Here is a 72,089-nt window from a genome sequence, read left to right as displayed (position 1 = left end):
GACTCCACAACTAGAAACTCCACAACTAGAAACTCCACAACTACGAACCTCACAACTAGAAACTCCACAACTAGAAACTCCACAACTAGAAACCCCAAAACTAGACTCTGCACAACTAGAGACTTCGCATTTAGAAACTCCTCAGATATAAACTACACAACTAGAAACTCCACGACTAGAGATTTCATAAGTAGAAACTCCACAGCTAGAATTTCTACAACTAAAATCCCCATCACTAGAAACTCCACTATAGACACTCCACAACTACAAATTCCACAACTAGAGACTCCACAACTAGGAACTCCACAAATTGAGACTCCACAACTAGGAACTCCACAAATTGAGACTCCAAAACTACAAAATCCACAAGTACAGACTCCATAACTACTGACTCCACAACTAGAAACTCCATCACTAGAAACTCAAGAAGCAGAAACTCCGCAACAAGATACTCCGCAACTAGAAACTCCACAACTAGAGACTCCACAACTAGACACTCCACAACTACGAACCTCACAACTAGAAACTCCACAACTAGAAACTCTGCAACTAGAAACTCCACAACTTGAAACTCCCTAACTCGAGACTTCGAAACTAGAAACTCGGCAACTCGAAACTCAACAACTAGAAACTGAACAACTAGAAACTCCACAACTAGAAACTCCACAACTTGAAACACCACAACTAGGCACTCCACAACTACAAATTCCACAACTAGAAACTCCACATTTAGAAACTCCGCAACTAGAAACTCCACAACTAGACATTCCATAACTAGAAACTCCTCAACTAGAAACTCCACAACTACAGACTCCACAACTACAGACTCCACAACTAGAAACTCCACAACAAGAAACTTCACAGCTAGAGACTCCACAACTATAAACTCCACAACTAGAAACTCCACAACTATAAACTCCACAAATAAAGACTGCACAACTAGCGACTTCCCATTTAGAAACTCCTCAGATAGAAACTACACAACTAGAAACTCCGCGACTAGAAACTCCACAAGTAGAAACTCCACACTTATAAATTCCACATTTTGAAAGCCACAACTGGAAACTCCACAGCTAGAAAGTCCGCAAATAGAAACTCCGCGACTAAAAACTCCGCAACTAGAAACTCCACAGCTAGAAAATTCACAACTAGAAACTCCACAACTAGAAACTTCACAACTACAAACTCCGCAACTAAAAAACTCCGCAACTAGAAACTCCACACCTAGACACTTTGCAACTAGGATTTCTCTAACTTCAAAATCCACAACTAGAAAACTCCACAACTAGAAACTCCACAACTAGACACTCTGAAACTAGATACTCCACAACTACAGACTCCACAACTAGAAACTCCACAACTAGAAACTCCACAACCAGAAACTCCGCAACTAAAAACTCCGCAACTAGAAACTCCACAGCTAGAAAATCCACAACTAGAAACTCCACAAGTACAGACTCCGGAACTAGAAAGCTCCGCAACTATAAACTGCACAACTAGACAATTTGCAACTAGGAACTCTACAACTTCAAAATCCACAACTAAAAACTCCACAACTTGAAGCTCCACAACTAGATACTCCACAATTACAAACTCCACAACTAGAAACTCTACAACTAGAAACTCCACAACTTGAAACTCCGCAACTAGGAACTTCGCCACTAGAATCTTCACAACTAGAAAACTCCACAACTAGAAACTCTGCAACTATGAACTCCGCAACTAGAAACTCCGCAGATAGAAACTCCACAACTAGAAACTCCACAACAAGATACTCCACAACAACAAGCTCCACAACTAGAAACTCTACAACTAGAAACTCCACAACTTGAAACTCCGCAATTAGAAACTCCGCAACTACAAACTCCACAGCTAGAAACTCCCCTACTTGAAACACCACAACTAGGTACTCCACAACTACAAAATCCACAAATAGAAACTCCACAACTAGAAACTCCGCAACTAGAAACTCCACAGCTAGAAACTCCACTACTTGAAACACCACAACTAGATACTCCACAACTACAAAATCCACAAATATAAACTCCACAACTAGAAACTCTGCAACTAGAAACTCCACAACAAGAAACTCCACAACTAGAAACTCCATGACTTGAAACACCACAAAGAAACTCCACAACTACAAATTTCACAACTAGAAACTCCACAACTAGAAACTCCGCAACTAGAGCCTCCGCAACTAGAACCTCCACAGCTAGAAACTCCACAACTAGAGACTTCGTAACTAGAAACCCTGCAACTAGAAACCCAACAACTAGAAACTCCACAACTAGAAACTCCACAATTAGAAACTCCACAACTAGATGCTCCGCAACTAGAAACTCCGCCACTAGAAAGTTGACAACTAGAGACTTCGCAACTAGAAACTCCACAACTAGAGACTCCACAACTAGAAACTCCACAACTACGAACCTCACAACTAGAAACTCCACAACTAGAAACTCCACAACTAGAAACCCCAAAACTAGACTCTGCACAACTAGAGACTTCGCATTTAGAAACTCCTCAGATATAAACTACACAACTAGAAACTCCACGACTAGAGATTTCATAAGTAGAAACTCCACAGCTAGAATTTCTACAACAAAAATCCCCATCACTAGAAACTCCACTATAGACACTCCACAACTACAAATTCCACAACTAGAGACTCCACAACTAGGAACTCCACAAATTGAGACTCCACAACTAGGAACTCCACAAATTGAGACTCCAAAACTACAAAATCCACAAGTACAGACTCCACAACTACAGACTCCACAACTAGAAACTCCATCACTAGAAACTCAAGAAGCAGAAACTCCGCAACAAGATACTCCGCAACTAGAAACTCCACAACTAGAGACTCCACAACTAGACACTCCACAACTAGAAACTCCACAACTACGAACCTCACAACTAGAAACTCCACAACTAGAAACTCTTCAACTAGAAACTCCACAACTTGAAACTCCCTAACTCGAGACTTCGCAACTAGAAACTCGGGAACTAGAAACTCCACAACTAGAAACTCCACAACTTGAAACACCACAACTAGACACTCCACAACTACAAATTCCACAACTAGAAATTCCAAATTTAGAAACTCCGCAAATAGAAACTCCACAACTAGAGATTCCATAACTAGGAACTCCTCAACTAGAAACTCCACAACTACAGACTCCACAACTACAGACTCCACAACTAGAAACTCCACAACAAGAAACTTCACAGCTTGAGACTCCACAACTATAAACTCTACAACTAGAAACTCTACAACTAGAAACTCCACAACTTGAAACTCTGCAACTAGAAACTCCACAACTTGAAACTCCCTAACTCGAGACTTCGAAACTAGAAACTCGGGAACTCGAAACTCAACAACTAGAAACTGAACAACTAGAAACTCCACAACTAGAAACTCCACAACTTGAAACACCACAACTAGGCACTCCACAACTACAAATTCCACAACTAGAAACTCCACATTTAGAAACTCCGCAACTAGAAACTCCACAACTAGAGATTCCATAACTAGAAACTCCTCAACTAGAAACTCCACAACTACAGACTCCACAACTACAGACTCCACAACTAGAAACTCCACAACAAGAAACTTCACAACTAGAGACTCCACAACTATAAACTCCACAACTAGAAACTCCACAACTATAAACTCCACAAATAAAGACTGCACAACTAGCGACTTCCCATTTAGAAACTCCTCAGATAGAAACTACACAACTAGAAACTCCGCGACTAGAAACTCCACAAGTAGAAACTCCACACTTATAAATTCCACATTTTTAAAGCCACAACTGGAAACTCCACAGCTAGAAAGTCCGCAAATAGAAACTCCGCGACTAAAAACTCCGCAACTAGAAACTCCACAGCTAGAAAATTCACAACTAGAAACTCCACAACTAGAAACTTGACAACTACAAACTCCGCAACTAGAAAACTCCGCAACTAGAAACTCCACACCTAGACACTTTGCAACTACGATTTCTACAACTTCCAAATCCACAACTAGAAAACTCCACAACTAGAAACTCCACAACTAGACACTCTGAAACTAGATACTCCACAACTACAGACTCCACAACTAGAAACTCCACAACTAGAAACTCCACAACCAGAAACTCCGCAACTAAAAACTCCGCAACTAGAAACTCCACAGCTAGAAAATCCACAACTAGAAACTCCACAACTAGAAACTCCACAAGTACAGACTCCGCAACTAGAAAGCTCCGCAACTATAAACTGCACAACTAGACAATCTGCAACTAGGAACTCTACAACTTCAAAATCCACAACTAAAAACTCCACAACTTGAAACTCCACAACTAGATACTCCACAATTACGAACTCCACAATTAGAAACTCCACAACTAGAAACTCCACAACTTGAAACTCCGCAACTAGGAACTCCGCCACTAGAATCTTCACAACTAGAAAACTCCACAACTAGAAACTCTGCAACTATAAACTCCGCAACTAGAAACTCCGCAGATAGAAACTCCACAACTAGAAACTCCACAACAAGATACTCCACAACAACAAGCTCCACAACTAGAAACTCTACAACTAGAAACTCCACAACTTGAAACTCCGCAACTAGAAACTCCGCAACTACAAACTCCACAGCTAGAAACTCCCCTACTTGAAACACCACAACTAGGTACTCCACAACTACAAAATCCACAAATAGAAACTCCACAACTAGAAACTCCGCAACTAGAAACTGCACAACAAGAAACTCCACAACTAGAAACTCCATAACTTGAAACACCACAAAGAAACTCCACGACTACAAATTTCACAACTAGAAACTCCACAACTAGAGCCTCCGCAACTAGAACCTCCACAGCTAGAAACTCCACAACTAGAGACTTCGTAACTAGAAACTCGGCAACTAGAAAGCCAACAACTAGAAACTCCACAACTAGAAACTCCACAATTAGAAACTCCACAACTAGATGCTCCGCAACTAGAAACTCCGCAACTAGAAAGTTCACAACTAGAGACTTCGCAGCTAGAAACTCCACAACTAGAGACTCCACAACTAGAAACTCCACAACTAGAAACTCCACAACTACGAACCTCACAACTCGAAACTCCACAACTAGAAACTCCACGACTAGAGATTTCATAAGTAGAAACTCCACAGCTAGAATTTCTACAAATAAAATCCCCATCACTAGAAACTCCACTATAGACACTCCACAACTACAAATTCCACAACTAGAGACTCCACAACTAGGAACTCCACAAATTGAGACTCCACAACTAGGAACTCCACAAATTGAGACTCCAAAACTACAAACTCCACAAGTACAGACTCCACAACTACAGACTCCACAACTAGAAACTCCATCACTAGAAACTTCAGAAGCAGAAACTCCGCAACAAGATACTCCGAAACTAGAAACTCCACAACTAGAGACTCCACAACTAGACACTCCACAACTAGAAACTCCACAACTACGAACCTCACAACTAGAAACTCCACAACTAGAAACTCTGCAACTAGAAACTCCACAACTTGAAACTCCCTAACTCGAGACTTCGCAACTAGAAACTCGGGAACTCGAAACTCAACAACGAGAAACTGAACAACTAGAAACTCCACAACTAGAAACTCCACAACTTGAAACACCACAACTAGACACTCCACAACTACAAATTCCACAACTAGAAACTCCACATTTAGAAACTCCGCAAATAGAAACTCAAAAACTAGAGATTCCATAACTAGGAACTCCTCAACTAGAAACTCCACAACTACAGACTCCACAACTACAGACTCCACAACTAGAAACTCCACAACAAGAAACTTCACAGCTAGAGACTCCACAACTATAAACTCCACAACTAGAAACTCCACAACTATAAACTCCACAAATAAAGACTTCACAACTGGCGACTTCGCATTTAGAAACTACTCAGATAGAAACTACACAACTAGAAACTCCGCGACTAGAAACCCAACAACTAGAAACTCCACAAGTAGAAACTCCACAACTATAAATTCCACAACTTGAAAGCCACAACTGGAAACTCCACAGCTAGAAAGTCCGCAAATAGAAACTCTGCGACTAAAAACTCCGCAACTAGAACTCCAGTGCTAGAAAATTCACAACTAGAAACTCCACAACTAGAAACTTCACAACTACAGACTCCGCAACTAGAAAACTCCGCAACTAGAAACTCCACACCTAGACACTCTGCAACTAGGAACTCTACAACTTCAAAATCCACAACTAGAAAACTCCGCAACTAGAAACTCCACAACTAGACACTCTGAAACTAGGAACTCTACAACTTCAAAATCCACAACTAGAAACTCCAAAACTTGAAGCTCCACAACTAGATACTCCACAACTACAGACTCCACAACTAGAAACTCCAAAACTAGAAACTCCACAACCAGAAACTCCGCAACTAAAAACTCCGCAACTAGAAACTCCACAGCTAGAAAATCCACAACTAGAAACTCCACAAGTACAGACTCCGCCACTAGAAAGCTCCGCAACTATAAACTGCACAACTAGACATTCTGCAACTAGGAACTCTACAACTTCAAAATCCACAACTAAAAACTCCACAACTTGAAACTCCACAACTAGATACTCCACAATTACAAACTCCACAACTAGAAACTAAACAACTAGAAACTCCACAACTTGAAACTCCGCAACTAGGAACTCCGCCACTAGAATCTTCACAATTAGAAAACTCCACAACTAGAAACTCTGCAACTAGAAACTCCGCAACTAGAAACTCCGCAGATAGAAACTCCACAAATAGAAACTCCACAACTAGAAACTCTGCAACTAGAAACTCCGCAACTAGAAACTCCGCAGATAGAAACTCCACAACTAGAAACTCCACAACAAGATACTCCACAACAACAAGCTCCACAACTAGAAACTCTACAACTAGAAACTCCACAACTTGAAACTCCGCAACTAGAAACTCCGCAACTACAAACTCCACAGCTAGAAACTCCCCTACTTGAAACACCACAACTAGGTACTCCACAACTACAAAATCCACAAATAGAAACTCCACAACTAGAAACTCCGCAACTAGAAACTCCACAACTAGAAACTCCACAACTAGAAACTCCACAGCTAGAAACTCCACTACTTGAAACACAACAACTAGATACTCCACAACTAGAGACTTCGTAACTAGAAACTCGGCAACTAGAAACCCAACAACTAGAAACTCCACAACTAGAAACTCCACAATTAGAAACTCCACAACTAGATGCTCCGCAACTAGAAACTCCGCAACTAGAAAGTTCACAACTAGAGACTTCGCAACTAGAAACTCCACAACTAGAGACTCCACAACTAGAAACTCCACAACTACGAACCTCACAACTAGAAACTCCACAACTAGAAACTCCACAACTAGAAACCCCAAAACTAGACTCTGCACAACTAGAGACTTCGCATTTAGAAACTCCTCAGATATAAACTACACAACTAGAAACTCCACGACTAGAGATTTCATAAGTAGAAACTCCACAGCTAGAATTTCTACAACTAAAATCCCCATCACTAGAAACTCCACTATAGACACTCCACAACTACAAATTCCACAACTAGAGACTCCACAACTAGGAACTCCACAAATTGAGACTCCAAAACTAGGAACTCCACAAATTGAGACTCCAAAACTCCAAACTCCACAAGTACAGACTCCACAACTACAGTCTCCACAACTAGAAACTCCATCACTAGAAACTCTAGAAGCAGAAACTCCGCAACAAGATACTCCGCAACTAGAAACTCCACAACTAGAGACTCCACAACTAGACACTCCACAACTAGAAACTCCACAACTACGAACCTCACAACTAGAAACTCCACAACTAGAAACTCTGCAACTAGAAACTCCACAACTTGAAACTCCCTAACTCGAGACTTCGAAACTAGAAACTCGGGAACTCGAAACTCAACAACTAGAAACTGAACAACTAGAAACTCCACAACTAGAAACTCCACAGCTTGAAACACCACAACTAGGCACTCCACAACTACAAATTCCACAACTAGTAACTCCACATTTAGAAACTCCGCAACTAGAAACTCCACAACTAGAGATTCCATAACTAGAAACTCCTCAACTAGAAACTCCACAACTACAGACTCCACAACTACAGACTCCACAACTAGAAACTCCACAACAAGAAACTTCACAACTAGAGACTCCACAACTATAAACTCCACAACTAGAAACTCCAAAACTATAAACTCCACAAATAAAGACTGCACAACTAGCGACTTCCCATTTAGAAACTCCTCAGATAGAAACTACACAACTAGAAACTCCGCGACTAGAAACTCCACAAGTAGAAACTCCACACTTATAAATTCCACATTTTGAAAGCCACAACTGGAAACTCCACAGCTAAAATGTCCGCAAATAGAAACTCCGCGACTAAAAACTCCGCAACTAGAAACTCCACAGCTAGAAAATTCACAACTAGAAACTCCACAACTAGAAACTTCACAACTACAAACTCCGCAACTAGAAAACTCCGCAACTAGAAACTCCACACCTAGACACTTTGCAACTAGGATTTCTACAATTTCAAAATCCACAACTAGAAAACTCCACAACTAGAAACTCCACAACTAGACACTCTGAAACTAGATACTCCACAACTACAGACTCCACAACTAGAAACTCCACAACCAGAAACTTCACAACTAGAGACTCCACAACTATAAACTCCACAACTAGAAGCTCCACAACTATAAACTCCCCAAATAAAGACTGCACAACTAGAGACTTCCCATTTAGAAACTCCTCAGATAGAAACTACACAACTAGAAACTCCGCGACTAGAAACCCGACAACTAGAAACTCCACAAGCAGAAACTCCACAACTATAAATTCCACAACTTGAAAGCCACAACTGGAAACTCCACAGCTAGAAAGTCCGCAAATAGAAACTCCGCGACTAAAAACTCCACAACTAGAAACTCCAGTGCTAGAAAATTCACAACTAGAAACTCCACAACTAGAAACTTCACAACTACAGACTCCGCAACTAGAGAACTCCGCAACTAGAAACTCCACACCTAGACACTCTGCAACTAGGAACTCTACAACTTCCAAATCCACAACTAGAAAACTCCGCAACTAGAAACTCCACAACTAGACATTCTGAAACTAGGAACTCTACAACTTCAAAATCCACAACTAGAAACTCCACAACTTGAAGCTCCACAACTAGATACTCCACAACTACAGACTCCACAACTAGAAACTCCACAACTAGAAACTCCACAACCAGAAACTCCGCAACTAAGAACTCCGCAACTAGAAACTTCACAGCTAGAAAATCCACAACTAGAAACTCCACAAGTACAGACTCCGCAACTAGAAAGCTCCGCAACTATAAACTGCACAACTAGACAATCTGCAACTAGGAACTCTACAACTTCAAAATCCACAACTAAAAACTCCACAACTTGAAACTCCACAACTAGATACTCCACAATTACAAACTCCACAACTAGAAACTCCACAACTAGAAACTCCACAACTTGAAACTCCGCCACTAGGAACTCCGCCACTAGAATCTTCACAACTAGAAAACTCCACAACTAGAAACTCTGCAACTAGAAACTCCGCAACTAGAAACGCCGCAGATAGAAACTCCACAACTAGAAACTCCACAACAAGATACTCCACAACAACAAGATCCACAACTAGAAACTCTACAACTAGAAACTCCACAACTTGAAACTCCGCAACTAGAAACTCCGCAACTAGAAACTCCACAGCTAGAAACTCCACTACTTGAAACACCACAACTAGATACTCCACAACTACATAATCCACAAATAGAAACTCCACAACGAGAAACTCCGCAACTAGAAACTCCACAACTAGAAACTCCACAACTAGAAACTCCATAACTTGAAACACCACAAAGAAAGTCCACCACTACAAGTTTCACAACTAGAAACTCCACAACTAGAAACTCCGCCACTAGACACTCTGAAACTAGGAACTCTACAACTTCAAAATCCACAACTAGAAACTCCACAACTTGAAGCTCCACAACTAGATACTCCACAACTACAGACTCCACAACTAGAAACTCCACAACTAGAAACTCCACAATCAGAAACTCCGCAACTAAAAACTCCGCAACTAGAAACTCCACAGCTAGAAAATCCACAACTAGAAACTCTGCAACTAGAAACTCCGCAACTAGAAACTCCGCAGATAGAAACTCCACAACTAGAAACTCCACAACAAGATACTCCACAACAACAAGCTCCACAACTAGAAACTCTACAACTAGAAACTCCACAACTTGAAACTCCGAAACTAGAAACTCCGCAACTAGAAACTCCACAGCTAGAAACTCCACTACTTGAAACACCACAACTAGATACTCCACAACTACAAAATCCACAAATAGAAACTCCACAACTAGAAACTCCGCAACTAGAAACTCCACAACTAGAAACTCCACAACTTCAAAATCCACAACTAGAAGCTTCACAACTTGAAGCTCCATAACTAGATACTCTGAAACTAGGAACTCTACAACTTCAAAATCCACAACTAGAAACTCCACAACTTGAAGCTCCACAACCAGATACTCCACAACTACAGACTCCACAACTAGAAACTCCACAACTAGAAACTCCACAACCAGAAACTCCGCAACAAAGAACTCCGCAACTAGAAACTTCACAGCTAGAAAATCCACAACTAGAAACTCCACAAGTACAGACTCCGCAACTAGAAAGCTCCGTAACTATAAACTGCACAACTAGACAATCTGCAACTAGGAACTCTACAACTTCAAAATCCACAACTAAAAACTCCACAACTTGAAACTCCACAACTAGATACTCCACAACTAGAAACTCCACAACTTGAAACTCCGCAACTAGGAACTCCGCCACTAGAATCTTCACAACTAGAAAACTCCACAACTAGAAACTCTGCAACTAGAAACTCCGCAACTAGAAACTCCGCAGATAGAAACTCCACAACTAGAAACTCCACAACAAGATACTCCACAACAACAAGCTCCACAACTAGAAACTCTACAACTAGAAACTCCACAACTTGAAACTCCGCAACTAGAAACTCCGCAACTAGAAACTCCACAGCTAGAAACTCCACTACTTGAAACACCACAACTAGATACTCCACAACTACATAATCCACAAATAGAAACTCCCCAACTAGAAACTCCGCAACTAGAAACTCCACAACTAGAAACTCCACAACTAGGAACTCCACAAATCGAGACTCCACAACTAGGAACTCCACAAATTGATACTCCAAAACAACAAACTCCACAAGTACAGACTCCACAACTACAGACTCCACAACTAGAAACTCCATCACTAGAAACTCCAGAAGCAGGAACTCCGCAACAAGATACTCCGCAACTAGAAACTCCACAACTAGAGACTCCACTATTAGAAACTCCACAACTAGAAACTCCACAACTACGAACCTCACACCTAGAAACTCCACAACTAGAAACTCTGCAACTAGAAACTCCACAACTTGAAACTCCCTAACTCGAGACTTCGAAACTAGAAACTCGGGAACTCGAAACTCAACAACTAGAAACTGAACAACTAGAAACTCCACAACTAGAAACTCCACAACTTGAAACACCACAACTAGGCACTCCACAACTACAAATTCCACAACTAGAAACTCCACATTTAGAAACTCCGCAACTAGAAACTCCACAACTAGAGGTTCCATAACTAGAAACTCCTCAACTAGATACTCCACAACTACAGACTCCACAACTAGAAACTCCACAACTAGAAACTCCACAACCAGAAACTTCACAACTAGAGACTCCACAACTATAAACTCCACAACTAGAAACTCCACAACTATAAACTCCCCAAATAAAGACTGCACAACTAGCGACTTCCCATTTAGAAACTCCTCAGATAGAAACTACACAACTAGAAACTCCGCGACTAGAAACCCGACAACTAGAAACTCCACAAGTTGAAACTCCACAACTATAAATTCCACAACTTGAAAGCCACAACTGGAAACTCCACAGCTAGAAAGTCCGCAAATAGAAACTCCGCGACTAAAAACTCCACAACTAGAAACTCCAGTGCTAGAGAATTCACAACTAGAAACTCCACAACTAGAAACTTCACAACTACAGACTCCGCAACTAGAAAACTCCGCAACTAGAAACTCCACACCTAGACACTCTGCAACTAGGAACTCTACAACTTCCAAATCCACAACTAGAAAACTCCGCAACTAGAAACTCCACAACTAGGCACTCTGAAACTAGGAACTCTACAACTTCAAAATCCACAACTAGATACTCCACAACTACAGACTCCACAACTAGAAACTCCACAACTAGAAACTCCGCAACTAAGAACTCCGCAACTAGAAACTTCACAGCTAGAAAATCCACAACTAGAAACTCCACAAGTACAGACTGCGCAACTAGAAAGCTCCGCAACTATAAACTGCACAACTAGACAATCTGCAACTAGGAACTCTACAACTTCAAAATCCACAACTAAAAACTCCACAACTTGAAACTCCACAACTAGATACTCCACAATTACAAACTCCACAACTAGAAACTCCACAACTAGAAACTCCACAACTTGAAACTCCGCAACTAGGAACTCCGCCACTAGAATCTTCACAACTAGAAAACTCCACAACTAGAAACTCTGCAACTAGAAACTCCGCAACTAGAAACTCCGCAGATAGAAACTCCACAACTAGAAACTCCACAACAAGATACTCCACAACAACAAGCTCCACAACTAGAAACTCTAAAACTAGAAACTTCACAACTTGAAACTCCGAAACTAGAAACTCCGCAACTAGAAACTCCACAGCTAGAAACTCCACTACTTGAAACACCACAACTAGATACTCCACAACTACATAATCCACAAATAGAAACTCCACAACGAGAAACTCCGCAACTAGAAACTCCACAACTAGAAACTCCACAACTAGAAACTCCATAACTTGAAACACCACAAAGAAAGTCCACCACTACAAGTTTCACAACTGGAAACTCCACAACTAGAAACTCCGCCACTAGAGACTCCGCAACTAGAAAACTCCACAACTAGAAACTCCACAACTAGACACTCTGAAACTAGGAACTCTACAACTTCAAAATCCACAACTAGAAACTCCACAACTTGAAGCTCCACAACTAGATACTCCACAACTACCGACTCCACAACTAGAAACTCCACAACTAGAAACTCCACAATCAGAAACTCCGCAACTAAAAACTCCGCAACTAGAAACTCCACAGCTAGAAAATCCACAACTAGAAACTCTGCAACTAGAAACTCCGCAACTAGAAACTCCGCAGATAGAAACTCCACAACTAGAAACTCCACAACAAGATACTCCACAACAACAAGCTCCACAGCTAGAAACTCTACAACTAGAAACTCCACAACTTGAAACTTCGAAACTAGAAACTCCGCAACTAGAAACTCCACAGCTAGAAACTTCACTACTTGAAACACCACAACTAGATACTCCACAACTACAAAATCCACAAATAGAAACTCAACAACTAGAAACTCCGCAACTAGAAACTCCACAACTAGAAACTCCACAACTAGAAACTCCACAGCTAGAAACTCCACTACTTGAAACACCACAACTAGATACTCCGCAACTACAAAATCCACATATATAAACTCCACAACTAGAAACTCTGCAACTAGAAACTCCAAAACAAGAAACTCCACAACTACAAACTCCATAACTTGAAACACCACAAAGAAACTCCACAACTACAAATTTCACAACTAGAAACTCCACAACTAGAAACTCCGCAACTAGAGCCTCCGCAACTAGAACCTCCACAGCTAGAAACTCCACAACTAGAGACTTCGTAACTAAAAACTCGGCAACTAGAAACCCGACAACTAGAAACTCCACAGCTAGAAACTCCACAATTAGAAACTCCACAACTAGATGCTCCGCAACTAGAAACTCCGCAACTAGAAAGTTCACAACTAGAGACTTCGCAACTAGAAACTCCACAACTAGAGACTCCACAACTAGAATCTCCACAACTAGAAACTCCACAACTACGAACCTCACAACTAGAAACTCCACAACTAGAAACTCCACAACTAGAAACCCCAAAACTAGACTCTGCACAACTAGAGACTTCGCATTTAGAAACTCCTCAGATATAAACTACACAACTAGAAACTCCACGACTAGAGATTTCATAAGTAGAAACTCCACAGCTAGAATTTCTACAACTAAAATCCCCATCACTAGAAACTCCACTATAGACACTCTACAACTACAAATTCCACAACTAGAGACTCCACAACTAGGAACTCCACAAATTGAGACTCCACAACTAGGAACTCCACAAATTGAGACTCCAAAACTACAAACTCCACATGTACAGACTCCACAACTACAGTCTCCACAACTAGAAACTCCATCACTAGAAACTCTAGAAGCAGAAACTCCGCAACAAGATACTCCGCAACTAGAAACTCCACAACTAGAGACTCCACAACTAGACACTCCACAACTAGAAACTCCACAACTACGAACCTCCCAACTAGAAACTCCACAACTAGAAACTCTGCAACTAGAAACTCCACAACTTGAAACTCCCTAACTCGAGACTTCGAAACTAGAAACTCGGGAACTCGAAACTCAACAACTAGAAACTGAACAACTAGAAACTCCACAACTAGAAACTCCACAACTTGAAACACCACAACTAGGCACTCCACAACTACAAATTCCACAACTAGAAACTCCACATTTAGAAACTCCGCAACTAGAAACTCCACAACTAGAGACTCCACAACTAGAAACTCCACAACAAGAAACTTCACAACTAGAGACTCCACAACTATAAACTCCACAACTAGAAACTCCACAACTATAAACTCCACAAATAAAGACTGCACAACTAGCGACTTCCCATTTAGAAACTCCTCAGATAGAAACTACACAACTAGAAACTCCGCCACTAGAAACTCCACAAGTAGAAACTCCACACTTATAAATTCCACATTTTGAAAGCCACAACTGGAAACTCCACAGCTAAAAAGTCCGCAAATAGAAACTCCGCGACTAAAAACTCCGCAACTAGAAACTCCACAGCTAGAAAATTCACAACTAGAAACTCCACAACTAGAAACGTCACAACTACAAACTCCGCAACTAGAAAACTCCGCAACTAGAAACTCCACACCTAGACACTTTGCAACAAGGATTTCTACAACTTCAAAATCCACAACTAGAAAACTCCACAACTAGAAACTCCACAACTAGACACTCTGAAACTAGATACTCCACAACTACAGACTCCACAAATAGAAACTCCACAACCAGAAACTTCACAACTAGAGACTCCACAACTATAAACTCCACAACTAGAAGCTCCACAACTATAAACTCCCCAAATAAAGACTGCACAACTAGCGACTTCCCATTTAGAAACTCCTCAGATAGAAACTACACAACTAGAAACTCCGCGACTAGAAACCCGACAACTAGAAACTCCACAAGCAAAACTCCACAACTATAAATTCCACAACTTGAAAGCCACAACTGGAAACTCCACAGCTAGAAAGTCCGCAAATAGAAACTCCGCGACTAAAAACTCCACAACTAGAAACTCCTGTGCTGGAAAATTCACAACTAGAAACTCCACAACTAGAAACTTCACAACTACAGACTCCGCAACTAGAGAACTCCGCAACTAGAGAACTCCGCAACTAGAAACTCCACACCTAGACACTCTGCAACTAGGAACTCTACAACTTCCAAATCCACAACTAGAAAACTTCGCAACTAGAAACTCCACAACTAGACATTCTGAAACTAGGAACTCTACAACTTCAAAATCCACAACTAGAAACTCCACAACTTGAAGCTCCACAACTAGATACTCCACAACTACAGACTCCACAACTAGAAACTCCACAACTAGAAACTCCACAACCAGAAACTCCGCAACTAAGAACTCCGAAACTAGAAACTTCACAGCTAGAAAATCCACAACTAGAAACTCCACAAGTACAGACTCCGCAACTAGAAAGCTCCGCAACTATAAACTGCACAACTAGACAATCTGCAACTAGGAACTCTACAACTTCAAAATCCACAACTAAAAACTCCACAACTTGAAACTCCACAACTAGATACTCGACAATTACAAACTCCACAACTAGAAACTCCACAACTAGAAACTCCACAACTTGAAACTCCGCAACTAGGAACTCCGCCACTAGAATCTTCACAACTAGAAAACTCCACAACTAGAAACTCTGCAACTAGAAACTCCGCAACTAGAAACTCCGCAGATAGAAACTCCACAACTAGAAACTCCACAACAAGATACTCCACAACAACAAGCTCCACAACTAGAAACTCTACAACTAGAAACTCCACAACTTGAAACTCCGCAACTAGAAACTCCGCAACTAGAAACTCCACAGCTAGAAACTCCACTACTTGAAACACCACAACTAGATACTCCACAACTACATAATCCACAAATAGAAACTCCACAACGAGAAACTCCGCAACTAGAAACTCCACAACAAGAAACTCCACAACTACAAACTCCATAACTTGAAACACCACAAAGAAACTCCACAACTACAAATTTCACAACTAGAAACTCCACAACTAGAAACTCCGCAACTAGAGCCTCCGCAACTAGAACCTCCACAGCTAGAAACTCCACAACTAGAGACTTCGTAACTAAAAACTCGGCAACTAGAAACCCGACAACTAGAAACTCCACAGCTAGAAACTCCACAATTAGAAACTCCACAACTAGATGCTCCGCAACTAGAAACTCCGCAACTAGAAAGTTCACAACTAGAGACTTCGCAACTAGAAACTCCACAACTAGAGACTCCACAACTAGAATCTCCACAACTAGAAACTCCACAACTACGAACCTCACAACTAGAAACTCCACAACTAGAAACTCCACAACTAGAAACCCCAAAACTAGACTCTGCACAACTAGAGACTTCGCATTTAGAAACTCCTCAGATATAAACTACACAACTAGAAACTCCACGACTAGAGATTTCATAAGTAGAAACTCCACAGCTAGAATTTCTACAACTAAAATCCCCATCACTAGAAACTCCACTACAGACACTCTACAACTACAAATTCCACAACTAGAGACTCCACAACTAGGAACTCCACAAATTGAGACTCCACAACTAGGAACTCCACAAATTGAGACTCCAAAACTACAAACTCCACATGTACAGACTCCACAACTACAGTCTCCACAACTAGAAACTCCATCACTAGAAACTCTAGAAGCAGAAACTCCGCAACAAGATACTCCGCAACTAGAAACTCCACAACTAGAGACTCCACAACTAGACACTCCACAACTAGAAACTCCACAACTACGAACCTCCCAACTAGAAACTCCACAACTAGAAACTCTGCAACTAGAAACTCCACAACTTGAAACTCCCTAACTCGAGACTTCGAAACTAGAAACTCGGGAACTCGAAACTCAACAACTAGAAACTGAACAACTAGAAACTCCACAACTAGAAACTCCACAACTTGAAACACCACAACTAGGCACTCCACAACTACAAATTCCACAACTAGAAACTCCACATTTAGAAACTCCGCAACTAGAAACTCCACAACTAGAGACTCCACAACTAGAAACTCCACAACAAGAAACTTCACAACTAGAGACTCCACAACTATAAACTCCACAACTAGAAACTCCACAACTATAAACTCCACAAATAAAGACTGCACAACTAGCGACTTCCCATTTAGAAACTCCTCAGATAGAAACTACACAACTAGAAACTCCGCCACTAGAAACTCCACAAGTAGAAACTCCACACTTATAAATTCCACATTTTGAAAGCCACAACTGGAAACTCCACAGCTAAAAAGTCCGCAAATAGAAACTCCGCGACTAAAAACTCCGCAACTAGAAACTCCACAGCTAGAAAATTCACAACTAGAAACTCCACAACTAGAAACTTCACAACTACAAACTCCGCAACTAGAAAACTCCGCAACTAGAAACTCCACACCTAGACACTTTGCAACAAGGATTTCTACAACTTCAAAATCCACAACTAGAAAACTCCACAACTAGAAACTCCACAACTAGACACTCTGAAACTAGATACTCCACAACTACAGACTCCACAAATAGAAACTCCACAACCAGAAACTTCACAACTAGAGACTCCACAACTATAAACTCCACAACTAGAAGCTCCACAACTATAAACTCCCCAAATAAAGACTGCACAACTAGCGACTTCCCATTTAGAAACTCCTCAGATAGAAACTACACAACTAGAAACTCCGCGACTAGAAACCCGACAACTAGAAACTCCACAAGCAAAACTCCACAACTATAAATTCCACAACTTGAAAGCCACAACTGGAAACTCCACAGCTAGAAAGTCCGCAAATAGAAACTCCGCGACTAAAAACTCCACAACTAGAAACTCCTGTGCTGGAAAATTCACAACTAGAAACTCCACAACTAGAAACTTCACAACTACAGACTCCGCAACTAGAGAACTCCGCAACTAGAGAACTCCGCAACTAGAAACTCCACACCTAGACACTCTGCAACTAGGAACTCTACAACTTCCAAATCCACAACTAGAAAACTTCGCAACTAGAAACTCCACAACTAGACATTCTGAAACTAGGAACTCTACAACTTCAAAATCCACAACTAGAAACTCCACAACTTGAAGCTCCACAACTAGATACTCCACAACTACAGACTCCACAACTAGAAACTCCACAACTAGAAACTCCACAACCAGAAACTCCGCAACTAAGAGCTCCGAAACTAGAAACTTCACAGCTAGAAAATCCACAACTAGAAACTCCACAAGTACAGACTCCGCAACTAGAAAGCTCCGCAACTATAAACTGCACAACTAGACAATCTGCAACTAGGAACTCTACAACTTCAAAATCCACAACTAAAAACTCCACAACTTGAAACTCCACAACTAGATACTCCACAATTACAAACTCCACAACTAGAAACTCCACAACTAGAAACTCCACAACTTGAAACTCCGCAACTAGGAACTCCGCCACTAGAATCTTCACAACTAGAAAACTCCACAACTAGAAACTCTGCAACTAGAAACTCCGCAACTAGAAACTCCGCAGATAGAAACTCCACAACTAGAAACTCCACAACAAGATACTCCACAACAACAAGCTCCACAACTAGAAACTCTACAACTAGAAACTCCACAACTTGAAACTCCGCAACTAGAAACTCCGCAACTAGAAACTCCACAGCTAGAAACTCCACTACTTGAAACACCACAACTAGATACTCCACAACTACAAAATCCACAAATAGAAACTCCACAACTAGAAACTCCGCAACTAGAAACTCCACAACTAGAAACTCCACAACTTCAAAATCCACAACTAGAAACTCCACAACTTGAAGCTCCACAACTAGATACTCTGAAACTAGGAACTCTACAACTTCAAAATCCACAACTAGAAACTCCACAACTTGAAGCTCCACAACTAGATACTCCACAACTACAGACTCCACATCTAGAAACTCCACAACTAGAAACTCCACAACCAGAAACTCTGCAACAAAGAACTCCGCAACTAGAAACTTCACAGCTAGAAAATCCACAACTAGAAACTCCACAAGTACAGACTCCGCAACTAGAAAGCTCCGCAACTATAAACTGCACAACTAGACAATCTGCAACTAGGAACTCTACAACTTCAAAATCCACAACTAAAAACTCCACAACTTGAAACTCCACAACTAGATACTCCACAACTAGAAACTCCACAACTTGAAACTCCGCAACTAGGAACTCCGCCACTAGAATCTTCACAACTAGAAAACTCCACAACTAGAAACTCTGCAACTAGAAACTCCGCAACTAGAAACTCCGCAGATAGAAACTCCACAACTAGAAACTCCACAACAAGATACTCCACAACAACAAGCTCCACAACTAGAAACTCTACAACTAGAAACTCCACAACTTGAAACTCCACAACTAGAAACTCCGCAACTAGAAACTCCACAGCTAGAAACTCCACTACTTGAAACACCACAACTACATACTCCACAACTACATAATCCACAAATAGAAACTCCCCAACTAGAAACTCCGCAACTAGAAACTCCACAACTAGAAACTCCACAACTAGGAACTCCACAAATTGAGACTCCACAACTAGGAACTCCACAAATTGATACTCCAAAACTACAAACTCCACAAGTACAGACTCCACAACTACAGACTCCACAACTAGAAACTCCATCACTAGAAACTCCAGAAGCAGGAACTCCGCAACAAGATACTCCGCAACTAGAAACTCCACAACTAGAGACTCCACAACTAGAAACTCCACAACTAGAAACTCCACAACTACGAACCTCACAACTAGAAACTCCACAACTAGAAACTCTGCAACTAGAAACTCCACAACTTGAAACTCCCTAACTCGAGACTTCGAAACTAGAAACTCGGGAACTCGAAACTCAACAACTAGAAACTGAACAACTAGAAACTCCACAACTAGAAACTCCACAACTTGAAACACCACAACTAGGCACCCCACAACTACAAATTCCACAACTAGAAACTCCACATTTAGAAACTCCGCAACTAGAAACTCCACAACTACAGGTTCCATAACTAGAAACTCCTCAACTAGATACTCCACAACTACAGACTCCACAACTAGAAACTCCACAACTAGAAACTCCACAACCAGAAACTTCACAACTAGAGACTCCACAACTATAAACTCCACAACTAGAAACTCCACAACTATAAACTCCCCAAATAAAGACTGCACAACTAGCGACTTCCCATTTAGAAACTCCTCAGATAGAAACTACACAACTAGAAACTCCGCGACTAGAAACCCGACAACTAGAAACTCCACAAGTAGAAACTCCACAGCTATAAATTCCACAACTTGAAAGCCACAACTGGAAACTCCACAGCTAGAAAGTCCGCAAATAGAAACTCCGCGACTAAAAACTCCACAACTAGAAACTCCAGTGCTAGAAAATTCACAACTAGAAACTCCACAACTAGAAACTTCACAACTACAGACTCCGCAACTAGAAAACTCCGCAACTAGAAACTCCACACCTAGACACTCTGCAACTAGGAACTCTACAACTTCCAAATCCACAACTAGAAAACTGCGTAACTAGAAACTCCACAACTAGGCACTCAGAAACTAGGAACTCTACAACTTCAAAATCCACAACTAAAAACTCCACAACTTGAAACTCCACAACTAGATACTCCACAATTACAAACTCCACAACTAGAAACTCCACAACTAGAAACTCCACAACTTGAAACTCCGCAACTAGGAACTCCGCCACTAGAATCTTCACAACTAGAAAACTCCACAACTAGAAACTCTGCAACTAGAAACTCCGCAACTAGAAACTCCGCAGATAGAAACTCCACAACTAGAAACTCCACAACAAGATACTCCACAACAACAAGCTCAGCAACTAGAAACTCTAAAACTAGAAACTCCACAACTTGAAGCTCCGCAACTAGAAACTCCGCAACTAGAAACTCCGCAACCAGAAACTCCACAGCTAGAAACTCCACTACTTGAAACACCACAACTAGATACTCCACAACTACATAATCCACAAATAGAAACTCCACAACGAGAAACTCCTCAACTAGAAACTCCACAACTAGAAACTCCACAACTAGAAACTCCATAACTTGAAACACCACAAAGAAAGTCCACCACTACAAGTTTCACAACTAGAAACTCCACAACTAGAAACTCCGCCACTAGAGACTCCGCAACTAGAAAACTCCACAGCTAGAAACTCCACAACTAGAGACTTCGTAACTAGAAACCCTGCAACTAGAAACCCAACAACTAGAAACTCCACAACTAGAAACTCCACAATTAGAAACTCCACAACTAGATGCTCCGCAACTAGAAACTCCGCCACTAGAAAGTTGACAACTAGAGACTTCGCAACTAGAAACTCCACAACTAGAGACTCCACAACTAGAAACTCCACAACTACGAACCTCACAACTAGAAACTCCACAACTAGAAACTCCACAACTAGAAACCCCAAAACTAGACTCTGCACAACTAGAGACTTCGCATTTAGAAACTCCTCAGATATAAACTACACAACTAGAAACTCCACGACTAGAGATTTCATAAGTAGAAACTCCACAGCTAGAATTTCTACAACAAAAATCCCCATCACTAGAAACTCCACTATAGACACTCCACAACTACAAATTCCACAACTAGAGACTCCACAACTAGGAACTCCACAAATTGAGACTCCACAACTAGGAACTCCACAAATTGAGACTCCAAAACTACAAAATCCACAAGTACAGACTCCACAACTACAGACTCCACAACTAGAAACTCCATCACTAGAAACTCAAGAAGCAGAAACTCCGCAACAAGATACTCCGCAACTAGAAACTCCACAACTAGAGACTCCACAACTAGACACTCCACAACTAGAAACTCCACAACTACGAACCTCACAACTAGAAACTCCACAACTAGAAACTCTTCAACTAGAAACTCCACAACTTGAAACTCCCTAACTCGAGACTTCGCAACTAGAAACTCGGGAACTAGAAACTCCACAACTAGAAACTCCACAACTTGAAACACCACAACTAGACACTCCACAACTACAAATTCCACAACTAGAAATTCCAAATTTAGAAACTCCGCAAATAGAAACTCCACAACTAGAGATTCCATAACTAGGAACTCCTCAACTAGAAACTCCACAACTACAGACTCCACAACTACAGACTCCACAACTAGAAACTCCACAACAAGAAACTTCACAGCTTGAGACTCCACAACTATAAACTCTACAACTAGAAACTCTACAACTAGAAACTCCACAACTTGAAACTCTGCAACTAGAAACTCCACAACTTGAAACTCCCTAACTCGAGACTTCGAAACTAGAAACTCGGGAACTCGAAACTCAACAACTAGAAACTGAACAACTAGAAACTCCACAACTAGAAACTCCACAACTTGAAACACCACAACTAGGCACTCCACAACTACAAATTCCACAACTAGAAACTCCACATTTAGAAACTCCGCAACTAGAAACTCCACAACTAGAGATTCCATAACTAGAAACTCCTCAACTAGAAACTCCACAACTACAGACTCCACAACTACAGACTCCACAACTAGAAACTCCACAACAAGAAACTTCACAACTAGAGACTCCACAACTATAAACTCCACAACTAGAAACTCCACAACTATAAACTCCACAAATAAAGACTGCACAACTAGCGACTTCCCATTTAGAAACTCCTCAGATAGAAACTACACAACTAGAAACTCCGCGACTAGAAACTCCACAAGTAGAAACTCCACACTTATAAATTCCACATTTTTAAAGCCACAACTGGAAACTCCACAGCTAGAAAGTCCGCAAATAGAAACTCCGCGACTAAAAACTCCGCAACTAGAAACTCCACAGCTAGAAAATTCACAACTAGAAACTCCACAACTAGAAACTTCACAACTACAAACTCCGCAACTAGAAAACTCCGCAACTAGAAACTCCACACCTAGACACTTTGCAACTACGATTTCTACAACTTCCAAATCCACAACTAGAAAACTCCACAACTAGAAACTCCACAACTAGACACTCTGAAACTAGATACTCCACAACTACAGACTCCACAACTAGAAACTCCACAACTAGAAACTCCACAACCAGAAACTCCGCAACTAAAAACTCCGCAACTAGAAACTCCACAGCTAGAAAATCCACAACTAGAAACTCCACAACTAGAAACTCCACAAGTACAGACTCCGCAACTAGAAAGCTCCGCAACTATAAACTGCACAACTAGACAATCTGCAACTAGGAACTCTACAACTTCAAAATCCACAACTAAAAACTCCACAACTTGAAACTCCACAACTAGATACTCCACAATTACGAACTCCACAAATAGAAACTCCACAACTAGAAAACTCCACAACTAGAAACTCTGCAACTATAAACTCCGCAACTAGAAACTCCGCAGATAGAAACTCCACAACTAGAAACTCCACAACAAGATACTCCACAACAACAAGCTCCACAACTAGAAACTCTACAACTAGAAACTCCACAACTTGAAACTCCGCAACTAGAAACTCCGCAACTACAAACTCCACAGCTAGAAACTCCCCTACTTGAAACACCACAACTAGGTACTCCACAACTACAAAATCCACAAATAGAAACTCCACAACTAGAAACTCCGCAACTAGAAACTGCACAACAAGAAACTCCACAACTAGAAACTCCATAACTTGAAACACCACAAAGAAACTCCACGACTACAAATTTCACAACTAGAAACTCCACAACTAGAGCCTCCGCAACTAGAACCTCCACAGCTAGAAACACCACAACTAGAGACTTCGTAACTAGAAACTCGGCAACTAGAAAGCCAACAACTAGAAACTCCACAACTAGAAACTCCACAATTAGAAACTCCACAACTAGATGCTCCGCAACTAGAAACTCCGCAACTAGAAAGTTCACAACTAGAGACTTCGCAGCTAGAAACTCCACAACTAGAGACTCCACAACTAGAAACTCCACAACTAGAAACTCCACAACTACGAACCTCACAACTCGAAACTCCACAACTAGAAACTCCACGACTAGAGATTTCATAAGTAGAAACTCCACAGCTAGAATTTCTACAAATAAAATCCCCATCACTAGAAACTCCACTATAGACACTCCACAACTACAAATTCCACAACTAGAGACTCCACAACTAGGAACTCCACAAATTGAGACTCCACAACTAGGAACTCCACAAATTGAGACTCCAAAACTACAAACTCCACAAGTACAGACTCCACAACTACAGACTCCACAACTAGAAACTCCATCACTAGAAACTCCAGAAGCAGAAACTCCGCAACAAGATACTCCGAAACTAGAAACTCCACAACTAGAGACTCCACAACTAGACACTCCACAACTAGAAACTCCACAACTACGAACCTCACAACTAGAAACTCCACAACTAGAAACTCTGCAACTAGAAACTCCACAACTTGAAACTCCCTAACTCGAGACTTCGCAACTAGAAACTCGGGAACTCGAAACTCAACAACGAGAAACTGAACAACTAGAAACTCCACAACTAGAAACTCCACAACTTGAAACACCACAACTAGACACTCCACAACTACAAATTCCACAACTAGAAACTCCACATTTAGAAACTCCGCAAATAGAAACTCAAAAACTAGAGATTCCATAACTAGGAACTCCTCAACTAGAAACTCCACAACTACAGACTCCACAACTACAGACTCCACAACTAGAAACTCCACAACAAGAAACTTCACAGCTAGAGACTCCACAACTATAAACTCCACAACTAGAAACTCCACAACTATAAACTCCACAAATAAAGACTTCACAACTGGCGACTTCGCATTTAGAAACTACTCAGATAGAAACTACACAACTAGAAACTCCGCGACTAGAAACCCAACAACTAGAAACTCCACAAGTAGAAACTCCACAACTATAAATTCCACAACTTGAAAGCCACAACTGGAAACTCCACAGCTAGAAAGTCCGCAAATAGAAACTCTGCGACTAAAAACTCCGCAACTAGAACTCCAGTGCTAGAAAATTCACAACTAGAAACTCCACAACTAGAAACTTCACAACTACAGACTCCGCAACTAGAAAACTCCGCAACTAGAAACTCCACACCTAGACACTCTGCAACTAGGAACTCTACAACTTCAAAATCCACAACTAGAAAACTCCGCAACTAGAAACTCCACAACTAGACACTCTGAAACTAGGAACTCTACAACTTCAAAATCCACAACTAGAAACTCCAAAACTTGAAGCTCCACAACTAGATACTCCACAACTACAGACTCCACAACTAGAAACTCCAAAACTAGAAACTCCACAACCAGAAACTCCGCAACTAAAAACTCCGCAACTAGAAACTCCACAGCTAGAAAATCCACAACTAGAAACTCCACAAGTACAGACTCCGCAACTAGAAAGCTCCGCAACTATAAACTGCACAACTAGACATTCTGCAACTAGGAACTCTACAACTTCAAAATCCACAACTAAAAACTCCACAACTTGAAACTCCACAACTAGATACTCCACAATTACAAACTCCACAACTAGAAACTAAACAACTAGAAACTCCACAACTTGAAACTCCGCAACTAGGAACTCCGCCACTAGAATCTTCACAATTAGAAAACTCCACAACTAGAAACTCTGCAACTAGAAACTCCGCAACTAGAAACTCCGCAGATAGAAACTCCACAAATAGAAACTCCACAACTAGAAACTCTGCAACTAGAAACTCCGCAACTAGAAACTCCGCAGATAGAAACTCCACAACTAGAAACTCCACAACAAGATACTCCACAACAACAAGCTCCACAACTAGAAACTCTACAACTAGAAACTCCACAACTTGAACCTCCGCAACTAGAAACTCCGCAACTACAAACTCCACAGCTAGAAACTCCCCTACTTGAAACACCACAACTAGGTACTCCACAACTACAAAATCCACAAATAGAAACTCCACAACTAGAAACTCCGCAACTAGAAACTCCACAACTAGAAACTCCACAACTAGAAACTCCACAGCTAGAAACTCCACTACTTGAAACACAACAACTAGATACTCCACAACTAGAGACTTCGTAACTAGAAACTCGGCAACTAGAAACCCAACAACTAGAAACTCCACAACTAGAAACTCCACAATTAGAAACTCCACAACTAGATGCTCCGCAACTAGAAACTCCGCAACTAGAAAGTTCACAACTAGAGACTTCGCAACTAGAAACTCCACAACTAGAGACTCCACAACTAGAAACTCCACAACTAGAAACTCCACAACTACGAACCTCACAACTAGAAACTCCACAACTAGAAACTCCACAACTAGAAACCCCAAAACTAGACTCTGCACAACTAGAGACTTCGCATTTAGAAACTCCTCAGATATAAACTACACAACTAGAAACTCCACGACTAGAGATTTCATAAGTAGAAACTCCACAGCTAGAATTTCTACAACTAAAATCCCCATCACTAGAAACTCCACTATAGACACTCCACAACTACAAATTCCACAACTAGAGACTCCACAACTAGGAACTCCACAAATTGAGACTCCAAAACTAGGAACTCCACAAATTGAGACTCCAAAACTCCAAACTCCACAAGTACAGACTCCACAACTACAGTCTCCACAACTAGAAACTCCATCACTAGAAACTCTAGAAGCAGAAACTCCGCAACAAGATACTCCGCAACTAGAAACTCCACAACTAGAGACTCCACAACTAGACACTCCACAACTAGAAACTCCACAACTACGAACCTCACAACTAGAAACTCCACAACTAGAAACTCTGCAACTAGAAACTCCACAACTTGAAACTCCCTAACTCGAGACTTCGAAACTAGAAACTCGGGAACTCGAAACTCAACAACTAGAAACTGAACAACTAGAAACTCCACAACTAGAAACTCCACAGCTTGAAACACCACAACTAGGCACTCCACAACTACAAATTCCACAACTAGTAACTCCACATTTAGAAACTCCGCAACTAGAAACTCCACAACTAGAGATTCCATAACTAGAAACTCCTCAACTAGAAACTCCACAACTACAGACTCCACAACTACAGACTCCACAACTAGAAACTCCACAACAAGAAACTTCACAACTAGAGACTCCACAACTATAAACTCCACAACTAGAAACTCCAAAACTATAAACTCCACAAATAAAGACTGCACAACTAGCGACTTCCCATTTAGAAACTCCTCAGATAGAAACTACACAACTAGAAACTCCGCGACTAGAAACTCCACAAGTAGAAACTCCACACTTATAAATTCCACATTTTGAAAGCCACAACTGGAAACTCCACAGCTAAAATGTCCGCAAATAGAAACTCCGCGACTAAAAACTCCGCAACTAGAAACTCCACAGCTAGAAAATTCACAACTAGAAACTCCACAACTAGAAACTTCACAACTACAAACTCCGCAACTAGAAAACTCCGCAACTAGAAACTCCACACCTAGACACTTTGCAACTAGGATTTCTACAACTTCAAAATCCACAACTAGAAAACTCCACAACTAGAAACTCCACAACTAGACACTCTGAAACTAGATACTCCACAACTACAGACTCCACAACTAGAAACTCCACAACCAGAAACTTCACAACTAGAGACTCCACAACTATAAACTCCACAACTAGAAGCTCCACAACTATAAACTCCCCAAATAAAGACTGCACAACTAGAGACTTCCCATTTAGAAACTCCTCAGATAGAAACTACACAACTAGAAACTCCGCGACTAGAAACCCGACAACTAGAAACTCCACAAGCAGAAACTCCACAACTATAAATTCCACAACTTGAAAGCCACAACTGGAAACTCCACAGCTAGAAAGTCCGCAAATAGAAACTCCGCGACTAAAAACTCCACAACTAGAAACTCCAGTGCTAGAAAATTCACAACTAGAAACTCCACAACTAGAAACTTCACAACTACAGACTCCGCAACTAGAGAACTCCGCAACTAGAAACTCCACACCTAGACACTCTGCAACTAGGAACTCTACAACTTCCAAATCCACAACTAGAAAACTCCGCAACTAGAAACTCCACAACTAGACATTCTGAAACTAGGAACTCTACAACTTCAAAATCCACAACTAGAAACTCCACAACTTGAAGCTCCACAACTAGATACTCCACAACTACAGACTCCACAACTAGAAACTCCACAACTAGAAACTCCACAACCAGAAACTCCGCAACTAAGAACTCCGCAACTAGAAACTTCACAGCTAGAAAATCCACAACTAGAAACTCCACAAGTACAGACTCCGCAACTAGAAAGCTCCGCAACTATAAACTGCACAACTAGACAATCTGCAACTAGGAACTCTACAACTTCAAAATCCACAACTAAAAACTCCACAACTTGAAACTCCACAACTAGATACTCCACAATTACAAACTCCACAACTAGAAACTCCACAACTAGAAACTCCACAACTTGAAACTCCGCCACTAGGAACTCCGCCACTAGAATCTTCACAACTAGAAAACTCCACAACTAGAAACTCTGCAACTAGAAACTCCGCAACTAGAAACGCCGCAGATAGAAACTCCACAACTAGAAACTCCACAACAAGATACTCCACAACAACAAGATCCACAACTAGAAACTCTACAACTAGAAACTCCACAACTTGAAACTCCGCAACTAGAAACTCCGCAACTAGAAACTCCACAGCTAGAAACTCCACTACTTGAAACACCACAACTAGATACTCCACAACTACATAATCCACAAATAGAAACTCCACAATGAGAAACTCCGCAACTAGAAACTCCACAACTAGAAACTCCACAACTAGAAACTCCATAACTTGAAACACCACAAAGAAAGTCCACCACTACAAGTTTCACAACTAGAAACTCCACAACTAGAAACTCCGCCACTAGAGACTCCGCAACTAGAAAACTCCACAACTAGAAACTCCACAACTAGACACTCTGAAACTAGGAACTCTACAACTTCAAAATCCACAACTAGAAACTCCACAACTTGAAGCTCCACAACTAGATACTCCACAACTACAGACTCCACAACTAGAAACTCCACAACTAGAAACTCCACAATCAGAAACTCCGCAACTAAAAACTCCGCAACTAGAAACTCCACAGCTAGAAAATCCACAACTAGAAACTCTGCAACTAGAAACTCCGCAACTAGAAACTCCACAACAAGATACTCCACAACAACAAGCTCCACAACTAGAAACTCTACAACTAGAAACTCCACAACTTGAAACTCCGAAACTAGAAACTCCGCAACTAGAAACTCCACAGCTAGAAACTCCACTACTTGAAACACCACAACTAGATACTCCACAACTACAAAATCCACAAATAGAAACTCCACAACTAGAAACTCCGCAACTAGAAACTCCACAACTAGAAACTCCACAACTTCAAAATCCACAACTAGAAGCTTCACAACTTGAAGCTCCATAACTAGATACTCTGAAACTAGGAACTCTACAACTTCAAAATCCACAACTAGAAACTCCACAACTTGAAGCTCCACAACCAGATACTCCACAACTACAGACTCCACAACTAGAAACTCCACAACTAGAAACTCCACAACCAGAAACTCCGCAACAAAGAACTCCGCAACTAGAAACTTCACAGCTAGAAAATCCACAACTAGAAACTCCACAAGTACAGACTCCGCAACTAGAAAGCTCCGTAACTATAAACTGCACAACTAGACAATCTGCAACTAGGAACTCTACAACTTCAAAATCCACAACTAAAAACTCCACAACTTGAAACTCCACAACTAGATACTCCACAACTAGAAACTCCACAACTTGAAACTCCGCAACTAGGAACTCCGCCACTAGAATCTTCACAACTAGAAAACTCCAGAACTAGAAACTCTGCAACTAGAAACTCCGCAACTAGAAACTCCGCAGATAGAAACTCCACAACTAGAAACTCCACAACAAGATACTCCACAACAACAAGCTCCACAACTAGAAACTCTACAACTAGAAACTCCACAACTTGAAACTCCGCAACTAGAAACTCCGCAACTAGAAACTCCACAGCTAGAAACTCCACTACTTGAAACACCACAACTAGATACTCCACAACTACATAATCCACAAATAGAAACTCCCCAACTAGAAACTCCGCAACTAGAAACTCCACAACTAGAAACTCCACAACTAGGAACTCCACAAATCGAGACTCCACAACTAGGAACTCCACAAATTGATACTCCAAAACAACAAACTCCACAAGTACAGACTCCACAACTACAGACTCCACAACTAGAAACTCCATCACTAGAAACTCCAGAAGCAGGAACTCCGCAACAAGATACTCCGCAACTAGAAACTCCACAACTAGAGACTCCACAATTAGAAACTCCACAACTAGAAACTCCACAACTACGAACCTCACACCTAGAAACTCCACAACTAGAAACTCTGCAACTAGAAACTCCACAACTTGAAACTCCCTAACTCGAGACTTCGAAACTAGAAACTCGGGAACTCGAAACTCAACAACTAGAAACTGAACAACTAGAAACTCCACAACTAGAAACTCCACAACTTGAAACACCACAACTAGGCACTCCACAACTACAAATTCCACAACTAGAAACTCCACATTTAGAAACTCCGCAACTAGAAACTCCACAACTAGAGGTTCCATAACTAGAAACTCCTCAACTAGATACTCCACAACTACAGACTCCACAACTAGAAACTCCACAACTAGAAACTCCACAACCAGAAACTTCACAACTAGAGACTCCACAACTATAAACTCCACAACTAGAAACTCCACAACTATAAACTCCCCAAATAAAGACTGCACAACTAGCGACTTCCCATTTAGAAACTCCTCAGATAGAAACTACACAACTAGAAACTCCGCGACTAGAAACCCGACAACTAGAAACTCCACAAGTTGAAACTCCACAACTATAAATTCCACAACTTGAAAGCCACAACTGGAAACTCCACAGCTAGAAAGTCCGCAAATAGAAACTCCGCGACTAAAAACTCCACAACTAGAAACTCCAGTGCTAGAGAATTCACAACTAGAAACTCCACAACTAGAAACTTCACAACTACAGACTCCGCAACTAGAAAACTCCGCAACTAGAAACTCCACACCTAGACACTCTGCAACTAGGAACTCTACAACTTCCAAATCCACAACTAGAAAACTCCGCAACTAGAAACTCCACAACTAGGCACTCTGAAACTAGGAACTCTACAACTTCAAAATCCACAACTAGAAACTCCACAACTTGAAGCTCCACAACTAGATACTCCACAACTACAGACTCCACAACTAGAAACTCCACAACTAGAAACACCACAACCAGAAACTCCGCAACTAAGAACTCCGAAACTAGAAACTTCACAGCTAGAAAATCCACAACTAGAAACTCCACAAGTACAGACTCCGCAACTAGAAAGCTCCGCAACTATAAACTGCACAACTAGACAATCTGCAACTAGGAACTCTACAACTTCAAAATCCACAACTAAAAACTCCACAACTTGAAACTCCACAACTAGATACTCCACAATTACAAACTCCACAACTAGAAACTCCACAACTAGAAACTCCACAACTTGAAACTCCGCAACTAGGAACTCCGCCACTAGAATCTTCACAACTAGAAAACTCCACAACTAGAAACTCTGCAACTAGAAACTCCGCAACTAGAAACTCCGCAGATAGAAACTCCACAACTAGAAACTCCACAACAAGATACTCCACAACAACAAGCTCCACAACTAGAAACTCTACAACTAGAAACTCCACAACTTGAAACTCCGCAACTAGAAACTCCGCAACTAGAAACTCCACAGCTGGAAACTCCACTACTTGAAACACCACAACTAGATACTCCACAACTACATAATCCACAAATAGAAACTCCACAACGAGAAACTCCGCAACTAGAAACTCCACAACTAGAAACTCCACAACTAGAAACTCCATAACATGAAACACCACAAAGAAAGTCCACCACTACAAGTTTCACAACTAGAAACTCCACAACTAGAAACTCCGCCACTAGAGACTCCGCAACTAGAAAACTCCACAACTAGACACTCTGAAACTAGGAACTCTACAACTTCAAAATCCACAACTAGAAACTCCACAACTTGAAGCTCCACAACTAGATACTCCACAACTACAGACTCCACAACTAGAAACTCCACAATCAGAAACTCCGCAACTAAAAACTCCGCAACTAGAAACTCCACAACTAGAAACTCCACAACAAGATACTCCACAACAACAAGCTCCACAACTAGAAACTCTACAACTAGAAACTCCACAACTTGAAACTCCGAAACTAGAAACTCCGCAACTAGAAACTCCACAGCTAGAAACTCCACTACTTGAAACACCACAACTAGATACTCCACAACTACAAAATCCACAAATAGAAACTCCACAACTAGAAACTCCGCAACTAGAAACTCCACAACTAGAAACTCCACAACTTCAAAATCCACAACTAGAAACTCCACAACTTGAAGCTCCACAACTAGATACTCTGAAACTAGGAACTCTACAACTTCAAAATCCACAACTAGAAACTCCACAACTTGAAGCTCCACAACTAGATACTCCACAACTACAGACTCCACATCTAGAAACTCCACAACTAGAAACTCCACAACCAGAAACTCTGCAACAAAGAACTCCGCAACTAGAAACTTCACAGCTAGAAAATCCACAACTAGAAACTCCACAAGTACAGACTCCGCAACTAGAAAGCTCCGCAACTATAAACTGCACAACTAGACAATCTGCAACTAGGAACTCTACAACTTCAAAATCCACAACTAAAAACTCCACAACTTGAAACTCCACAACTAGATACTCCACAACTAGAAACTCCACAACTTGAAACTCCGCAACTAGGAACTCCGCCACTAGAATCTTCACAACTAGAAAACTCCACAACTAGAAACTCTGCAACTAGAAACTCCGCAACTAGAAACTCCGCAGATAGAAACTCCACAACTAGAAACTCCACAACAAGATACTCCACAACAACAAGCTCCACAACTAGAAACTCTACAACTAGAAACTCCACAACTTGAAACTCCACAACTAGAAACTCCGCAACTAGAAACTCCACAGCTAGAAACTCCACTACTTGAAACACCACAACTAGATACTCCACAACTACATAATCCACAAATAGAAACTCCCCATCTAGAAACTCCGCAACTAGAAACTCCACAACTAGAAACTCCACAACTAGGAACTCCACAAATTGAGACTCCACAACTAGGAACTCCACAAATTGATACTCCAAAACTACAAACTCCACAAGTACAGACTCCACAACTACAGACTCCACAACTAGAAACTCCATCACTAGAAACTCCAGAAGCAGGAACTCCGCAACAAGATACTCCGCAACTAGAAACTCCACAACTAGAGACTCCACAACTAGAAACTCCACAACTAGAAACTCCACAACTACGAACCTCACAACTAGAAACTCCACAACTAGAAACTCTGCAACTAGAAACTCCACAACTTGAAACTCCCTAACTCGAGACTTCGAAACTAGAAACTCGGGAACTCGAAACTCAACAACTAGAAACTGAACAACTAGAAACTCCACAACTAGAAACTCCACAACTTGAAACACCACAACTAGGCACTCCACAACTACAAATTCCACAACTAGAAACTCCACATTTAGAAACTCCGCAACTAGAAACTCCACAACTACAGGTTCCATAACTAGAAACTCCTCAACTAGATACTCCACAACTACAGACTCCACAACTAGAAACTCCACAACTAGAAACTCCACAACCAGAAACTTCACAACTAGAGACTCCACAACTATAAACTCCACAACTAGAAACTCCACAACTATAAACTCCCCAAATAAAGACTGCACAACTAGCGACTTCCCATTTAGAAACTCCTCAGATAGAAACTACACAACTAGAAACTCCGCGACTAGAAACCCGACAACTAGAAACTCCACAAGTAGAAACTCCACAGCTATAAATTCCACAACTTGAAAGCCACAACTGGAAACTCCACAGCTAGAAAGTCCGCAAATAGAAACTCCGCGACTAAAAACTCCACAACTAGAAACTCCAGTGCTAGAAAATTCACAACTAGAAACTCCACAACTAGAAACTTCACAACTACAGACTCCGCAACTAGAAAACTCCGCAACTAGAAACTCCACACCTAGACACTCTGCAACTAGGAACTCTACAACTTCCAAATCCACAACTAGAAAACTGCGTAACTAGAAACTCCACAACTAGGCACTCAGAAACTAGGAACTCTACAACTTCAAAATCCACAACTAGAAACTCCACAACTTGAAGCTCCACAACTAGATACTCCACAACTACAGACTCCACAACTAGAAACTCCGCAACTAAGAACTCCGCAACTAGAAACTTCACAGCTAGAAAATCCACAACTAGAAACTCCACAAGTACAGACTGCGCAACTAGAAAGCTCCGCAACTATAAACTGCACAACTAGACAATCTGCAACTAGGAACTCTACAACTTCAAAATCCACAACTAAAAACTCCACAACTTGAAACTCCACAACTAGATACTCCACAATTACAAACTCCACAACTAGAAACTCCACAACTAGAAACTCCACAACTTGAAACTCCGCAACTAGGAACTCCGCCACTAGAATCTTCACAACTAGAAAACTCCACAACTAGAAACTCTGGAACTAGAAACTCCGCAACTAGAAACTCCGCAGATAGAAACTCCACAACTAGAAACTCCACAACAAGATACTCCACAACAACAAGCTCCACAACTAGAAACTCTAAAACTAGAAACTCCACAACTTGAAGCTCCGCAACTAGAAACTCCGCAACTAGAAACTCCGCAACCAGAAACTCCACAGCTAGAAACTCCACTACTTGAAACACCACAACTAGATACTCCACAACTACATAATCCACAAATAGAAACTCCACAACGAGAAACTCCTCAACTAGAAACTCCACAACTAGAAACTCCACAACTAGAAACTCCATAACTTGAAACACCACAAAGAAAGTCCACCACTACAAGTTTCACAACTAGAAACTCCACAACTAGAAACTCCGCCACTAGAGACTCCGCAACTAGAAAACTCCACAACTAGAAACTCAACAACTAGACACTCTGAAACTAGGAACTCTACAACTTCAAAATCCACAACTAGAAACTCCACAACTTGAAGCTCCACAACTAGATACTCCACAACTACAGACTCCACAACTAGAAACTCCACAACTAGAAACTCCACAATCAGAAACTCCGCAACTAAAAACTCCGCAACTAGAAACTCCACAGCTAGAAAATCCACAACTAGAAACTCTGCAACTAGAAACTCCGCAACTAGAAACTCCGCAGATAGAAACTCCACAACTAGAAACTCCACAACAAGATACTCCACAACAACAAGCTCCACAACTAGAAACTCTACAACTAGAAACTCCACAACTTGAAACTTAGAAACTAGAAACTCCGCAACTAGAAACTCCCCAGCTAGAAACTCCACTACTTGAAACACCACAACTAGATACTCCACAACTACAAAATCCACAAATAGAAACTCAACAACTAGAAACTCCGCAACTAGAAACTCCACAACTAGAAACTCCACAACTAGAAACTCCACAGCTAGAAACTCCACTACTTGAAACACCACAACTAGATACTCCACAACTACAAAATCCACATATATAAACTCCACAACAAGAAACTCCACAACTACAAACTCCATAACTTGAAACACCACAAAGAAACTCCACAACTACAAATTTCACAACTAGAAACTCCACAACTAGAAACTCCGCAACTAGAGCCTCCGCAACTAGAACCTCCACAGCTAGAAACTCCACAACTAGAGACTTCGTAACTAGAAACTCGGCAACTAGAAACCCAACAACTAGAAACTCCACAGCTAGAAACTCCACAATTAGAAACTCCACAACTAGATGCTCCGCAACTAGAAACTCCGCAACTAGAAAGTTCACAACTAGAGACTTCGCAACTAGAAACTCCACAACTAGAGACTCCACAACTAGAAACTCCACAACTAGAAACTCCACAACTACGAACCTCACAACTAGAAACTCCACAACTAGAAACCCCAAAACTAGACTCTGCACAACTAGAGACTTCGCATTTAGAAGCTCCTCAGATATAAACTACACAACTAAAAACTCCACGACTAGAGATTTCATAAGTAGAAACTCCACAGCTAGAATTTCTACAACTAAAATCCCCATCACTAGAAACTCCACTATAGACACTCCACAACTACAAATTCCACAACTAGAGACTCCACAACTAGGAACTCCACAAATTGAGACTCCAAAACTACAAACTCCACAAGTACAGACTCCACAACTACAGTCTCCACAACTAGAAACTCCATCACTAGAAACTCTAGAAGCAGAAACTCCGCAACAAGATACTCCGCAACTAGAAACTCCACAACTAGAGACTCCACAACTAGACACTCCACAACTAGAAACTCCACAACTACGAACCTCACAACTAGAAACTCCACAACTAGAAACTCTGCAACTAGAAACTCCACAACTTGAAACTCCCTAACTCGAGACTTCGCAACTAGAAACTCGGGAACTCGAAACTCAACAACTAGAAACTGAACAACTAGAAACTCCACAACAAGAAACTCCACAACTTGAAACACCACAACTAGACACTCCACAACTACAAATTCCACAACTAGAAACTCCACATTTAGAAACTCCGCAAATAGAAACTCCACAACTAGAGATTCCATAACTAGGAACTCCTCAACTAGAAACTCCACAACTAAAGACTCCACAACTACAGACTCCACAACTAGAAACTCCACAACAAGAAACTTCACAGCTAGAGACTCCACAACTATAAACTCCACAACTAGAAACTCCACAACTATAAACTCCACAAATAAAGACTTCACAACTAGCGACTTCGCATTTAGAAACTACTCAGATAGAAACTACACAACTAGAAACTCCGCGACTAGAAACCCAACAACTAGAAACTCCACAAGTAGAAACTCCACAACTATGAATTCCACAACTTGAAAGCCACAACTGGAAACTCCACAGCTAGAAAGTCCGCAAATAGAAACTCTGCGACTAAAAACTCCGCAACTAGAAACTCCAGTGCTAGAAAATTCACAACTAGAAACTCCACAACTAGAAACTTCACAACTACAGACTCCGCAACTGAAAACTCCGCAACTAGAAACTCCACACCTAGACACTCTGCATCTAGGAACTCTACAACTTCAAAATCCACAACTAGAAAACTCCGCAACTAGAAACTCCACAACTAGACACTCTGAAACTAGGAACTCTACAACTTCAAAATCCACAACTAGAAACTCCACAACTTGAAGCTCCACAACCAGAAACTCCGCAACTAAAAACTCCGCAACTAGAAACTCCACAGCTAAAAAATCCACAACTAGAAACTCCACAAGTACAGACTCCGCAACTAGAAAGCTCCGCAACTATAAACTGCACAACTAGACAATCTGCAACTAGGAACTCTACAACTTCAAAATCCACAACTAAAAACTCCACAACTTGAAACTCCACAACTAGATACTCCACAATTACAAACTCCACAATTAGAAACTCCACAACTAGAAACTCCACAACTTGAAACTCCGCAACTAGGAACTCCGCCACTAGAATCTTCACAACTAGAAAACTCCACAACTAGAAACTCTGCAACTATAAACTCCGCAACTAGAAACTCCGCAGATAGAAACTCCACAACTAGAAACTCCACAACAAGATACTCCACAACAACAAGCTCCACAACTAGAAACTCTACAACTAGAAACTCCACAACTAGAAACTGCACAACTAGAAACTCCACAGCTAGAAACTCCACTACTTGAAACACCACAAAGAAACTCCACAACTACAAATTTCACAACTAGAAACTCCACAACTAGAGCCTCCGCAACTAGAACCTCCACAACTAGAAACTCCACAACCAGAAACTCCGCAACTAAAAACTCCGCAACTGGAAACTCCACAGCTAGAAAATCCACAACTAGAAACTCCACAACTAGAAACTCCTTAAGTACAGACTCCGCAACTAGAAAGCTCCGCAACTATAAACTGCACAACTAGACAATCTGCAACTAGGAACTCTACAACTTCAAAATCCACAACTAAAAACTCCACAACTTGAAACTCCACAACTAGAAACTCCACAATTAGAAACTCCACAACTAGATGCTCCGCAACTAGAAACTCCGCAACTAGAAAGTTCACAACTAGAGACTTCGCAGCTAGAAACTCCACAACTAGAGACTCCACAACTAGAAACTCCACAACTAGAAACTCCACAACTACGAACCTCACAACTAGAAACTCCACAACTAGAAACTCCACGACTAGAGATTTCATAAGTAGAAACTCCACAGCTAGAATTTCTACAAATAAAATCCCCATCACTAGAAACTCCACTATAGACACTCCACAACTACAAATTCCACAACTAGAGACTCCACAACTAGGAACTCCACAAATTGAGACTCCACAACTAGGAACTCCACAAATTGAGACTTCAAAACTACAAACTCCACAAGTACAGACTCCACAACTACAGACTCCACAACTAGAAACTCCAACACTAGAAACTCCAGAAGCAGAAACTCCGCAACAAGATACTCCGCAACTAGAAACTCCACAACTAGAGACTCCACAACTAGAGACTCCACAACTAGAAACTCCACAACTACGAACCTCACAACTAGAAACTCCACAACTAGAAACTCCGCAACTAGAAACTCCACAACTTGAAACACCACAACTAGACACTCCACAACTACAAATTCCACAACTAGAAACTCCACATTTAGAAACTCCGCAAATAGAAACTCAAAAACTAGAGATTCCATAACTAGGAACTCCTCAACTAGAAACTCCACAACTACAGACTCCACAACTACAGACTCCACAACTAGAAACTCCACAACAAGAAACTTCACAGCTAGAGACTCCACAACTATAAACTCCTCAACTAGAAACTCCACAACTATAAACTCCACAAATAAAGACTTCACAACTAGCGACTTCGCATTTAGAAACTACTCAGATAGAAACTACACAACTAGAAACTCCGCGACTAGAAACCCAACAACTAGAAACTCCACAAGTAGAAACTCCACAACTATAAATTCCACAACTTGAAAGCCACAACTGGAAACTCCACAGCTAGAAAGTCCGCAAATAGAAACTCTGCGACTAAAAACTCCGCAACTAGAACTCCAGTGCTAGAAAATTCACAACTAGAAACTCCACAACTACAAACTTCACAACTACAGACTCCGCAACTAGAAAACTCCGCAACTAGAAACTCCACACCTAGACACTCTGCAACTAGGAACTCTACAACTTCAAAATCCACAACTAGAAAACTCCGCAACTAGAAACTCCACAACTAGACACTCTGAAACTAGGAACTCTACAACTTCAAAATCCACAACTAGAAACTCCAAAACTTGAAGCTCCACAACTAGATACTCCACAACTACAGACTCCACAACTAGAAACTCCACAACTAGAAACTCCACAACCAGAAACTCCGCAACTAAAAACTCCGCAACTAGAAACTCCACAGCTAGAAAATCCACAACTAGAAACTCCACAAGTACAGACTCCGCAACTAGAAAGCTCCGCAACTATAAACTGCACAACTAGACAATCTGCAACTAGGAACTCTACAACTTCAAAATCCACAACTAAAAACTCCACAACTTGAAACTCCACAACTAGATACTCCACAATTACAAACTTCACAACTAGAAACTCCACAACTAGAAACTCCACAACTTGAAACTCCGCAACTAGGAACTCCGCCACTAGAATCTTCACAACTAGAAAACTCCACAACTAGAAACTCTGCAACTAGAAACTCCGCAACTAGAAACTCCGCAGATAGAAACTCCACAAATAGAAACTCCACAACTAGAAACTCTGCAACTAGAAACTCCGCAACTAGAAACTCCGCAGATAGAAACTCCACAACTAGAAACTCCACAACAAGATACTCCACAACAACAAGCTCCACAACTAGAAACTCTGCAACTAGAAACTCCACAACTTGAACCTCCCTAACTCGAGACTTCGAAACTAGAAACTCGGGAACTCGAAACTCAACAACTAGAAACTGAACAACTAGAAACTCCACAACTAGAAACTCCACAACTTGAAACACCACAACTAGGCACTCCACAACTACAAATTCCACAACTAGAAACTCCTCAACTAGAAACTCCACAAGTACAGACTCCGCAACTAGAAAGCTCCGCAACTATAAACTGCACAACTAGACAATCTGCAACTAGGAACTCTACAACTTCAAAATCCACAACTAAAAACTCCACAACTTGAAACTCCACAACTAGATACTCCACAATTACAAACTCCACAACTAGAAACTCCACAACTTGAAACTCTGCAACTAGGAACTCCGCCACTAGAATCTTCACAACTAGAAAACTCCACAACTAGAAACTCTGCAACTAGAAACTCCGCAACTAGAAACTCCGCAGATAGAAACTCCACAACTAGAAACTCCACAACAAGATACTCCACAACAAGAAGCTCCACAACTAGAAACTCTACAACTAGAAACTCCACAACTTGAAACTCCGCAACTAGAAACTCCGCAACTAGAAACTCCACAGCTAGAAACTCCACTACTTGAAACACCACAACTAGATACTCCACAACTACATAATCCACAAATAGAAACTCCACAACGAGAAACTCCGCAACTAGAAACTCCACAACTAGAAACTCCACAACTAGAAACTCCATAACTTGAAACACCACAAAGAAAGTCCACCACTACAAGTTTCACAACTAGAAACTCCACAACTAGAAACTCCGCAACTAGAAAACTCCACAACTAGAAACTCCACAACTAGACACTCTGAAACTAGGAACTCTACAACTTCAAAATCCACAACTAGAAACTCCACAACTTGAAGCTCCACAACTAGATACTCCACAACTACAGACTCCACAACTAGAAACTCCACAACTAGAAACTCCACAATCAGAAACTCCGCAATTAAAAACTCCGCAACTAGAAACTCCACAGCTAGAAAATCCACAACTAGAAACTCTGCAACTAGAAACTCCGCAACTAGAAACTCCGCAGATAGAAACTCCACAACTAGAAACTCCACAACAAGATACTCCACAACAACAAGCTCCACAACTAGAAACTCTACAACTAGAAACTCCACAACTTGAAACTCCGAAACTAGAAACTCCGCAACTAGAAACTCCACAGCTAGAAACTCCACTACTTGAAACACCACAACTAGATACTCCACAACTACAAAATCCACAAATAGAAACTCCACAACTAGAAACTCCGCAACTAGAAACTCCACAACTAGAAACTCCACAACTTCAAAATCCACAACTAGAAACTCCACAACTTGAAGCTCCACAACTAGATACTCTGAAACTAGGAACTCTACAACTTCAAAATCCACAACTAGAAACTCCACAACTTGAAGCTCCACAACTAGATACTCCACAACTACAGACTCCACAACTAGAAACTCCACAACTAGAAACTCCACAACCAGAAACTCCGCAACTAAAAACTCCGCAACTAGAAACTTCACAGCTAGAAAATCCACAACTAGAAACTCCACAAGTACAGACTCCGCAACTAGAAAGCTCCGCAACTATAAACTGCACAACTAGACAATCTGCAACTAGGAACTCTACAACTTCAAAATCCACAACTAAAAACTCCACAACTTGAAACTCCACAACTAGATACTCCACAATTACAAACTCCACAACTAGAAACTCCACAACTTGAAACTCTGCAACTAAGAACTCCGCCACTAGAATCTTCACAACTAGAAAACTCCACAACTAGAAACTCCGCAACTAGAAACTCCGCAACTAGAAACTCCGCAGATAGAAATTCCACAACTAGAAACTCCACAACAAGGTACTCCACAACAAGATACTCCACAACAACAAGCTCCACAACTAGAAACTCTACAACTAGAAACTCCACAACTTGAAACTCCGCAACTAGAAACTCCGCAACTAGAAACTCCACAACTAGAAACTCCACAACTTCAAAATCCACAACTAGAAACTCCACAACTTCAAGCTCCACAACTAGATACTCTGAAACTAGGAACTCTACAACTTCAAAATCCACAACTAGAAACTCCACAACTTCAAGCTCCACAACTAGATACTCCACAACTACAGACTCCACAACTAGAAACTCCACAACTAGAAACTCCACAACCAGAAACTCCGCAACTAAAAACTCCGCAACTAGAAACTTCACAGCTAGAAAATCCACAACTAGAAACTCCACAAGTACAGACTCCGCAACTAGAAAGCTCCGCAACTATAAACTGCACAACTAGACAATCTGCAACTAGGAACTCTACAACTTCAAAATCCACAACTAAAAACTCCACAACTTGAAACTCCACAACTAGATACTCCACAATTACAAACTCCCCAACTAGAAACTCCACAACTTGAAACTCTGCAACTAGGAACTCCGCCACTAGAATCTTCACAACTAGAAAACTCCACAACTAGAAACTCTGCAACTAGAAACTCCGCAACTAGAAACTCCGCAGATAGAAATTCCACAACTAGAAACTCCACAACAAGATACTCCACAACAAGATACTCCACAACAACAAGCTCCACAACTAGAAACTCTACAACTAGAAACTCCACAACTAGAAACTCCGCAACTAGAAACTCCACAACTAGAAACTCCACAACTAGGAACTCCACAAATCGAGACTCCACAACTAGGAACTCCACAAATTGATACTCCAAAACTACAAACTCCACAAGTACAGACTCCACAACTACAGACTCCACAACTAGAAACTCCATCACTAGAAACTCCAGAAGCAGGAACTCCGCAACAAGATACTCCGCAACTAGAAACTCCACAACTAGAGACTCCACAACTAGAAACTCCACAACTAGAAACTCCACAACTACGAACCTCACAACTAGAAACTCCACAACTAGAAACTCTGCAACTAGAAACTCCACAACATGAAACTCCCTAACTCGAGACTTCGAAACTAGAAACTCGGGAACTCGAAACTCAACAACTAGAAACTGAACAACTAGAAACTCCACAACTAGAAACTCCACAACTTGAAACACCACAACTAGGCACTCCACAACTACAAATTCCACAACTAGAAACTCCACATTTAGAAACTCCGCAACTAGAAACTCCACAACTAGAGATTCCATAACTAGAAACTCCTCAACTAGAAACTCCACAACTACAGACTCCACAACTACAGACTCCACAACTAGAAACTCCGCAACAAGAAACTTCACAACTAGAGACTCCACAACTATAAGCTCCACAACTAGAAACTCCACAACTATAAACTCCACAAATAAAGACTGCACAACTAGCGACTTCCCATTGAGAAACTCCTCAGATAGAAACTACACAACTAGAAACTACGCGACTAGAAACTCCACAAGTAGAAACTCCACACTTATAAATTCCACATTTTGAAAGCCACAACTGGAAACTCCACAGCTAGAAAGTCCGCAAATAGAAACTCCGCGACTAAAAACTCCGCAACTAGAAACTCCACAGCTAGAAAATTCGCAACTACAAACTCCACAACTAGAAACTTCACAACTACAAACTCCGCAACTAGAAAACTCCGCAACTAGAAACTCCACACCTAGACACTTTGCAACTAGGATTTCTACAACTTCAAAATCCACAACTAGAAAACTCCACAACTAGAAACTCCACAACTAGACACTCTGAAACTAGATACTCCACAACTACAGACTCCACAACTAGAAACTCCACAACTAGAAACTCCACAACCAGAAACTTCACAACTAGAGACTCCACAACTATAAACTCCACAACTAGAAACTCCACAACTATAAACTCCCCAAATAAAGACTGCACAACTAGCGACTTCCCATTTAGAAACTCCTCAGATAGAAACTACACAACTAGAAACTCCGCGACTAGAAACCCGACAACTAGAAACTCCACAAGTAGAAACTCCACAACTATAAATTCCACAACTTGAAAGCCACAACTGGAAACTCCACAGCTAGAAAGTCCGCAAATAGAAACTCCGCGACTAAAAACTCCACAACTAGAAACTCCAGTGCTAGAAAATTCACAACTAGAAACTCCACAACTAGAAACTTCACAACTACAGACTCCGCAACTAGAAAACTCAGCAACTAGAAACTCCACACCTAGACACTCTGCAACTAGGAACTCTACAACTTCCAAATCCACAACTAGAAAACTCCGCAACTAGAAACTCCACAACTAGACACTCTGAAACTAGGAACTCTACAACTTCAAAATCCACAACTAGAAACTCCACAACTTGAAGCTCCACAACTAGATACTCCACAACTACAGACTCCACAACTAGAAACTCCACAACTAGAAACTCCACAACCAGAAACTCCGCAACTAAGAACTCCGCAACTAGAAACTTCACAGCTAGAAAATCCACAACTAGAAACTCCACAAGTACAGACTCCGCAACTAGAAAGCTCCGCAACTATAAACTGCACAACTAGACAATCTGCAACTAGGAACTCTACAACTCCAAAATCCACAACTAAAAACTCCACAACTTGAAACTCCACAACTAGATACTCCACAATTACAAACTCCACAACTAGAAACTCCACAACTAGAAACTCCACAACTTGAAACTCCGCAACTAGGAACTCCGCCACTAAAATCTTCACAACTAGAAAACTCCACAACTAGAAACTCTGCAACTAGAAACTCCGCAACTAGAAACTCCGCAGATAGAAACTCCACAACTAGAAACTCCACAACAAGATACTCCACAACAACAAGCTCCACAACTAGAAACTCTACAACTAGAAACTCCACAACTTGAAACTCCGCAACTAGAAACTCCGCAACTAGAAACTCCACAGCTAGAAACTCAACTACTTGAAACACCACAACTAGATACTCCACAACTACATAATCCACAAATAGAAACTCCACAACGAGAAACTCCGCAACTAGAAACTCCACAACTAGAAACTCCACAACTAGAAACTCCACAATTGAAACACCACAAAGAAAGTCAACCACTACAAGTTTCACAACTAGAAACTCCACAACTAGAAACTCCGCCACTAGAGACTCCGCAACTAGAAAACTCCACAACTAGAAACTCCACAACTAGACACTCTGAAACTAAGAACTCTACAACTTCAAAATCCACAACTAGAAACTCCACAACTTGAAGCTCCACAACTAGATACTCCACAACTACAGACTCCACAACTAGAAACTCCACAACTAGAAACTCCACAATCAGAAACTCCGCAACTAAAAACTCCGCAACTAGAAACTCCACAGCTAGAAAATCCACAACTAGAAACTCTGCAACTAGAAACTCCGCAACTAGAAACTCCGCAAATAGAAACTCCACAACTAGAAACTCCACAACAAGATACTCCACAACAACAAGCTCCACAACTAGAAACTCTACAACTAGAAACTCCACAACTTGAAACTCCGAAACTAGAAACTCCGCAACTAGAAACTCCACAGCTAGAAACTCCACTACTTGAAACACCACAACTAGATACTCCACAACTACATAATCCACAAATAGAAACTCCACAACTAGAAACTCCGCAACTAGAAACTCCACAACTAGAAACTCCACAACTAGGAACTCCACAAATCGAGACTCCACAACTAGGAACTCCACAAATTGAGACTCCAAAACTACAAACTCCACAAGTACAGACTCCACAACTACAGACTCCACAACTAGAAACTCCATCACTAGAAACTCCAGAAGCAGAAACTCCGCAACAAGATACTCCGCAACTAGAAACTCCACAACTAGAGACTCCACAACTAGAAACTCCACAACTAGAAACTCCACAACTACAAATTCCACAACTAGAAACTCCACATTTAGAAACTCCGCAACTAGAAACTCCACAACTAGAGATTCCATAACTAGAAACTCCTCAACTAGAAACTCCACAACTACAGACTCCACAACTACAGACTCCACAACTACAGACTCCACAACTATAAACTCCACAACTAGGAACTCCACAACTATAAACTCCACAAATAAAGACTGCACAACTAGCGACTTCCCATTTAGAAACTCCTCAGATAGAAACTACACAACTAGAAACTCCACGACTAGAAACTCCACAAGTAGAAACTCCACACTTATAAATTCCACATTTTGAAAGCCACAACTGGAAACTCCACAGCTAGAAAGTCCGCAAATAGAAACTCCGCGACTAAAAACTCCGCAACTAGAAACTCCACAGCTAGAAAATTCACAACAAGAAACTCCACAACTAGAAACTTCACAACTACAAACTCCGCAACTAGAAAACTCCGCAACTAGAAACTCCACACCTAGACACTTTGCAACTAGGATTTCTACAACTTCAAAATCCACAACTAGAAAACTCCACAACTAGAAACTCCACAACTAGACACTCTGAAACTAGATACTCCACAACTGGAAACTCCACAACTAGAAACTCCACAATCAGAAACTCCGCAACTAAAAACTCCGCAACTAGAAACTCCACAGCTAGAAAATCCACAACTAGAAACTCCACAAGTACGACTCCGCAACTAGAAAGCTCCGCAACTATAAACTGCACAACTAGACAATCTGCAACTAGGAACTCTACAGCTTCAAAATCCACAACTAAAAACTCCACAACTTGAAACTCCACAACTAGATACTCCACAATTACAAACTCCACAACTAGAAACTCCACAACTAGAAACTCCACAACTTGAAACTCCGCAACTAGGAACTCCGCCACTAGAATCTTCACAACTAGAAAACTCCACAACTAGAAACTCTGCAACTATAAACTCCGCAACTAGAAACTCCGCAGATAGAAACTCCACAACTAGAAACTCCACAACAAGATACTCCACAACAACAAGCTCCACAACTAGAAACTCTACAACTAGAAACTCCACAACTTGAAACTCCGCAACTAGAAACTCCGCAACTACAAACTCCACAGCTAGAAACTCCCCTACTTGAAACACCACAACTAGGTACTCCACAACTACAAAATCCACAATTAGAAACTCCACAACTAGAAACTCCGCAACTAGAAACTCCACAACTAGAAACTCCACAACTAGAAACTCCACAGCTAGAAACTCCACTACTTGAAACACCACAACTAGATACTCCACAACTACAAAATCCACAAATATAAACTCCACAACTAGAAACTCTGCAACTAGAAACTCCACAACAAGAAACTCCACAACTAGAAACTCCATGACTTGAAACACCACAAAGAAACTCCACAACTACAAATTTCACAACTACAAACTCCACAACTAGAAACTCCGCAACTAGAGCCTCCACAACTAGAACCTCCACAGCTAGAAACTCCACAACTAGAGACTTCGTAACTAGAAACTCGGCAACTAGAAACCCAACAACTAGAAACTCCACAACTAGAAACTCCACAATTAGAAACTCCACAACTAGATGCTCCGCAACTAGAAACTCCGCCACTAGAAAGTTGACAACTAGAGACTTCGCAACTAGAAACTCCACAACTAGAGACTCCACAACTAGAAACTCCACAACTAGAAACTCCACAACTACGAACCTCACAACTAGAAACTCCACAACTAGAAACTCCACAACTAGAAACCCCAAAACTAGACTCTGCACAACTAGAGACTTCGCATTTAGAAACTCCTCAGATATAAACTACACAACTAGAAACTCCACGACTAGAGATTTCATAAGTAGAAACTCCACAGCTAGAACTTCTACAACTAAAATCTCCATCACTAGAAACTCCACTATAGACACTCCACAACTACAAATTCCACAACTAGAGACTCCACAACTAGGAACTCCACAAATTGAGACTCCACAACTAGGAACTCCACAAATTGAGACTCCAAAACTACAAAATCCACAAGTACAGACTCCACAACTACAGACTCCACAACTAGAAACTCCATCACTAGAAACTCAAGAAGCAGAAACTCCGCAACAAGATACTCCGCAACTAGAAACTCCACAACTAGAGACTCCCCAACTAGACACTCCACAACTAGAAACTCCACAACTACGAACCTCACAACTATAAACTCCACAACTAGAAACTCCGCAACTACAAACTCCACAACTTGAAACTCCCTAACTCGAGACTTCGCAACTAGAAACTCGGGAAATAGAAACTCCACAACTAGAAACTCCACAACTTGAAACACCACAACTAGACACTCCACAACTACAAATTCCACAACTAGAAATTCCAAATTTAGAAACTCCGCAAATAGAAACTCCACAACTAGAGATTCCATAACTAGGAACTCCTCAACTAGAAACTCCACAACTACAGACTCCACAACTACAGACTCCACAACTAGAAACTCCACAAGAAGAAACTTCACAGCTCGAGACTCCACAACTATAAACTCCACAACTAGAATTTCTACAACTAGAAACTCCACAACTTGAAACTCCGCAACTACAAACTCCACAACTAGAAACTCCACAGCTACAAACTCCAATACTTGAAACACCACAACTAGATCCTCCACAACTACATAATCCACAAATAGAAACTCCACAACTAGAAACTCCGCAACTAGAAACTCCACAACTAGAAACTCCACAACTAGGAACTCCACAAATCGAGACTCCACAACTAGGAACTCCACAAATTGAGACTCCAAAACTACAAACTCCACAAGTACAGACTCCACAACTACAGACTCCACAACTAGAAACTCCATCACTAGAAACTCCAGAAGCAGTAACTCCACAACAAGATACTCCGCAACTAGAAACTCCACAACTAGAGACTCCACAACTAGAAACTCCACAACTAGAAACTCCACAACTACGAACCTCACAACTAGAAACTCCACAACTAGAAACTCTGCAACTAGAAACTCCACAACTTGAAACTCCCTAACTCGAGACTTCGAAACTAGAAACTCGGGAACTCGAAACTCAACAACTAGAAACTGAACAACTAGAAACTCCACAACTAGAAACTCCACAACTTGAAACACCACAACTAGGCACTCCACAAATACAAATTCCACAACTAGAAACTCCACATTTAGAAACTCCGCAACTAGAAACTCCACAACTAGAGATTCCATAACTAGAAACTCCTCAACTAGAAACTCCACAACTACAGACTCCACAACTACAGACTCCACAACTAGAAACTCCACAACAAGAAACTTCACAACTAGAGACTCCACAACTAGAAACTCCACAACTATAAACTCCACAAATAAAGACTGCGCAACTAGCGACTTCCCATTTAGAAACTCCTCAGATAGAAACTACACAACTAGAAACTCCGCGACTAGAAACCCGACAACTAGAAACTCCACAAGTAGAAACTCCACACTTATTAATTCCACATTTTGAAAGCCACAACTGGAAACTCCACAGCTAGAAAGTCCGCAAATAGAAACTCCGCGACTAAAAACTCTGCAACTAGAAACTCCACAGCTAGAAAATTCACAACTAGAAACTCAACAACTAGAAACTTCACAACTACAAACTCCGCAACTAGAAAACTCCGCAACTAGAAACTCCACACCTAGACACTTTGCAACTAGGATTTCTACAACTTCAAAATCCACAACTAGAAAACTCCACAACTAGAAACTCCACAACTAGACACTCTGAAACTAGGTACTCCACAACTACAGACTCCACAACTAGAAACTCCACAACCAGAAACTCCGCAACTAAAAACTCCGCAACTAGAAACTCCACAGCTAGAAACTCCACAATTTGAAACTCCGCAACTAGGAACTCCGCCACTAGAATCTTCACAACTAGAAAACTCCACAACTAGAAACTCTGCAACTATACACTCCGCAACTATAAACTCCGCAGATAGAAACTCCACAACTAGAAACTCCACAACAAGATACTCCACAACAACAAGCTCCACAACTAGAAACTCTACAACTAGAAACTCCACAACTTGAAACTCCGCAACTAGAAACTCCGCAACTACAAACTCCACAGCTAGAAACTCCCCTACTTGAAACACCACAACTAGGTACTCCACAACTACTAAATCCACAAATAGAAACTCCACAACTAGAAACTCCGCAACTAGAAACTCCACAACTAGAAACTCCACAACTAGAAACTCCACAGCTAGAAACTCCACTACTTGAAACACCACAACTAGATACTCCACAACTACAAAATCCACAAATATAAACTCCACAACTAGAAACTCTGCAACTAGAAACTCCACAACAAGAAACTCCACAACTAGAAACTCCATAACTTGAAACACCACAAAAAAACTCCACAACTACAAATTTCACAACTAGAAACTCCAAAACTAGAAACTCCGCAACTAGAGCCTCCGCAACTAAAACCTCCACAGCTAGAAACTCCACAACTAGAGACTTCGTAACTAGAAACTCGGCAACTAGAAACCCAACAACTAGAAACTCCACAACTAGAAACTCCACAATTAGAAACTCCACAACTAGATGCTCCGCAACTAGAAACTCCGCAACTAGAAAGTTCACAACTAGAGACTTCGCAACTAGAAACTCCACAACTAGAGACTCTACAACTAGAAACTCCACAACTAGAAACTCCACAACTACGAACCTCACAACTAGAAACTCCACAACTAGAAACTCCACAACTAGAAACCCCAAAACTAGACTCTGCACAACTAGAGACTTCGCATTTAGAAACTCCTCAGATATAAACTACACAACTAGAAACTCCACGACTAGAGATTTCATAAGTAGAAACTCCAAAGCTAGAATTTCTACAACTAAAATCCCCATCACTAGAAACTCCACTATAGACACTCCACAACTACAAATTCCACAAGTACAGACTCCACAACTACAGACTCCACAACAAGAAACTCCATCACTAGAAACTCCAGAAGCAGAAACTCCGCAACAAGATACTCCGCAACTAGAAACTCCACAACTAGAGACTCCACAACTAGACACTCCACAACTAGAAACTCCACAACTACGAACGTCACAACTAGAAACTCCACAACTAGAAACTCTGCAACTAGAAACTCCACAACTTGAAACTCCCTAACTCAAGACTTCGCAACTAGAAACTCGGGAACTCGAAACTCAACAACTAGAAACTGAACAACTAGAAACTCCACAACTAGAAACTCCACAACTTGAAACACCACAACTAGACACTCCACAACTACAAATTCCACAACTAGAAACTCCACATTTAGAAACTCCGCAAATAGAAACTCCACAACTAGAGATTCCATAACTAGGAACTCCTCAACTAGAAACTCCACAACTACAGACTCCACTACTACAGACTCCACAACTAGAAACTCCACAACAATAAACTTCACAGCTAGAGACTCCACAACTATAAACTCCACAACTATAAACTCCACAAATAAAGACTTCACAACTAGCGAATTCGCATTTAGAAACTACTCAGATAGAAACTACACAACTAGAAACTCCGCGACTAGAAACCCAACAACTAGAAACTCCCCAAGTAGAAACTCCACAACTATAAATTCCACAACTTGAAAGCCACAACTGGAAACTCCACAGCTAGAAAGTCCGCAAATAGAAACTCTGCGACTAAAAACTCCGCAACTAGAAACTCCAGTGCTAGAAAATTCACAACTAGAAACTTCACAACTACAGACTCCGCAACTAGAAAACTCCGCAACTAGAAACTCCACAACCAGAAACTCCGCAACTAAAAACTCCGCAACTAGAAACTCCACAACTAGAAACTCCACAACTTGAAACTCCGCCACTAGGAACTCCACCACTAGAATCTTCACAACTAGAAAACTCCACAACTAGAAACTCTGCAACTAGAAACTCCGCAACTAGAAACTCCGCAGATAGAAACTCCACAACTAGAAACTCCACAACAAGATACTGCACAACAACAAGCTCCACAACTAGAAACTCTACAACTAGAAACTCCACAACTAGAAACTCTGCAACTAGGAACTCCACAAATCGAGACTCCACAACTAGGAACTCCACAAATTGAGACTCCAAAACTACAAACTCCACAAGTACAGACTCCACAACTACAGACTCCACAACTAGAAACTCCATCACTGGAAACTCCAGAAGCAGAAACTCCGCAACAAGATACTCCGCAACCAGAAACTCCACAACTAGAGACTCCACAACTAGAAACTCCACAACTAGAAACTCCACAACTATGAACCTCACAACTAGAAACTCCACAACTAGAAACTCTGCAACTAGAAACTCCACAACTTGAAACTCCCTAACTCGAGACTTCGAAACTAGAAACTCGGGAACTCGAAACTCAACAACTAGAAACTGAACAACTAGAAACTCCACAACTAGAAACTCCACAACTTGAAACACCACAAAGAAACTCCACAACTACCAATTTCACAACTAGAAACTCCACAACTAGAAACTCCGCAACTAGAAACTCCACAACTAGAAACTCCATAACTTGAAACACCACAAAGAAACTCCACAACTACCAATTTCACAACTAGAAACTCCACAACTAGAAACTCCGCAACTAGAGCCTCCGCAACTAGAACCTACACAGCTAGAAACTCCACAACTAGAGACTTCGTAACTAGAAACTCGGCAACTAGAAACCCAACAACTAGAAACTCCACAACTAGAAACTCCACAATTAGAAACTCCACAACTAGATGCTCCGCAACTAGAAACTCCGCAACTAGAAAGTTCACAACTAGAGACTTCGCAACTAGAAACTCCACAACTAGAGACTCCACAACTAGAAACTCCACAACTAGAAACTCCACAACTACGAACCTCACAACTAGAAACTCCACAACTAGAAACTCCACAACTTGAAGCTCCACAACTAGATACTCCACAACTACAGACTCCACAACTAGAAACTCCACAACTAGAAACTCCACAACCAGAAACTCCGCAACTAAAAACTCCGCAACTAGAAACTCCACAACTAGAAACTCCACAACTTGAAACTCCGCCACTAGGAACTCCACCACTAGAATCTTCACAACTAGAAAACTCCACAACTAGAAACTCTGCAACTAGAAACTCCGCAACTAGAAACTCCGCAGATAGAAACTCCACAACTAGAAACTCCACAACAAGATACTGCACAACAACAAGCTCCACAACTAGAAACTCTACAACTAGAAACTCCACAACTAGAAACTCTGCAACTAGAAACTCCACAACTAGAAACTCCACAACTAGGAACTCCACAAATCGAGACTCCACAACTAGGAACTCCACAAATTGAGACTCCAAAACTACAAACTCCACAAGTACAGACTCCACAACTACAGACTCCACAACTAGAAACTCCATCACTGGAAACTCCAGAAGCAGAAACTCCGCAACAAGATACTCCGCAACCAGAAACTCCACAACTAGAGACTCCACAACTAGAAACTCCACAACTAGAAACTCCACAACTATGAACCTCACAACTAGAAACTCCACAACTAGAAACTCTGCAACTAGAAACTCCACAACTTGAAACTCCCTAACTCGAGACTTCGAAACTAGAAACTCGGGAACTCGAAACTCAACAACTAGAAACTGAACAACTAGAAACTCCACAACTAGAAACTCCACAACTTGAAACACCACAAAGAAACTCCACAACTACCAATTTCACAACTAGAAACTCCACAACTAGAAACTCCGCAACTAGAAACTCCACAACTAGAAACTCCATAACTTGAAACACCACAAAGAAACTCCACAACTACCAATTTCACAACTAGAAACTCCACAACTAGAAACTCCGCAACTAGAGCCTCCGCAACTAGAACCTACACAGCTAGAAACTCCACAACTAGAGACTTCGTAACTAGAAACTCGGCAACTAGAAACCCAACAACTAGAAACTCCACAACTAGAAACTCCACAATTAGAAACTCCACAACTAGATGCTCCGCAACTAGAAACTCCGCAACTAGAAAGTTCACAACTAGAGACTTCGCAACTAGAAACTCCACAACTAGAGACTCCACAACTAGAAACTCTACAACTAGAAACTCCACAACTACGAACCTCACAACTAGAAACTCCACAACTAGAAACTCCACAACTAGAAACCCCAAAACTAGACTCTGCACAACTAGACACTTCGCATTTAGAAACTCCTCAGATATAAACTACACAACTAGAAACTTCACGACTAGAGATTTCATAAGTAGAAACTCCACAGCTAGAATTTCTACAACTAAAATCCCCATCACTAGAAACTCCACTATAGACACTCCACAACTACAAATTCCACAACTAGAGACTCCACAACTAGGAACTCCACAATTTCAGACTCCACAACTAGGAAATCCACAAATTGAAACTCCAAAACTACAAACTCCACAAGTACAGACTCCACAACTACAGACTCCACAACTAGAAACTCCATCACTAGAAACTCCAGAAGCAGAAACTCCGCAACAAGATACTCCGCAACTAGAAACTCCACAACTAGAGACTCCACAACTAGACACTCCACAACTAGAAACTCCACAACTATGAACCTCACAACTAGAAACTCCACAACTAGAAACTCTGCAACTAGAAACTCCACAACTTGAAACTCAGTAACTCGAGACTTCACAACTAGAAACTCGGGAACTCGAAACTCAACAACTAGAAACTGAACAACTAGAAACTCCACAACTAGAAACTCCACAACTTGAAACACCACAACTAGGCACTCCACAACTACAAATTCCACAACTAGAAACTCCACAACTAGAGATTCCATAACTAGAAACTCCTCAACTAGAAACTCCACAACTACAGACTCCACAACTACAGACTCCACAACTAGAAACTCCGCAACAAGAAACTTCACAACTAGAGACTCCACAACTATAAACTCCACAACTAGAAACTCCACAACTATAAACTCCACAAATAAAGACTGCACAACTAGCGACTTCCCATTTAGAAACTCCTCAGATAGAAACTACACAACTAGAAACTCCGCGACTAGAAACCCGACAACTAGAAACTCCACAAGTAGAAACTCCACAACTAGAAACTCCACAACTAGAAACTTCACAACTACAAACTCCGCAACTAGAAAGCTCCGCAACTAGAAACTCCACACCTAGACACTTTGCAACTAGGATTTCTACAACTTCAAAATCCACAACTAGAAAACTCCACAACTAGAAACTCCACAACTAGACACTCTGAAACTAGATACTCCACAACTACAGACTCCACAACTAGAAACACCACAGCTAGAAAATCCACAACTAGAAACTTCACAACTAGAAACTCCACAAGTACAGACTCCGCAACTATAAACTGCACAACTAGACAATCTGCAACTAGGAACTCTACAACTTCAAAATCCACAAATAAAAACTCCACAACTAGAAACTCCACAACTAGAAACTCCACAACTTGAAACTCCGCAACTAGGAACTCCGCCACTAGAATCTTCACAACTAGAAAACTCCACAACTAGAAACTCTGCAACTATAAACTCCGAAACTAGAAACTCCGCAGATAGAAACTCCACAACTAGAAACTCCACAACAAGATACTCCGCAAAAACAAGCTCCACAACTAGAAACTCTACAACTAGAAACTCCACAACTTGAAACTCCGCAACCAGAAACTCCGCAACTACAAACTCCACAGCTAGAAACTCCCCTACTTGAAACACCACAACTAGGTACTCCACAACTACAAAATCCACAAATAGAAACTCCACAACTAGAAACTCCGCAACTAGCAACTCCACAACTAGAAACTCCACAACTAGAAACTCCACAGCTAGAAACTCCACTACTTGAAACACCACAACTTGATACTCCACAACTACAAAATCCACAAATATAAACTCCACAACTAGAAACTCCATAACTTGAAACACCACAAAGAAACTCCACAACTACAAATTTCACAACTAGAAACTCCACAACTAGAAACTCCGCAACTAGAGCCTCCGCAACTAGAACCTCCACAGCTAGAAACTCCACAACTAGAGACTTCGTAACTAGAAACTCGGCAACTAGAAACCCAACAACTAGAAACTCCACAACTAGAAACTCCACAATTAGAAACTCCACAACTAGATGCTCCGCAACTAGAAACTCCGCAACTAGAAAGTTCACAACTAGAGACTTCGCAACTAGAAACTCCACAACTAGAGACTCCACAACTACGAACCTCACAACTAGAAACTCCACAACTAGAAACTTCACAACTAGAAACCCCAAAACTAGACTCTGCACAACTAGAGACTTCGCATTTAGAAACTCCTCAGATATAAACTACACAACTAGAAACTCCACGACTAGAGATTTCATAAGTAGAAACTCCACAGCTAGAATTTCTACAACTAAAATCCCCATCACTAGAAACTCCACTATAGACACTTCACAACTACAAATTCCACAACTAGAGACTCCACAACTAGGAACTCCACAATTTGAGACTCCACAACTAGGAAATCCACAAATTTAAACTCCAAAACTACAAACTCCACAAGTACAGACTCCACAACTACAGACTCCACAACTAGAAACTCCATCACTAGAAACTCCAGAAGCAGAAACTCCGCAACAAGATACTCCGCAACTGGAAACTCCACAACTAGAGACTCCACAACTAGACACTCCACAACTAGAAACTCCACAACTACGAACCTCACAACTAGAAACTCCACAACTAGAAACTCTGCCACTAGAAACTCCACAACTTGAAACTCCCTAACTCGAGACTTCACAACGAGAAACTCGGGAACTCGAAACTCAACAACTAGAAACTCCACAACTAGAAACTCCACAACTAGAAACTCCACAACTTGAAACACCACAACTAGACACTCCACAACTACAAATTCCACAACTAGAAACTCCACATTTAGAAACTCCGCGAATAGAAACTCCACAACTAGAGATTCCATAACTAGGAACTCCTCAACTAGAAACTCCACAACTACAGACTCCACAACTACAGACTCCACAACTAGAAACTCCACAACAAGAAACTTCACAGCTAGAGACTCCACAACTATAAACTCCACAACTAGAAACTCCACAACTCTAAACTCCACGAATAAAGACTTCACAACTAGCGACTTCGCATTTAGAAACTACTCAGATAGAAACTACACAACTAGAAACTCTGCGACTAGAAACCCAACAACTAGAAACTCCACAAGTAGAAACTCCACAACTATAAATTCCACAACTTGAAAGCCACAACTGGAAACTCCACAGCTAGAAAGTCCGCAAATAGAAACTCTGCGACTAAAAACTCCGCAACTAGAAACTCCAGTGCTAGAAAATTCACAACTAGAAACTCCACAACTAGAAACTTCACAACTACAGACTCCGCAACTAGAAAACTCCGCAACTAGAAACTCCACACCTAGACACTTTGCAACTAGGATTTCTACAACTTCAAAATCCACAACTAGAAAACTCCACAACTAGAAACTCCACAACTACACACTCAGAAACTAGATACTCCACAACTACAGACTCCACAACTAGAAACTCCACAACTAGAAACTCCACAAGTACAGACTCCGCAACTAGAAAGCTCCGCAACTATAAACTGCACAACTAGACAATCTGCATCTAGGAACTCTACAACTTCAAAATCCACAACGAAAAACTCCACAACTTGAAACTCCACAACTAGATACTCCACAATTACAAACTCCACAACTAGAAACTCCACAACTAGAAACTCCACAACTTGAAACTCCGCAACTAGGAACTCCGCCACTAGAATCTTCACAACTAGAAAACTCCACAACTAGAAACTCTGCAACTATAAACTCCGCAACTAGAAACTCCGCAGATAGAAACTCCACAACTAGAAACTCCACAACAAGATACTCCACAACAACAAGCTCCACAACTAGAAACTCTACAACTAGAAACTCCACAACTTGAAACTCCGCAACCAGAAACTCCGCAACTACAAACTCCACAGCTAGAAACTCCCCTACTTGAAACACCACAACTAAGTACTCCACAACTACAAAATCCACAAATAGAAACTCCACAACTAGAAACTCCGCAACTAGAAACTCCACAACTAGAAACTCCACAACTAGAAACTCCACAGCTAGAAACTCCACTACTTGAAACACCACTACTAGATACTCCACAACTACAAAATCCACAAATATAAACTCCACAACTAGAAACTCTGCAACTAGAAACTCCACAACAAGAAACTCCACAACTAGAAACTCCATAACTTGAAACACCACAAAGAAACTCCACAACTACAAATTTCACAACTAGAAACTCCACAACTAGAAACTCCGCAACTAGAGCCTCCGCAACTAGAACCTCCACAGCTAGAAACTCCACAACTAGAGACTTCGTAACTAGAAACTCGGCAACTAGAAACCCAACAACTAGAAACTCCACAACTAAAAACTCCACAATTAGAAACTCCACAACTAGATGCTCCGCAACTAGAAACTCCGCAACTAGAAAGTTCACAACTAGAGACTTCGCAACTAGAAACTCAACAACTAGAGACTCCACAACTAGAAACTCCACAACTAGAAACTCCACAACTACGAACCTCACAACTAGAAACTCCACAACTAGAAACTCCACAACTAGAAACCCCAAAACTAGTCTCTGCACAACTAGAGACTTCGCATTTAGAAACTCCTCATATATAAACTACACAACTAGAAACTCCATGACTAGAGATTTTATAAGTAGAAACTCAACAGCTAGAATTTCTACAACTAAAATCCCCATCACTAGAAACTCCACTATAAACACTCCACAACTACAAATTCCACAAGTACAGACTCCACAACTACAGACTCCACAACTAGAAACTCCATCACTAGAAACTCCAGAAGCAGAAACTCCACAACAAGATACTCCGCAACTAGAAACTCCACAACTAGAGACTCCACAACTAGACACTCCACCACTAGAAACTCCACAACTACGAACCTCACAACTAGAAACTCCACAACTAGAAACTCCACAACTAGAAACCCCAAAACTAGACTCTGCACAACTAGACACTTCGCATTTAGAAACTCCTCAGATATAAACTACACAACTAGAAACTTCACGACTAGAGATTTCATAAGTAGAAACTCCACAGCTAGAATTTCTACAACTAAAATCCCCATCACTAGAAACTCCACTATAGACACTCCACAACTACAAATTCCACAACTAGAGACTCCACAACTAGGAACTCCACAATTTCAGACTCCACAACTAGGAAATCCACAAATTGAAACTCCAAAACTACAAACTCCACAAGTACAGACTCCACAACTACAGACTCCACAACTAGAAACTCCATCACTAGAAACTCCAGAAGCAGAAACTCCGCAACAAGATACTCCGCAACTAGAAACTCCACAACTAGAGACTCCACAACTAGACACTCCACAACTAGAAACTCCACAACTATGAACCTCACAACTAGAAACTCCACAACTAGAAACTCTGCAACTAGAAACTCCACAACTTGAAACTCAGTAACTCGAGACTTCACAACTAGAAACTCGGGAACTCGAAACTCAACAACTAGAAACTGAACAACTAGAAACTCCACAACTAGAAACTCCACAACTTGAAACACCACAACTAGGCACTCCACAACTACAAATTCCACAACTAGAAACTCCACAACTAGAGATTCCATAACTAGAAACTCCTCAACTAGAAACTCCACAACTACAGACTCCACAACTACAGACTCCACAACTAGAAACTCCGCAACAAGAAACTTCACAACTAGAGACTCCACAACTATAAACTCCACAACTAGAAACTCCACAACTATAAACTCCACAAATAAAGACTGCACAACTAGCGACTTCCCATTTAGAAACTCCTCAGATAGAAACTACACAACTAGAAACTCCGCGACTAGAAACCCGACAACTAGAAACTCCACAAGTAGAAACTCCACAACTAGAAACTCCACAACTAGAAACTTCACAACTACAAACTCCGCAACTAGAAAGCTCCGGAACTAGAAACTCCACACCTAGACACTTTGCAACTAGGATTTCTACAACTTCAAAATCCACAACTAGAAAACTCCACAACTAGAAACTCCACAACTAGACACTCTGAAACTAGATACTCCACAACTACAGACTCCACAACTAGAAACACCACAGCTAGAAAATCCACAACTAGAAACTTCACAACTAGAAACTCCACAAGTACAGACTCCGCAACTATAAACTGCACAACTAGACAATCTGCAACTAGGAACTCTACAACTTCAAAATCCACAAATAAAAACTCCACAACTAGAAACTCCACAACTAGAAACTCCACAACTTGAAACTCCGCAACTAGGAACTCCGCCACTAGAATCTTCACAACTAGAAAACTCCACAACTAGAAACTCTGCAACTATAAACTCCGAAACTAGAAACTCCGCAGATAGAAACTCCACAACTAGAAACTCCACAACAAGATACTCCGCAAAAACAAGCTCCACAACTAGAAACTCTACAACTAGAAACTCCACAACTTGAAACTCCGCAACCAGAAACTCCGCAACTACAAACTCCACAGCTAGAAACTCCCCTACTTGAAACACCACAACTAGGTACTCCACAACTACAAAATCCACAAATAGAAACTCCACAACTAGAAACTCCGCAACTAGCAACTCCACAACTAGAAACTCCACAACTAGAAACTCCACAGCTAGAAACTCCACTACTTGAAACACCACAACTTGATACTCCACAACTACAAAATCCACAAATATAAACTCCACAACTAGAAACTCCATAACTTGAAACACCACAAAGAAACTCCACAACTACAAATTTCACAACTAGAAACTCCACAACTAGAAACTCCGCAACTAGAGCCTCCGCAACTAGAACCTCCACAGCTAGAAACTCCACAACTAGAGACTTCGTAACTAGAAACTCGGCAACTAGAAACCCAACAACTAGAAACTCCACAACTAGAAACTCCACAATTAGAAACTCCACAACTAGATGCTCCGCAACTAGAAACTCCGCAACTAGAAAGTTCACAACTAGAGACTTCGCAACTAGAAACTCCACAACTAGAGACTCCACAACTACGAACCTCACAACTAGAAACTCCACAACTAGAAACTTCACAACTAGAAACCCCAAAACTAGACTCTGCACAACTAGAGACTTCGCATTTAGAAACTCCTCAGATATAAACTACACAACTAGAAACTCCACGACTAGAGATTTCATAAGTAGAAACTCCACAGCTAGAATTTCTACAACTAAAATCCCCATCACTAGAAACTCCACTATAGACACTTCACAACTACAAATTCCACAACTAGAGACTCCACAACTAGGAACTCCACAATTTGAGACTCCACAACTAGGAAATCCACAAATTTAAACTCCAAAACTACAAACTCCACAAGTACAGACTCCACAACTACAGACTCCACAACTAGAAACTCCATCACTAGAAACTCCAGAAGCAGAAACTCCGCAACAAGATACTCCGCAACTGGAAACTCCACAACTAGAGACTCCACAACTAGACACTCCACAACTAGAAACTCCACAACTACGAACCTCACAACTAGAAACTCCACAACTAGAAACTCTGCCACTAGAAACTCCACAACTTGAAACTCCCTAACTCGAGACTTCACAACGAGAAACTCGGGAACTCGAAACTCAACAACTAGAAACTCCACAACTAGAAACTCCACAACTAGAAACTCCACAACTTGAAACACCACAACTAGACACTCCACAACTACAAATTCCACAACTAGAAACTCCACATTTAGAAACTCCGCGAATAGAAACTCCACAACTAGAGATTCCATAACTAGGAACTCCTCAACTAGAAACTCCACAACTACAGACTCCACAACTACAGACTCCACAACTAGAAACTCCACAACAAGAAACTTCACAGCTAGAGACTCCACAACTATAAACTCCACAACTAGAAACTCCACAACTCTAAACTCCACGAATAAAGACTTCACAACTAGCGACTTCGCATTTAGAAACTACTCAGATAGAAACTACACAACTAGAAACTCTGCGACTAGAAACCCAACAACTAGAAACTCCACAAGTAGAAACTCCACAACTATAAATTCCACAACTTGAAAGCCACAACTGGAAACTCCACAGCTAGAAAGTCCGCAAATAGAAACTCTGCGACTAAAAACTCCGCAACTAGAAACTCCAGTGCTAGAAAATTCACAACTAGAAACTCCACAACTAGAAACTTCACAACTACAGACTCCGCAACTAGAAAACTCCGCAACTAGAAACTCCACACCTAGACACTTTGCAACTAGGATTTCTACAACTTCAAAATCCACAACTAGAAAACTCCACAACTAGAAACTCCACAACTACACACTCAGAAACTAGATACTCCACAACTACAGACTCCACAACTAGAAACTCCACAACTAGAAACTCCACAAGTACAGACTCCGCAACTAGAAAGCTCCGCAACTATAAACTGCACAACTAGACAATCTGCATCTAGGAACTCTACAACTTCAAAATCCACAACGAAAAACTCCACAACTTGAAACTCCACAACTAGATACTCCACAATTACAAACTCCACAACTAGAAACTCCACAACTAGAAACTCCACAACTTGAAACTCCGCAACTAGGAACTCCGCCACTAGAATCTTCACAACTAGAAAACTCCACAACTAGAAACTCTGCAACTATAAACTCCGCAACTAGAAACTCCGCAGATAGAAACTCCACAACTAGAAACTCCACAACAAGATACTCCACAACAACAAGCTCCACAACTAGAAACTCTACAACTAGAAACTCCACAACTTGAAACTCCGCAACCAGAAACTCCGCAACTACAAACTCCACAGCTAGAAACTCCCCTACTTGAAACACCACAACTAAGTACTCCACAACTACAAAATCCACAAATAGAAACTCCACAACTAGAAACTCCGCAACTAGAAACTCCACAACTAGAAACTCCACAACTAGAAACTCCACAGCTAGAAACTCCACTACTTGAAACACCACTACTAGATACTCCACAACTACAAAATCCACAAATATAAACTCCACAACTAGAAACTCTGCAACTAGAAACTCCACAACAAGAAACTCCACAACTAGAAACTCCATAACTTGAAACACCACAAAGAAACTCCACAACTACAAATTTCACAACTAGAAACTCCACAACTAGAAACTCCGCAACTAGAGCCTCCGCAACTAGAACCTCCACAGCTAGAAACTCCACAACTAGAGACTTCGTAACTAGAAACTCGGCAACTAGAAACCCAACAACTAGAAACTCCACAACTAAAAACTCCACAATTAGAAACTCCACAACTAGATGCTCCGCAACTAGAAACTCCGCAACTAGAAAGTTCACAACTAGAGACTTCGCAACTAGAAACTCCACAACTAGAGACTCCACAACTAGAAACTCCACAACTAGAAACTCCACAACTACGAACCTCACAACTAGAAACTCCACAACTAGAAACTCCACAACTAGAAACCCCAAAACTAGTCTCTGCACAACTAGAGACTTCGCATTTAGAAACTCCTCATATATAAACTACACAACTAGAAACTCCATGACTAGAGATTTTATAAGTAGAAACTCAACAGCTAGAATTTCTACAACTAAAATCCCCATCACTAGAAACTCCACTATAAACACTCCACAACTACAAATTCCACAAGTACAGACTCCACAACTACAGACTCCACAACTAGAAACTCCATCACTAGAAACTCCAGAAGCAGAAACTCCACAACAAGATACTCCGCAACTAGAAACTCCACAACTAGAGACTCCACAACTAGACACTCCACCACTAGAAACTCCACAACTACGAACGTCACAACTAGAAACTCCACAACTAGAAACTCTGCAACTAGAAACTCCACAACTTGAAACTCCCTAACTCGAGACTTCGCAACTAGAAACTCGGGAACTCGAAACTCAACAACTAGAAACTGAACAACTAGAAACTCCACAACTAGAAACTCCACAACTTGAAACACCACAACTAGACACTCCACAACTACAAATTCCACAACTAGAAACTCCACATTTAGAAACTCCGCAAATAGAAACTCCACAACTAGAGATTCGATAACTTGGAACTCCTCAACTAGAAACTCCAAAACTACAGACTCCACAACTACAGACTCCACAATTAGAAACTCCACAACAAGAAACTTCACAGCTAGAGACTCCACAACTATAAACTCCACAACTAGAAACTCCACAACTATAAACTCCACAAATAAAGACTTCACAACTAGTGACTTCGCATTTAGAAACTACTCAGATAGAAACTACACAACTAGAAACTCCGCGACTAGAAACCCAACAACTAGAAACTCCACAAGTAGAAACTCCACAACTATAAATTCCACAACTTGAAAGCCACAACTGGAAACTCCACAGCTAGAAAGTCCGCAAATAGAAACTCTGCGACTAAAAACTGCGCAACTAGAAACTCCAGTGCTAGAAAATTCACAACTAGAAACTCCACAACTAGAAACTTCACAACTACAGACTCCGCAACTAGAAAACTCCGCAACTAGAAACTCCACACCTAGACACTCTGCAACTAGGAACTCTACAACTTCAAAATCCACAACTAGAAAACTCCGCAACTAGAAACTCCACAACTAGACACTCTGAAACTAGGAACTCTACAACTTCAAAATCCACAACTAGAAACTCCACAACTTGAAGCTCCACAACTAGATACTCCACAATTACAAACTCCACAACTAGAAACTCCACAACTAGAAACTCCACAACTTGAAACTCCGCAACTAGAAACTCCGCCACTAGAATCTTCACAACTAGAAAACTCCACAACTAGAAACTCTGCAACTAGAAACTCCGCAACTAGAAACTCCGCAGATAGAAACTCCACAAATAGAAACTCCACAACAAGATACTCCACAACAACAAGCTCCACAACTAGAAACTCTACAACTAGAAACTCCACAACTTGAAACTCCGCAACTAGAAACTCCGCAACTAGAAACTCCACAGCTAGAAACTCCACTACTTGAAACACCACAACTAGATACTCCACAACTACATAATCCACAAATAGAAACTCCACAACTAGAAACTCCGCAACTAGAAACTCCACAACTAGAAACTCCACAACTAGGAACTCCACAAATCGAGACTCCACAACTAGGAACTCCACAAATTGAGACTCCAAAACTACAAACTCCACAAGTACAGACTCCACAACTACAGACTCCACAACTAGAAACTCCATCGCTAGAAACTCCAGAAGCAGAAACTCCGCAACAAGATACTCCGCAACTAGAAACTCCACAACTAGAGACTCCACAACTACAAACTCCACAACTAGAAACTCCACAACTACGAACCTTACGACTAGAAACTCCTCAACTAGAAACTCTGCAACTAGAAACTCCACAACTTGAAACTCCCTAACTCGAGACTTCGAAACTAGAAACTCGGGAACTCAAAACTAGACAACTAGAAACTGAACAACTAGAAACTCCACAACTAGAAACTCCACAACTTGAAACACCACAACTAGACACTCCACAACTACAAATTCCACAACTAGAAACTCCACCTTTAGAAACTCCGCAACTAGAAACTCCACAACTAGAGATTCCATAACTAGAAACTCCTCAACTAGAAACTCCACAACTACAGACTCCACAACTACAGACTCCACAACTAGAAACTCCACAACAAGAAACTTCACAACTAGAGACTCCACAACTATAAACTCCACAACTAGAAACTCCACAACTATAAACTCCACAAATAAAGACTTCACAACTAGCGACTTCGCATTCAGAAACTACTCAGATAGAAACTACACAACTAGAAACTCCGCGACTAGAAATCCAACAACTAGAAACTCCACAAGTAGAAACTCCACAACTATAAATTCCACAACTTGAAAGCCACAACTGGAAACTCCACAGCTAGAAAGTCCGCAAATAGAAACTCTGCGACTAAAAACTCCGCAACTAGAAACTCCAGTGCTAGAAAAACCACAACTAGAAACTTCACAACTACAGACTCCGCAACTAGAAAACTCCGCAACTAGAAACTCCACACCTAGACACTCTGCAACTAGGAACTCTACAACTTCAAAATCCACAACTAGAAACTCCACAACTTGAAACTGCACAACTAGATACTCCACAACTACAGACTCCACAACTACAAACTCCACAACTAGAAACTCCACAACCAGAAACTCCGCAACTAAAAACTCCGCAACTAGAAACTCCACAGCTAGAAAATCCACAACTAGAAACTCCACAAGTACAGACTCCGCAACTAGAAAGCTCCGCAACTATAAACTGCACAACTAGACAATCTGCAACTAGGAACTCTACAACTTCAAAATCCACAACTAAAAACTCCACAACTTGAAACTCCACAACTAGATACTCCACAATTACAAACTCCACAACTAGAAACTCCACAACTAGAAACTCCACAACTTGAAACTCCGCAACTAGGAACTCCGCCACTAGAATCTTCACAACTAGAAAACTCCACAACTAGAAACTCTGCAACTAGAAACTCCGCAACTAGAAACTCCGCAGATAGAAACTCCACAACTAGAAACTCCACAACAAGATACTCCACAACAACAAGTTCCACAACTAGAAAATCTACAACTAGAAACTCCACAACTTGAAACTCCGCAACTAGAAACTCCGCAACTAGAAACTCCACAGCTAGAAACTCCACTACTTGAAACACCACAACTAGATACTCCACAACTACATAATCCACAAATAGAAGCTCCACAACTAGAAACTCCGCAACTAGAAACTCCACAACTAGAAACTCCACAACTAGGAACTCCACAAATCGAGACTCCACAACTAGGAACTCCACAAATTGAGACTCCAAAACTACAAACTCCACAAGTACAGACTCCACAACTACAGACTCCACAACTAGAAACTCCATCACTAGAAACTCCAGAAGCAGAAACTCCGCAACAAGATACTCCGCAACTAGAAACTCCCCAACTAGAGACTCCACAACTAGAAACTCCACAACTAGAAACTCCACAACTATGAACCTCACAACTAGAAACTCCACAACTAGAAACTCTGCAACTAGAAACTCCACAACTTGAAACTCCCTAACTCGAGGCTTCAAAACTAGAAACTCGGGAACTCGAAACTCAACAACTAGAAACTGAACAACTAGAAACTCCACAACTAGAAACTCCACAACTTGAAACACCACAACTAGGCACTCCACAACTACAAATTCCACAACTAGAAACTCCACAACTAGAGATTCCATAACTAGAAACTCCTCAACTAGAAACTCCACAACTACAGACTCCACAACTACAGACTCCACAACTAGAAACTCCACAACAAGAAACTTCACAACTAGAGACTCCGCAACTATAAACTCCACAACTAGAAACTCCACAACTATAAACTCCCTAACTCGAGACTTCAAAACTAGAAACTCGGGAACTCGAAACTCAACAACTAGAAACTGAACAACTAGAAACTCCACAACTAGAAACTCCACAACTTGAAACACCACAACTAGGCACTCCACAACTACAAATTCCACAACTAGAAACTCCACAACTAGAGATTCCATAACTAGAAACTCCTCAACTAGAAACTCCACAACTACAGACTCCACAACTACAGACTCCACAACTAGAAACTCCACAACAAGAAACTTCTCAACTAGAGACTCCGCAACTATAAACTCCACAACTAGAAACTCCACAACTATAAACTCCACAAATAAAGACTGCACAACTAGCGACTTCCCATTTAGTAACTCCTCAGATAGAAACTACACAACTCTAAACTCCGCGACTAGAAACCCGACAAGTAGAAACTCCACAAGTAGAAACTCCACAACTAGAAACTCCACAACTAGAAACTTCACAACTACAAACTCCGCAACTAGAAAACTCCGCAACTAGAAACTCCACACCTAGACACTTTGCAACTAGGATTTCTACAACTTCAAAATCCACAACTAGAAAACTCCACAACTAGAAACTCCACAACTAGACACTCTGAAACTAGATACTCCACAACTACAGACTCCACAACTAGAAACTCCACAACCAGAATCTCCGCAACTAAAAACTCCGCAACTAGAAACTCCACAGCTAGAAAATCCACAACTAGAAACTCCACAACTAGAAACTCCACAAGTACAGACTCCGCAACTAGAAAGCTCCGCAACTATAAACTGCACAACTAGACAATCTGCAACTAGGAACTCTACAACTTCAAAATCCACAACTAAAAACTCCACAACTTGAAACTCCACAACTAGATACTCCACAATTACGAACTCCACAACTAGAAACTCCACAACTAGAAACTCCACAACTTGAAACTCCGCAACTAGGAACTCCGCCACTAGAATCTTCACAACTAGAAAACTCCACAACTAGAAACTCTGCAACTATAAACTCCGCAACTAGAAACTCCGCAGATAGAAACTCCACAACTAGAAACTCCACAACAAGATACTCCACAAAAACAAGCTCCACAACTAGAAACTCTACAACTAGAAACTCCACAACTTGAAACTCCGCAACCAGAAACTCCGCAACTACAAACTCCACAGCTAGAAACTCCCCTACTTGAAACACCACAACTAGGTACTCCACAACTACAAAATCCACAAATAGAAACTCCACAACTAGAAACTCCGCAACTAGCAACTCCACAACTAGAAACTCCACAACTAGAAACTCCACAGCTAGAAACTCCACTACTTGAAACACCACAACTTGATACTCCACAACTACAAAATCCACAAATATAAACTCCACAACTAGAAACTCCATAACTTGAAACACCACAAAGAAACTCCACAACTACAAATTTCACAACTAGAAACTCCACAACTAGAAACTCCGCAACTAGAGCCTCCGCAACTAGAACCTCCACAGCTAGAAACTCCACAACTAGAGACTTCATAACTAGAAACTCGGCAACCAGAAACCCAACAACTAGAAACTCCACAACTAGAAACTTCACAATTAGAAACTCCACAACTAGATGCTCCGCAACTAGTAACTCCGCAACTAGAAAGTTCACAACTAGAGACTTCGCAACTAGAAACGGCACAACTAGAGACTCCACAACTAGAAACTCCACAACTAGAAACTCCACAACTACGAACCTCACAACTAGAAACTCCACAACTAGAAACTCCACAACTAGAAACCCCAAAACTAGACTCTGCACAACTAGAGACTTCGCATTTAGAAACTCCTCAGATATAAACTACACAACTAGAAACTCCACGACTACAGATTTCATAAGTAGAAACTCCACAGCTAGAATTTCTACAACTAAAATCCCCATCACTAGAAACTCCACTATAGACACTCCACAACTACAAATTCCACAACTAGAGACTCCACAACTAGGAACTCCACAATTTGAGACTCCACAACTAGGAAATCCACAAATTGAAACTCCAGAACTACAAACTCCACAAGTACAGACTCCACAACTACAGACTCCACAACTAGAAACTCCATCACTAGAAACTCCAGAAGCAGAAACTCCGCAACAAGATACTCCGCAACTGGAAACTCCACAACTAGAGACTCCACAACTAGACACTCCACAACTAGAAACTCCACAACTGCGAACCTCACAACTAGAAACTCCACAACTAGAAACTCCACAACTAGAAACTCTGCAACTAGAAACTCCACAACTTGAAACTCCCTAACTCGAGACTTCACAACTAGAAACTCGGGAACTCGAAACTCAACAACTAGAAACTGAACAACTAGAAACTCCACAACTAGAAACTCCACAACTTGAAACACCACAACTAGACACTCCACAACTACAAATTCCACAACTAGAAACTCCACATTTAGAAACTCCGCGAATAGAAACTCCACAACTAGAGATTCCATAACTAGGAACTCCTCAACTAGAAACTCCACAACTACAGACTCCACAACTACAGACTCCACAACTAGAAACTCCACAACAAGAAACTTCACAGCTAGAGACTCCACAACTATAAACTCCACAACTAGAAACTCCACAACTATAAACTCCACGAATAAAGACTTCACAACTAGCGACTTCGCATTTAGAAACTACTCAGATAGAAACTACACAACTAGAAACTCCGCGACTAGAAACCCAACAACTAGAAACTCCACAAGTAGAAACTCCACAACTATAAATTCCACAACTTGAAAGCCACAACTGGAAACTCCACAGCTAGAAAGTCCGCAAATAGAAACTCTGCGACTAAAAACTCCGCAACTAGAAACTCCAGTGCTAGAAAATTCACAACTAGAAACTCAACAACTAGAAACTTCACAACTACAGACTCCGCAACTAGAAAACTCCGCAACTAGAAACTCCACACCTAGACACTTTGCAACTAGGATTTCTACAACTTCAAAATCCACAACTAGAAAACTCCACAACTAGAAACTCCACAACTAGACACTCTGAAACTAGATACTCCACAACTACAGACTCCACAACTAGAAACTCCACCACCAGAAACTCCGCAACTAAAAACTCCGCAACTAGAAACTCCACAGCTAGAAAATCCACAACTAGAAACTCCACAACTAGAAACTCCACAAGTACAGACTCCGCAACTAGAAAGCTCCACAACTATAAACTGCACAACTAGACAATCTGCAACTAGGAACTCTACAACTTCAAAATCCACAACTAAAAACTCCACAACTTGAAACTCCACAACTAGATACTCCACAATTACAAACTCCACAACTAGAAACTCCACAACTAGAAACTCCACAACTTGAAACTCCGCAACTAGGAACTCCGCCACTAGAATCTTCACAACTAGAAAACTCCACAACTAGAAACTCTGCAACTATAAACCCCGCAACTAGAAACTCCGCAGATAGAAACTCCACAACTAGAAACTCCACAACAAGATACTCCACAACAACAAGCTCCACAACTAGAAACTCTACAACTAGAAACTCCACAACTTGAAACTCCGCAACCAGAAACTCCGCAACTACAAACTCCACAGCTAGAAACTCCCCTACTTGAAACACCACAACTAGGTACTCCACAACTACAAAATCCACAAATAGAAACTCCACAACTAGAAACTCCGCAACTAGAAACTCCACAACTAGAAACTCCACAACTAGAAAC

Source organism: Rhipicephalus microplus, unplaced genomic scaffold (genome assembly GCF_043290135.1).
Source record: "Rhipicephalus microplus isolate Deutch F79 unplaced genomic scaffold, USDA_Rmic scaffold_14, whole genome shotgun sequence".
In the NCBI taxonomy this organism is placed as follows: Eukaryota; Metazoa; Arthropoda; class Arachnida; order Ixodida; family Ixodidae; genus Rhipicephalus; species Rhipicephalus microplus.
Note: the sequence above shows the minus strand (reverse complement) of the source record.